The sequence below is a fragment of the Vulpes vulpes genome, chromosome 11 (assembly GCF_048418805.1).
Source record: "Vulpes vulpes isolate BD-2025 chromosome 11, VulVul3, whole genome shotgun sequence".
In the NCBI taxonomy this organism is placed as follows: Eukaryota; Metazoa; Chordata; class Mammalia; order Carnivora; family Canidae; genus Vulpes; species Vulpes vulpes.
In genome coordinates, this window is record NC_132790.1 from 20,106,345 (window position 1) to 20,176,741 (window position 70,397).

General features: G+C 47.1%; 2 protein-coding genes across 9 annotated transcripts; one reads left to right on the top strand and one right to left on the bottom strand.

Annotated features, from left to right (window-relative positions):
• Positions 1-948: 948 nt before the first annotated feature.
• Positions 949-23,548, top strand: APBB1 (amyloid beta precursor protein binding family B member 1). Of its 8 annotated transcripts, none has more exons than XM_072725760.1 (14): positions 949-1,160; positions 8,789-9,523; positions 15,055-15,230; positions 15,330-15,386; positions 15,466-15,551; positions 15,666-15,729; positions 16,176-16,325; positions 16,698-16,825; positions 17,237-17,351; positions 17,492-17,576; positions 17,855-17,938; positions 22,451-22,566; positions 22,712-22,888; positions 22,973-23,548. In XM_072725760.1, exons 2-14 carry the CDS (start codon positions 8,803-8,805, stop codon positions 23,138-23,140), a joined length of 2,127 nt encoding a protein of 708 aa, XP_072581861.1. In that variant the 5' UTR covers positions 949-1,160; positions 8,789-8,802; the 3' UTR covers positions 23,141-23,548. The 8 variants fall into 8 exon arrangements, with proteins under 8 accessions (XP_072581861.1, XP_072581863.1, XP_072581859.1 ...); XM_072725762.1 differs by having other exon boundaries at positions 1,049-1,160; positions 15,052-15,230; XM_072725758.1 differs by lacking the exon at positions 949-1,160 and adding an exon at positions 1,462-1,515 and having other exon boundaries at positions 15,052-15,230.
• Positions 23,549-23,900: 352 nt separating this feature from the next.
• SMPD1 (sphingomyelin phosphodiesterase 1) lies at positions 23,901-28,542 on the bottom strand. The gene is made up of 6 exons (XM_025987187.2): positions 28,043-28,542; positions 26,370-27,142; positions 25,653-25,824; positions 25,171-25,247; positions 24,829-24,974; positions 23,901-24,663 (listed from the first exon to the last, which is right to left on the bottom strand). Exons 1-6 carry the CDS (start codon positions 28,334-28,336, stop codon positions 24,254-24,256), a joined length of 1,872 nt encoding a protein of 623 aa, XP_025842972.1. The 5' UTR covers positions 28,337-28,542; the 3' UTR covers positions 23,901-24,253.
• Between the last annotated feature and the right edge of the window lie 41,855 nt (positions 28,543-70,397).

A 70,397-nucleotide genomic window follows, 5' to 3' on the forward strand; every position in this document is an offset into this window, starting at 1 on the left:
CATTTCCTTATGAAAGCCTTTCCAAACCTCCCAGGTCAATTTTAGTCCACCCATAGCATCTCTCAAGATACTCACCACATTTCTAACCACATGTTTAATATCTCTCCCCTGTTATTCAAGTTTCATGAAGATAGGGACTGAATCTTGTTTCTTTACCTGTTCCTAGTACCAAGGACAGTGCCTCACACTTAATAACAATTTGTTGAAAGAAAATACATGGATGAATGAAGATACCTTTCCACTTTTGGGTAATTACTCATCTTTTAAGAATGAAGGTCAGATGTTATATCCTTCAGGTTGGGTTACAGTTAAATCTGATTTATCTTTGAGTCCTTCGATTCTAGGTTGGGACCTCGTACATGGTTCCCACATCATAGATGTTTGTCAAATCCTAGTAAACTCTTGGCCAGGATTTGATAATTATTGAAAATGAATGATGGGCATATGAAGGTTCATTATACTGTCAGTGTCCTTTTATATATATCTGAAGTTTTCCATAATAAATAAACTTAAAACATTTATATTCACCTCAAGTTAAGTGAAAGTGTAGTCAAGGATGAGCTTGAGGCTTCTGGCTTGGGTAATCCAGTAGGTGATAGTGCCATGGACAAAGTGGACTTGCATCCAGCGTAGTGTGTGTGTGTGTGTGTGTGTGTGTGTGTGTGTTGGGAGGATTCTTTTTCATCCCAGTGAAACTTCTTAGGAGGCCAAATAAAATAGATGAAATAAGGAATTTAGATTTGGACACCTTTAGTTTTGGGTACTTTGAGGGCTTCTCCAGTCAGTTGCTCCACGGTTAGCATTTACAATAAATTGAAACCTCTGTCTTAGAGGAGTGAACCACTGGAAGGTTTCTGGATGGGAACACATCTCCCCTCATATCCTTGGTGGCCTCTCATCCACTGAGCTGACCCCCGGGAATTAACACAGCATCCGGGGAGTAGTCTGCGCAGCATGGCGCCCCTCCATTCCCTCCTTCACACTCTTCCTCCACACTTTCCCTTTTTCCTCCCGTCTTGTGAATTTCCACCAGGGGAGGATTTATTCTAGGCGCGGACGAGGGACCCTGGTGTCACACAGCTCTACCTCCAGCGGCAGGGGTGGAGGGTTACGAAACCTCGCGGTCTCGGTCTGCTTTCACCACTTACTTGTGACTGCAGGCAAGTCGCTTTACCTTTCAGAATCTCAGCATCTGTCTCTGACAAAAATAAGGGGAACGGTGGTGTCTCCACACGGCCGATGTGAGGACGGTGCCTGCCAACGGTTTAACACGGAGCCGGGCACGGCGCGAGCGGGCAGTAAGCGCGCTCTACTATTGTCAGCCTCGCTGCGTCCTCGCCTCTCCAGCAGGCCCCCGGGGACTGCGGCCGCCCGGGCGGAGCAGGCCGCCGCCTCAGAGCCCCTCCTCACGCGGCCCCGGCCGCGGCCCGGCCGCCGCCACAGCCGCTCGCGCTCCAGCCCCGCCGCTGCGGCGCGCGCCGGGGTGCGGGCCCAGGGCCCTGCGGGGCGCGCTCGGTGAGTCCGCGGCCTCGCGGCGGAGGGCGGTGCCGGGCCGGGCGGCCGCAGCGCTCTGGGACCCGGGGGCTGAGGCCCGGGGTCCCGCAGGGCGGGGCCCTCGGGGGAGCTGCGGCAAGCGCCCTCTGCGACGGGCTCGCGCGCTCGCGCCCGCGCGCGGCCCAAGATGGCGGCCCTCCGCCCCCTCCCCCCCCCCCCCCGCCGCCCGGCGCGCGCCTCCGCTGCTCGGGGCGCGGCCCCGCGGCCCGCGCGCTCCAGGGCGGGGGATGTTGTGATGGAGAAGGCGCCGCGGAGCCGGAGCCCCGCAGCCTGAGCCACCTCCGCCACCTGGGCCTGGGGCCTCCCCGCGCAGGTAGGAGCTGCCCCAGCCCCGGGCCTAGCCCCGGAGGCCGGATCCCGACCCCCCTCTGCGGGCAGCGGACCCCGCAGCCCCTTCCCCGCGGCGGCCTGGGGGGCCCCTGGTCAGGCCACATCCCCGCGGGCGGTACTCCCGCCGCGCGCGTTCGGACCGTCGCCAGTCCCCCAGCCCCCACCTTGTAGGCGCCACCTCGGTCCTCACAAGACCCCCTCCCCGACCTTTATTTACCTCTGGCCCCTCGGGGCTGGAGGGGGGCGAGTCCGGGGGCCACGCAGCGAGGGGCGATGGGGGAGGGGGAAGGGGCTGGCAGTGGGACGTGGGGTGAGGTAGGCAGGGCCCGCGCGGATTTCTGCAGGGTCCCGGGCCTGGAATCTGTCAAGCCGCATTCAGTTGCCCTCGGCGACCGAGGGGTGTGCCCTGGGGCCCACTGTGCCCCGGCTTGGCCAGGAGGCCTAGCGCTAGCAGCAGCACTCCTGGAGAGCAGTTTTCCAGCCGCCAATTCAGAGGTTATTCCGAATCCCGTTTTGCATCTGCCTGTGCATTTCTCGCATTCCCAGCCTCTCCAGCACAGTCCCATCTCCCTCTACTCTTTCAAAGCCCAAACCTTGCCTGCACTTGCCGTCATGTCCTCACTTCCCATTCATTCCTAAAACCACTGACACCCACTGACATGCTGGAGCCAAGGTCACCGGAGACCTCCATGTGTCCGACTCCAATGGACACCTTCCTGTTATCCCCCTTTCCTTTCAGTAGTATTCAGCGGTGTGTATTAACGCTCCTGGAAGCGTTTTTTTCTGGTTTCTCTTGTCCGGCATTGGCATTGTCTGCTCCTTCGTGGTCTCATTTGCTACCTCCTTCCCCTCCCTGTAGATGTTGGTAAAGCTCTTGTTTCCATCCTGAGCTGTGCTCTTTCATTCTGTACTTTCTCCTCTGGTATTTTATTCACTCCCAAGCCTTCAAATTTCATATATACCTGTTAGTGATTCTCAGATATATATATATATATATATATATATATATATATATATACACATATACATATATATATATGTATATATGTATATATCTGGCTCAGACCTCTTTTCTGAACTCCAGATTCAGCTGCCCTCATGACATCTCCATTGAAGTTCAACAGAAATTCCATACCTACAGATCCCAAGCTGAATTACCGTCCCTGCGTTCCCTCTTTTCCCTTCTTCCAAATCTGTTCTTCCTTCAGCTCTCGGAAATGGCTACTTTCCAATCAGTTATCCAAGCTGGAATCCTGGGCAATATTTTAGATTAACCTCTCTCCCTCACACTCTCCATCTCATGTCACCAAATTTTGTCACATCCGCTACCTAAGTATTTTTCAGATCCATTCGTTGTGCTCCATCCTGACTGCTACCAAATTTAACCTAAGCCAAAACTCTTTTTTTCCCTCATTGCTCTAACATCATACTCTCTTGTCTACCTCCCCTTAAATACTCTCAACACAATGTGATCTTTTTTTTTTAAATGCATCTATCTGATCATTTATTCAACAAATATACTTTGAGCACCTTTCATATATTAGATACTGTGTTAAGCACTGAAGATATAACTATGAACAAAATAGACTGAGATCTTGTCCCATAATCCAGGAGGGAATCAGATAAGAATAAAATGACAAGTGTAATAAATACCATGAAGTGGATGGTGGATAGTGTCTTGAGACTACATAAGAGCACAAGCTAAATTGGTCTGGGAGGTGTAGAGAGGGCCAAGGAAGGCTTCTCTGAGAACCTGACATTTGAACTAAGATGTAAAGGGTAAGTTCGAGTTATTTCTGCGGGTTAGCAGAAGGGAAGGGCAGAAGGGAAAAAGGCAGAAGGGAAAAGAATCACCTGCAAAACGCCTTGTGGAAGGAGAGAGCGTGATGTCTTCTAGGAATCAAGAGAAGGCCAGTAAGGCTGGAGAGCAGAGTGCTGAAGCTGGCAGAGGCCACACTGAGCATGACAGTTTAGGCCATGTTAATAATTTTGATCTTAAGATCTTTGTCCTTGGTGGAGATTGTGATGGTAGTGGATGTGGAGAATAGATGAAGTTCAGACGTTTTCCTCAGAGAGGAAATTTTCAGTATCTGGGGATGGATTAAATGTGGGGAGTGAGGGAGGCAGGGAGGCAGTAGCGTTAAGGATGCTACCCCCTGCTTCTGTTTTGCACAACGGGATGGGTGGTTATATTAGTCCATAAACCAGGATCCTGAAAGAGGACCAGTAAATGTATGGGAGAGAGAAACATAAGCAGGCATGTTTGTTTGAGAGGCCTTTGAGACATCCAGGCGGAGATGCTGAATAGGAAGTTGGATGTACACATCTGGAGCTTGGATGAGGGGTCTGAAATGGAGATGTAAATTTTGAAATAAGCAGTGTATAGGTGGCACCGGAAGCTGTGGGCACAAATAAATATTTATTTTGAATATTCAATGAGAAAGAGAAAAGGGCCTAAGAACAAGCCATGAGAAATATCAGCATGTAACAGCTGATAGAGGAAGGTGAGCCAGCATAAGGGTCTCAGAAGCCACTGGACAGGAACTAGAGTATGTAGGAAGAAAACCGGGAGATGTAGTACAGGGAAGCCACAAGTGAAAGTTGGATGGGAAGCAGGGTGTCAAGTAGTGCTGAGAGTAGAACCAAGATGATGTGCGGGTTGGATTAGATGACACAGGGTCCTGCTGACCTTGGCGAGAGCTGTTGCTGAGACATTCTGGGAGTGAAAGCAGGATTGGAGAGGTTGAGCATTGAGTGCGAGGTGAGGAAATGACAACAGTGAGTAGAGACAGCTCTTTCAAGAGGTTTGCTTGAGCTGGATGGGGAGAGAGAAAGAGCAGCTAGTGGCACTGGAGGACCATTGGTCAAGACACATTCTGCTTTTAAGTTGGTAGATAGTAGATCCCATTGAGAAGGAGAGGTTGATTATTTAGAAGAGAAAATGGGTGAACAGTGGTATAAAATTCCTGGAAAGGCATGAAAGGAAGGAACCAATTAAGAGATGAAGCAGTTGGTTTTAGGAAGAAGGATAAAAGGATAGGTGCTGAGGTCAGCAAATTAATGTTTGTGGACATTCCCCAATCCATTCCATTTCCTCTGGGAAGGAGGAGGGGGAGATCTTCCTCTGGGAGGGAGGGGTGGTGCACCAGGTGGTCCAAGGAGAGTTGTGCTCTTGTCTCAACTTAAAAGTCTTTCCTTGAGCAGCTCCTTGCTGATGTCTGGGCTAGAGTACAACTCAGACTCCTGTAGTGCTCTGTTCCTACCCCCATCATACTCCATCATTTATTTAACAAATAGGGAGTGCTTATCAGTGCCAGGGACCGTCCAGACCCTGGCACTGCACTGCATTGTAAGGGGTGGTTTCCCTGCTATACTGTGTGCTCCACTGGGGAGGGACCATTTCTTCATAATTCATCACTCTTCCCCATGCCTAGCACAGTGCCTTGCAAATAGTAAGCTGTCAGGTTAGAGGACTCTTGACCTTGAGTAGGATGTACCCCCATCCCTGTAGTCAATCTGAGCCCCTTCACACTTAGTGGCCACTCTTAGCTCCTTGCCTTGAGCCAGAATCCATGTGGCTCTTGCCGTCCTTTGAGAGGCTTCAGGTACACCTAACCCCAAAATGTGTGCCCCTTCTTGAGGATCCTGGGTCGCTGGTTATCCTTTGATCTCAAAAAGTTAGGTGATGGTGCCATACAATGCCTTGAACCAGGAGCTTAGGTTTCAGTGCTTGTTCACAACAGAGCTTCTGCATTTCTCCCCCAGTACTTTCTGCCCTGGTGACCAGAGGGACAGGGCTGCCTTGGAGTTGATCTGGCTCTTCACTGTCCCAGCCTCACAGTGTTTGTGCCTTTCCCAGATCACACCTCCAAGTGCTAAGGAGGTCAATACCATGCTGACCTCTTAAAAACCTGGCTCCATACACTGCTGCTTCAGAGAAGGGCTCATCGTCTCTGTGATCCTCTCAGCTTGCCATAGTCACAGGGTCTTCACATCCTGAAACTCAATGAGGATGCCACTGTGGAATAGCCTTCAAGTCAAGACGTCAGTGTACACTAATTCCCTCCCTCCCTTTGTCCCAGATCTTGGTCTCACTGCTCTGGGACCTCCTGCCTTCTCAGGTACCCTTCATCATTCTCCAGCAGCCTCTCTAATACTCCTATTGCCCACTTGCAGCCCATGGGGCCACACAGGTTTGTCCTCAGTGTCTGATCCCACTAGTCTCAGCCTCCAAATCCCTCTTACCCCCTGAGAGCACCTCAGGGTAGCTCTGAGCTCTGGGCACACGTTGTCTGTTCCCTCCATCCTTCCCTTCTGTCCACATCGAGGCTCCACTGTGTGGCACACACACCACGCACACTCCTTGGTAATGGGAACGTGAAGTCGAATAAGACAGTCTCGGGTGTTTGGATGGAATGGGGCATTGGGTATTATGAGACATGGAGGAGGGAATGGTCCCCTGAGCAAAAAAGAGAGAGAACGGAACAGGAAAGCCTCACTGCTCAGTAGCTGTGCCTGCCGAGCCAAGTTTTGAAACATGAGCAGAGGTTCTCACTCAGGGAGACAGGATTCCAAGCCGGGGGAGCACTGTAAACAAAGAGCCAGGGCTGTCAGGGTGTGACATGTTCTAGAATCTGAATCTGCCATATTTTGTGAAGCTGGAATGTAAAGTGTGAAAGAGGCAGGGAAGGGGGAGGAGGTCTGAGAGGTCATAGGGATTGGCTCAAGGAGGCTCTCGGTGTCCTGCTAGTGAGCACAGATCTTATTCTGAAGGTAACAGTGAGCCATCTAAATTTTCCAACTGGGGAGTGACACAATCTGGTTTCCATTTTTGGAAGATTACTGTGGTTCTAGGTAGTGGCAGAGCTGTTTATTTTTCTTGTTTATGCCAGTGACCATGAGTTTGCTTATTACCCAGGTGGAGCCACACCAGGCAGATCTGCAGTTCCACATGAGGCAGACACACAGGAACATTTTTTCATCCAGGTCACGGATGTGTGCACAGTGTTGTGCTAGGGTTTGAGGAGCTAGGCATGATGGAAAAGCAAGCTATGGCTCCTGCCCCAGGACCATGTGCTGTACCTGAGGCACAGCAGAGCCTTGGTCAGACAGCCTAAAGCACCTCACTGGCAATGTGTGCTCAGAGCTGAGAGCTACCCCGGGGTGCAGGGAGAACCAGGACAGGGGGTTAGGGGAGATGGAACTCTTCAGTGGGGGCTAGGGGGGAGAGAGAACGCTCAGGTGAGAAATGGGAGAGAAGGAACCACACGGTGGGAGTCAGAGAGAGAGGTATGCAGTGAGGGGCAGCCAGTGAGACAGAGTTGTGTGCTGAAGAGAAGGGTTGAGGAGGAAGAGAGGACTCAGAGAGGGAATGGGGGAAGTGGAAGGCGACACGGAGCTAAGAGGGCCAGGATGAGAAAGACTTGGTCAGGGAGGGTGGCCTGTGAAGTGGTGACAATGAGGGTCCAGGGAGTAAGCACTTTACAGTGGCGGTCAGGGAAGGAGGACACTAGAGCAGTAGAAGGTGAGGATGGAAGGAGGCCTTCCACTGGGTAAGGATATTTAGGCAGTGAAGGTGTTCCACAAAGGGGTTGTAATGAGAGAGGGGCCAAGGGGCAGGAAGTGGGGGAGGGCTGTCACTGTGGAACAGGAGATCCCCTCCCCTGCGGCAGGTGGGATTTGTTTGGGCCACCACGAGCAGTGGTTGAGACACAGTGACATGACCAAAATGTGTTTCCTGCAACTGGCAGAGGAGATGCTAAAATCGGGCCTGGAGGAGATAGGAGAGCAGACTTACACATTCATTCAACAAATATTTATTGAATTCCTGTTCTGTGCCAGGGTTTGTTACGGTCTAGGCATATTGTATTGAAAAGAAAAAAAAAAAGACAAAATCTTCCACCATGGAACTGAAATTGCAATCATGGGGAGACAATGATTAAACAAATAGTGGTAATAATATTGATAAATAGCTTGACAGATGGTGCTAGGCACTAGGGAAGGTTTGCGTGTTGCTGAGAGAGGGCATGGTGGCTTGCAGTTTTAAAAGGGTGTCAGGGAAAGCCTCACTGAGAAGATGACATTTGGATCAAGACATAAAGGGCTGGAGGGTACAGGTCAAAAGCTCCTGTTGATTGAGGCATGAGGCATTATAGGGCCTGGCAGATGGAGTGGTGTCCAAAGTAAGATACTTTATAGTTAACAGTCATCAAGATGTAGCTTCAACTGGCCAATTCAATTCATGAATTGAGGCTGAAGGTTTTTCCTTTGTGACCTTCCTTCCCAGGTCCATGCCCTTGATGGACATTCTCTTGATTCTCTTGAGCTCTCCTTGACATCTCATTCTCTCCTATTCTCACAGTCCCTAGTAGGCCTGGGCTTCGGGGCTGGTTGATGATAGGAACACTGCCTAGGGAGCTCACAGTAGGAAGTTGTGGATAGCAACGTGGCAAGAGGAAGGGGGCAGTCAGTGTCCAGTCCCAGAACACATGAGCCAGTCCCACACCAGCTGGGTCCCTGGCACAGTAAGCCCCGGTCAGATAAGTGGGGGTGGGGATGCACAGAGAGCCATTGTGTGGAAGCTCTGCTGTTGAGATTGAGGGCAAAGCAGGGGCTGGCTGTGCTGTCTCAGAAAGCTCAGGGCTGGGGATTTGGGGCTGGGGTGGATTGTAGGCCTGGCCCTAGCCTTTGGTGGAGATGGTGGTTGAGTGGGTGGTGGTGTGGGGGGACAGGAGTTGAGCCTAGTCATTGTCATGGGAAAATAGCTCACAGGACACAGCAGTGGGTGCTAGTGTGCTGAGCATAAGGGAGATGACGAGGTACGGAGCACAGCCCCAGGCAGAAGCAGGGGTGCTGCTGTCTTGACCTGGAGGCTCAACCACAGTCTCCTATCCTCACCCCACAGGATCTGCCAAGGCCATGTCTGTTCCATCGTCACTGAGCCAGTCGGCCATTAATGCCAACAGCCACGGAGGCCCTGCCCTGAGCCTACCCCTGCCCCTGCACACTGCCCACAACCAGCTGCTCAACTCCAAGCTGCAGGCCACGGCTGTGGGACCCAAGGACCTGCGCAGTGCCATGGGGGAGGGTGGTGGGCCTGAGCCAGGCCCTGCCAATGCCAAGTGGCTAAAAGAGGGCCAGAACCAGCTCCGGCGGGCTGCCACAGCCCATCGTGACCAGAACCGCAACGTGACCTTGACCCTGGCTGAGGAGGCCAGTCAGGAGCCTGAGATGGCACCCTTGGGCCCCAAAGGCCTGATGCACCTGTACTCTGAGCTGGAGCTCTCCGCCCACAATGCAGCCAACAGAGGGCTCCGAGGATCTGGCCTGATCATCAGCACCCAAGAGCACGGGCCAGATGAAGGAGAGGAGAAGGCGGCAGGGGAGGCTGAGGAGGATGATGAGGAAGAGGACGAAGAGGAGGAGGAGGAGGACTTGTCTTCTCCCCAAGGGCTGCCCGAGCCCCCGGAGAGTGTGGAGGTGCCCCCCAGACCCCAGGCCCTTGCAGACGGTCCCCGAGAACACAGCAAGAGTGCCAGCCTCCTGTTTGGCATGCGGAACAGTGCAGCCAGTGACGAGGACTCCAGCTGGGCTACCTTATCCCAGGGCAGCCCCTCCTACGGCTCCCCAGAGGACACAGGTACCTTATGGAGCTTGACATGGGGGATCCGGGAGGGCAAGTGGACAGGGGTCAGGCCTCTCCAAATCAATGTCGGGGCCAGCCTAGACATGAGCCACAGAGCTGGTGTCCTCATAGTCCTCAGCAGGCCATATCCAGGTTTTCCTGGATGAAACCATTCCTGATATTCAGAGTGTTTTCACAAGTTGCTAGGTCCATCCATCATGCACACACTGATGGATGGTGGACTTAGGTGCATTTATGGAGCACTTACCAGGTACTGCCCTATGCTTATCATTAATTGTATTCCATCCTTACAGTCATACTGTGAGTTAGATGCTATTATGATGCCCATACATCATACATAGTAGGCCTGGAGAGGTTAAGTAGCTTTCCCAAGTCACAGACAGTCTGGGATCATAGTAGAACTGAGTCTAGACCTGAGCTCTTGTCCTTGCTTATCCTGCCACTGATGCACACAGCACGATGAGCCAGGTATACTTAAGTCAGCTTTTAACAGGCCAGATCTGGAGGCAACAGCAGCACCACCCCACAGATGTCTACTTGGAAAGACTGAGGTCGGTTGTGTGCAGAGCACTACTCTGGGCGTTGTAAGGATACCGTTTTGTATTCTTTGTATCAGGAATAGAATACTAACTAAAAGTTAGGAAATAAAAGAAGAAAGAATGAATATATCCATCTTTGTGGGGTAGGCAAGAGGGGACAATAGGTATTAGACTCCAAGGACTGATCATTAAATGTGTCCCATTTAAATAAATTGAATTTCTGTATTTCCTGATGTCACATAGAGATGCAGACAGAGCTGAGCAACAGAGGACAGAGATAATGGGTTGTAGCTACAAGCCCAGAGTTTTCTGGATTGGAAGACAAGTAAAGATTAGGAAAGACTCGGGTGTGCACCTGGCAGCAGGCACTATACCAGACCCCAAACTGTGGAGCCTTTGCAGGGGAGCATGTAGTTCATGCAGGTGAGCCAAAGGCAGTACAGCATCCCCTTTCCAAAAACTTAACATGGATATTTTCAAACATCTAGAAAAGTAGAGAGAATAGAATAATGAGCCCAGTTTATCCATGACTCCGTTTTAACAGTGACCAACATATGACTAATTTTGCTGCATCTATACCCTGACCTACTCTTGGGTGCTAGCCTATTTCAAAGCAGACACTCAAATCCATAAGTGTTTGTTTACTCATGCATTTCTAAACAACAAAATTCTTCTAAAAATTTTCACAAAACCATTATCATTAGTACAAAAATTCAGCAATAACTTTAATATTATCAAATATCCAGTCAATGTTTATAATTTCCTAATTGTTTAATAAATGACCCCCCCCCCCAACACACACATCCTGCTATTTAAAGTTTTGATTATTTGGATCAATAACCAGTTAGTTGGAGACCTTCCCATGGTGGATGTGTATCTTAAAGTTTCTTTGGGTCTGTATGTCATGCTTCCATTCCTCCGTCTGTCTCTCTTTATTTTTGCTTGCAGAGTGTTGTTTTAAATTAGAGACACAGTGTTATTTATCTTGGGTTTTCCAGAGTCTGGATTTGTAGACTCTCCCTGTGGTGGCATCGAGCAGGTTTCTCTTCCCCTAGATTTCCTGCAGATTTGGTAGTGAGTTCTAGAGCCTTGATCAGATTTGGATTTGAGAGGTTTGTGTGTGTGTGTGTGTTTTGCTTTTGCAAGAACGTTTCATAGGTGGTATTGAGTACTTTTATCAAAGACAAAGTCTGGTTGCTTCTCTTTTCTGTGATGTTAGTAGCCTTCGATGGTCATTGCTTGGACCTCCTTTTAAAGGAGCAGCTGCTACTTCATTCCAGCTGGTTATCTATAGGGTTGCATGGGGGGGGGGGGGGGGAATGTCATCCAGTCAGTTCATGCCACTTTTCAAGGAAAACCAAAAACTGGACATTGATGTGAAATAGCCCAATTTCTAAATGGTAGCAGCCAGTTCTGTTTTTTTACAAAGTACCATGCAGGCCACACAAAATCTGAGTCTTGTATTTGTCTGTAGGTTGCTAGTTTGGAACTTCTGCCCTAGCTGTGGGGTATGAGACAGAGGCCAGATACTGGAGAGCCTGATTGGTCCAGGGGCTGCTGGGGTGGTCGCTGTAGTAGCTGCACATGTGAACCATCTGGGAGAAGGAGACCAGAACTGCCGAAGAAGTGAGAAGGGCCTGCTGGGCACGGGCATCAACCTCAGCGAGAGAGGACAGCCAAGGATCAAGCTCTGGTGGAGGCTATGGAAGGTGGAGGGAGTGAGGTGGGGCCAGCCTCGGAAAGGGTTGAGTCACTGCTTACTCTTTTGTAATTGTGGTGCTGTGATCATAAAGGCCATGGAGGAGGTCTGGTTCCTGTAGGAATGGAGTAGCATTGGGCAAAAGTTATTTTGTCCTTCCCAGCCTAGGATCTCCACAGAGTTGTTGATTGAATAAATAAATGAATGGAAGAGTGAATGAACTTTACTACCTGTGTTGAGTTCATACTCAGTGCCAGACCTTGTCCTAAATGCTGAGAAGGCATAGCACAAGGGACAGAGGTTCCTGTCCTCATGGTGCTCACAGTCTAGGGGGGTACAGAGAGAGACGGGCAGCTCTGATCAGCATGGTGAGCACTGGGATGGAAGATGTGCAGGAGGACATTCAGCCTGTGTGCATGGGGTTGAGGGGTGGGTCAGTTTTGATACGTGACCTTTACATGTAGGCCTGAAGAAGGAGTGGGTGATAGTCAGGTGAAACCTGAGGGAAGGAGGCTGGGCTTATAGAGGATGAGGGGCATGAAGAGCAGGGAGAGAGAGACAAGGGGCGTGGGGGCTGGTGATCAGAAATAAGGCTCGAAGGCAGAAGGTTAGAGGCTCATAACAGCACACACACCCTGCGAGGAGTTTGAGTTCTATCCTGAGGGCAAGAGAAAATAATTAAGATTACTAAAGTAGAGAATAGTTCAGCATTTTGAAACAATCATGTGGGCTGTAGCGTGCAGTCCACATTGGAGGAGACTAGGCTGGAGGAGGGAGCCCACCTGTGAGGCTGTTGCTGTGATCCAGGTAAGAATTCCAGGTAAAAGGGAGAAGCTTGAACTACTGTAGTGACATGGGGATGGAGAAGAGGAAAGAGCATTATGTGACTCACTGACTCCCGAGCAAATGGCTATACCTGTTTCACCATGACGGCACGCACAGATGAATGAATGAATGATGCACAAACCTTTGAATTCGTGCGTCAGTGCCTGAATGAGTCGATGCAGGAGTGAAGATGTACATTCCTGAATAAATGTGTGCATGTGGTGCGGCAAAGGCCTTAGTGGGGCTGTGCTTGGAGGGAGATGTGCCAGGCTCCAGAAGGGCCTCCCAGATGGTCAGAGGGGGAGAGCAGCCCGCCCCTCCAGGACAGATCGGAAGGATGAAGCTCTTTGAAGCAGGAAGGTACAGGCTAACAGGGATGGCAGATGGATTGGTGTGTGACTCAGTCAGAAGATGGTGAATTGGTCCCCAGATTCAAGAGGTGTGTGACCCTTCATGAAGAAGGGTATGTCTGTGGAGGGCACGGTTGCTCTTGCTGTTGGTGCTCCTGAAAGGTTCCACAGGAGAGCCCCGAAGGCACTGGAGGGTCCCTGGGGAAGAGCAGGCATTTTAATTCCCTGGGGTCTGAGATGAAGGCTGGGTGGAGAGAGAAGAGGTGATAATGGCTACCTAGAAGGCTGAACAGGCAAGAGCCCCTCCTCCATGGGCCTACCTCATTTGCAAACAGGGTGGTGAGGAATCTTGCTTGCATCAGGTGTGCGGCCACCTTGGGTGACCACACCTGCTCCCAGCCCCTCTGTGTGCCTGGTTGCCCAGCAGCCTGGGTCTGGGGACTGCCTGTATCCTCAGTGCTGCCTCTTGGACCAGTCAGGATTCCTGGTTTCCCTGGTAACGGGAAGCACGTCAGCAGTCTGGGCGCTCCCAGCCGTCCTGGTGCTGCGGTTGCCGAGGAGACGCTGCAGCCTAGCTGGGCCCTGGCAGGTGAGGGGGGCTGTGCAGGGAAGCCCCAAGCCCAGCCTCAAGCTTGCTGGGGCCCAGCCTTCAAGGCCCACTTTTGGGCTCAAACTGCAGGGCAGGTCCTGGGCAGGGGAGGGATCCCCGGGAGCTCCGAAGCCACACCCTTTTTGTGCTGAGAGCTACAGTCTTTGCAGGGCCCCAGGTGGCTGAGGTATTCCTGAGGGGCTGAGTTTCCTGGTGTCCTCCAGACTAGGTTTGACTGTGGCACTCTGATGCCCATTACGGGGTGGGATGGAGATTCAGAATTGGGGGAGGGGAGTCAGGATTAGAAAGAAGAAATGTGGGCAGGAAGGGCTAGGGTCTTATGAGGACCCTCTATTCCCCCCTCCACGGAGGTCCCCTCCCATGGTGGTCCTGGCCCCTCCTTAGTGAGCGCCAGGCGGGGGAGGATCTTGCCTGGCAGGCGCTCTGCCCTGGTGAGAAGGGGGCGGGATGAGCTTTTCTCTGCAGCCCAGCACCAGGCTGTGAGCCCAGCTGGCTGGGCTGGAGGGGCTGTGAGGAGGGAGGGTGGAGGCAGGAGGGGCTGGGAACCAGCGCCATGTTCTCCCAGGACTTTTTCCTGGCCATCATCCTTCAGGACAGCAGCCCAGGTGAGGGGTAGCATGAGGCTGGGCAGAATATGAGGTGGGGCTGGGTAGGGAGGAGAGGCAGAGGAGGCATAAGCTGGGTTACAGGGCTGGAGTGGTGTGGCTCTGCTGGAAGAAGAGGGGTGTATGTCACAGGTATACGTGCATGTGCATAAGACGTTTGCCTGCATCTGTGTGTGGCAGGGGTCAAGGTGTGAGTGTGTGTGGTATCTGCACACACGAGGCAGGGGTTGACTGAGTGTGCATTCACTATCTGTGTGGTACCCACACATGTGTTGGGGGTTGTTGTGGGTGTGGTCTCTGCACACATGTGGTAGGAGCTGATACATATAACCGTGTGTGTGCATACCTCTGTATGTGGTGACTGCGTTAAGGTATGGCTGGAGTTGGGTTGTGTGTGTGTTTGCCCCTGCACATGTGTGTGCACCTGTGATACCCACCGTCTCTGCTGGTATTTTCTGTGTGTGTACACCCTTGTGTTTGTGGTGGCTGCACAGGTGTGTAGTAGGGCTTGTATGTGTTGTGTGTTTGAGTGCACGTGTGTGTGCAAGAGCTGACAAGTATGTGTGCGCCTGAGATATGGGCATATATGATAGGAGGTCAGTTAGGGTCACCCAGCCTCCTTCTCCTCTCTCTGTCTTCCTCCTTCCCTCTTTGTGGGCACATTAGCCAGGAGCAGGGTCCAGGAGGAGACCTGAGTCATGTCCCCTGCTGGTGGTCCCCCATGTTGTGTGTGGCTCCTGACTGCAAGCTCTAGGAGGAAGCAGGAACTTTGTGCTGGAACCCTTCCCCCATCCCTTCCGGTCCACCATGGGATCTCCAGGAGGGGATTGGCATAAGTACCCACTGTCTGCTTGTTGGGTGGGTAGACCCTCATCAGTCCCCCCACCCACCCAGCAGATTCCTTCTGGAACCCCAACGCCTTCGAGACGGATTCCGACCTGCCAGCTGGATGGATGAGGGTCCAGGATACCTCAGGGACCTACTACTGGCACATCCCAACAGGGACCACCCAGTGGGAGCCCCCAGGCCGGGCCTCTCCCTCACAGGGGAGCAGCCCCCAAGAGGAGTCTCAGGTAAGCTCACAGGCCTGTTGTTTTTTGTACAGGGGTGGAGGGGTGTTGCTGCCAGAACAAGACAAGCTACCCACTTATTGCTCCTATCCCTCTTCATAGCTCACTTGGACAGGCTTTGCCCATAGAGAAGGCTTTGAGGATGGAGAATTTTGGAAGGTGAGGGGACCTGCTCTACAATGGGGGAGCTGGAGAAGGGGCATCATTTTGGTCCTGACTCCTCTCTCCCCTTTCCAAGGATGAACCCAGTGAGGAGGCTCCTATGGATTTGGGACTGAAGGACGCTGAGGAGGGGGCATTGCCCTTCCCAGCTCAGAGCCTCAGGTGAGTGGGAAGGCATGATACAGTGGGCTGGCAGGGGGATAGACCTCTCTGGGAGGGGCATGAGGACAGCTCCACGTTTGAGCATCTGTACCAAATGTTACCATCTTCCTCCAGCCCAGAGCCATTACCCCAAGAGGAGGAGAAGCTGCCCCCACGGAATGCCAACCCAGGAATCAAGGTTTGTTTAAGACCAATGCCCATTCCTCAGGCTGGGGCTCCTCTATGTGCAGGAGACCCCTGTGTCATATTCTGGGGGGCATCTCTGGTCTCAGTAACCTCTCCAGGTCCTAAGTTAGGAGTTTTTCCAGTCTTAGCATAGATCCCTGTTTCTGAGCCAGAGGCACATCAGTGTTTCACTCAAGCAGCCCAATGGCTTGGCAGGGGCTCCATTCAGGCTTGACTCAGATGCTTCCTTGTGCTAGCAGGGGTCTCCTCTGAGACCATCCCCCTCCCGCCAACTATATCCTGTTGGAGAGCTTTTCAGTCTTAGCTCGGAGCATCCTCCCAGCTGCCATGTTCTGAGTCAGGAACTCCTCTGCTCTTAGCAGAGAGTGTCCTGTGTTGGAGGTCCTCTGGTTCTAGCTCAGACCCTATACCTCCCACCCCCTCTTCTATGTCTGGCAGTGTTTCGCCGTGCGCTCCCTAGGCTGGGTGGAGATGACCGAGGAGGAGCTGGCCCCTGGACGCAGCAGTGTGGCAGTCAACAACTGCATCCGTCAGCTTTCCTACCACAAAAACAATCTGCACGACCCCATGTCTGGGGGCTGGGGGGAGGTGAGGGCTGAGCTGGTGGGTATGGTTCAGTGGAGAAGGGAAGGGAGCTGTGAGAGAGGAGAGCTGGGCTGCCCGAGCAGTGGCTGGGGGAGGGAGGTGTCAACCCCTTGCAAGTGACAGCCTAGTGAGATTGTTGTGTGATCCCAGGTTGGGGCCTTGGGAGATGGTTTCTAGCAATGACCAGATGATAAAGGGAGTCACATAAGGGATGACAGATGTGACCTCTACTAGAGTGAAGCCTGCAAGGTGGGTCTTCCACCACCAAGGCCAGGACCCCACAGCTGTGGCTGACTTCCCCTGAGCTGGAGGTGGCAGAGATGAGTCACCTCCCCAGCTGGGGCTCCACTGAGTGCCTGCTTCCTGGGCCCACAGGGAAAGGACTTGCTGCTACAACTGGAGGACGAGACACTAAAGCTGGTGGAGCCGCAGAGTCAGGCCCTACTGCATGCCCAGCCCATCGTCAGCATTCGAGTTTGGGGCGTCGGGCGGGACAGTGGAAGGTGGGAGCTGTGCCTGGGACCCTAGGGTGGGGGCTCATCTGGCAGTCAGAGTGGGGGCCCTCCTTCCTGACTCTATTCTTTGCCTCTCTTATGCTGCCGGAACCAGAGAGAGGTACTTATACCTAATTTACCCTGACCATTCCTCCTCCCAGACCAGGACCAGATACCTCAAAGCACCCAAGTTCCCCTATTCTGCCCTGCCCCTTCTTGCCCGCTGTGCTCGCCCATTTTCCCCCACCTCGGCATGCTTGCCTGTCTACCCACCAGCCAGAAGGCAGCACCCACAGGATACCATCCTGAGGGCAGAAGCCCTGAAGGAGCTGTGATGGACAGGGAGGGCATGGGTGGGGTAAGGATGATGCCTCGCACTGGATGGCACTGGGAGACACTGAGGTGCCCCTCCCCCAACAGGGACTTTGCCTACGTAGCTCGCGATAAGCTGACCCAGATGCTCAAGTGCCACGTGTTTCGCTGTGAGGCACCTGCCAAGAACATCGCCACCAGCCTGCATGAGATCTGCTCTAAGGCACGGCCCCCTCCGCTCCCTGGACTAGCTGGCACCTTTGCTCTACAAGGATGTGGGTGGGGTCATTGAATGGGGGTGGGGGACTCTGGGGCAATGAAGCCCTAATGGACTCTCTCTCGCTCCTCCCCTCCTCTCCTCAGATCATGGCCGAAAGGCGTAATGCCCGCTGCTTGGTAAACGGACTCTCCCTGGACCACTCTAAACTGGTGGATGTCCCTTTCCAAGGTCAGTGCCACAACCCTGCCAGATCCAGCTCAGCTTTGTTAGAAAGGTGAGGTGACCCAAGAAGAGGCATAAGCTACTACATGGACATGATAAAAAATGGGCACATAGTGACTAAATTCTTTGGATCAAATAAGTAGAGGGACTTTGGTTAAAGGGAGGTGGGGAAGGGCTGGAGGTAGGGCCTTGGATGGGTGCATATCCAGCTTATGCCCTAGTGGTGGGGCCTGGGAGTGAGCAAGGTCTGCCACCATGGCTGTTCCTCCTTTTCTTTTCCACAGTGGAATTTCCAGCGCCTAAGAATGAGTTGGTACAAAAGTTCCAAGTCTATTACCTGGGGAATGTGCCTGTTGCTAAACCTGTTGGTATGTATGTTCTTCTTCACCCAGGGACCACCATCCTGATCCCAAAGCTATGCCCCCACCCTCTGCCTTCTAAAACCTTTTTTTTACCAGACCTTCCTCATGCTTGATGTCCCCCTGCTCTTTAAAATGCATCCCACCTCCTGTACCTCTGTCCTATCTGCATTCTGTGTCCTGCCTTATACCAGCAGTTGGCCTGCCTTCACTGAGTTTGAACCATTGAACTAGGCACACAGGAGACCCACTCTTGCATCTCACAGAGAAGCTTTGATTGGGTTAGGAGGTGGGTCTTAGATGACTAGAAATATCAGGTAGCAGCTGGGAGCTGGGTTGGGTATTACAGCACTAACCATGAGCTGTGAGCATCCAAAGAGGAAGCAGTGAGCATAATTGTGACATGCTTTATTGCTTATGAAGTACTTCCTTATATGTCGTTTAAGTTTTGATGTTCCTATGAGGTTGGGATTATGTTAATATCCATTTTGTAGATAAGGAAACTGAGAGTAGAGACTATCTGATACTGTCTTATATTTCTAGTGCTTTCACAGTACTTGTTATTTATTTTTCATTCATTCAACAAATACCTATGAAGCTTACCATGTGCTGGGTCCTGGGAGAACAATGACCATAGCTTTCATGGAGGTTACAGAAGGTTGCAGCAGAGAAAAACAAAACAAAACAGGAAGTAGTCAAATAATCATATTAATAATAAATGTGTAATTACAAATTGAGTCATTCGTTGAAAGAAAGTAGCAAGGTGCTATAAAACTATGTGAGAGAGGAACTTGATTTAGTCAGAAAAGACTTCCTTGAGAAAGTGACATTTAAACTGAGATCAAAAAAATGAATTGAGGCTAATGTGGTAAAGTGGGATGGAGATAGGAATAAAGCAGAGGAATATCATTCCAGGCAGGTTAAACAGTGTAGAAGTGGATCCACAGTGGAGGGCACTTTGGTACTTCAAAGGCATTGAGAGAAGGCCATTGGTACCAGATGAGGCTTGGGAGTTGGATCGCAAGTCAGACCTTATGGACCACATTAATGATTTGTTCTTCATCCTAAAATCAGTATGGAGTTATAGTTGAATTTTCAGGAAAATACTTTGCATAATCAAATTTGAATTCTGTAAAAGTTGGCTTTGGTTATACCATGGAATAAAATGTTTAGCAGGTGGAGGTGGATGTGAGGAATCAATTAGGAGGATCTTGGGGTAGTTATGGCTGGTAAGAAGAGTATCACGGGCTATGGTGGAGCTGAAGAAGAGTATGCAGATTGAAGAGACGTTTAAACAATTAGAATCAACAGATCTTGGTGATTGACTGAATGTAGGACAAGGGACAGAGGCATTCAGGCTGACTCCTGGCTTCCTGGCTTTGGAAACTAACTGGATGGTGATGCCATTCTGTAAAGGTAGTAGACATTGGAAGAGGCCAGTTTTGGTATGGAGATTGGAGTTCAGTTTCAGATATGCCAAATTTGATGGGGAAGCTGAGTGACAAACTCAGGTTGGCAGTTGGATTCACAGAGGAAGGTCTGGGTTGCAGATTCAAATGTGGCATTATTGGGTTATAGAGGTAATCAAAGCCATGAGTGTAGAGGAGACTGATCCCTGAAAATAAGCAGCCCACAGTGAAAAGAGAAATGAGGCTAGGCCTAGCTTTTAGACCCTCAGCATTTAATGGACAGAGGAGGATGAAATTGACAAGGATTGTGGGAGCAGAAGAAGAGAAGTGGGAGGCAAAAAGACTGCTTCAAGAGGCGGTCAAGTGTCACATCAAAAGATACTTAGGAAGAACTCAACTGTTTGATGAATGGGTAAAGGAACATATGAAACAATGAATGAGACTTACCTCAAATGACATGGCCAGGAGGTGGGAGGCCTAGGGCTCAAACCTAGTCATCTTCAATTCTCTGCTCTTTCCCTCAAACCATACTGACTTTAATGACGAGCACCTTAGATCCAATAAGGAAACCCTTCTTAGAAAGAATGGAAATTGAGCTAGAGTTTGAAAGGGGGCCTGTCTTTACAGAGGGTAGTTGGTATTCCACTTGGATTCAGTGGCAGTGCCACAGACAGGGAGCCAGAGGTGAGAAAATAATGTGTGGGGAGCAGGAAGGAAGCTTGGCTGTCTCCTACATCTTTGCTTTCATTTCTTTCTGTTTTTCACCCTCAACTTCCAAACCCTTGTTGCTTCTTCCAGTTACTGTCCCTACCCCCCTTCTATCCACCTTACATAGGTTCTCACGACGATGAAGCAACTGTCTACGATCCTTGACTGCCCCTCTGCTGCCCGTCACTTCAATGGTCAGCTCCCTAAACTCTAAACTCACTTCCTGCTTCGTCTTATGCTCCCTTTTAACCTCCAGGAGTTTAACATTGGCTCCTCCTAAAGCTGCAGCATTCATTCATAAATCATTCATTTATTTAACAAGTATCTGTAGGATGCCTATCTGTGTGAGGCACTATTCTCAGTTCTTGGTTCACATTAATGAACCAAACTGACAGATTCTTGCCTTCAGGTAGCTGACAATTTAGGCAGGAGAGACAGACAATAATGAAATTATGTAATATGTTGGAAGGCAACATGATACGGGGAAAAATGCACAGTAGGATAAAGGGGATTGGGAGTGCAGGGCTGGGGGTCAGGGTATAGGTTTTAATCCTGAGTTGTTACCAAATATGGCAGACTGTTTGTAGGCCACATTGCTCCACAATTTTCCCTACCTCCACACCAATTCTCCCCACACTCCAAGGTCAGGCCCCATCCCCATGGCCCCATGAGCTTTGATATCTTGTCCACACTCATGGTCTTCAAGATTTTTCCATAGACTGGAATAAACATCAAAAACACCACAGCCCTTGTCAATTGACCTGACCCACTCAGGAACTGCCTGTGTTTTCACCCTTCTGTGGGCTCCTAGGTTACTTGGTTATACCAGTTTGGTTGCATTTGCCCATGTTGCCTTGAGGGTGATTTGCTCAAGCATCTGGAATTCCTTAAGTAGATAATAGATAAGCCCTGTGCTAGGATTGGGGACACAGAGATGAATTAAACTTGCCTTCCCTCCTTGAGATGGCCACAGCCCAGGGTGGAAAAAGGTTTTCCAGGAGTTACAAGATGTGCTAATAGTTGTCCCAGCAGCATCCTCACTCTGCCCTGCAGCAGGGAAGGCTTCCTGGATGGGTCTTGGGTGAACCTTGAAGGATGAGAATCAGGAGTTTCTCACACAATCAAGAGGGAAAGGGCACTCTAGACAGAGGCTTTTCCACAGTTACAGCCTGTGTCCCTTGAGGGCATCCTCTTCTCTTACTTTGTATTCCCAATCTGCCTAGCAGGGCATTTGCCAAGATTAGATGTTAATAAATGCTACATAAATCATTTGAAGCTCAGGGAGTAGTAAAATATGAGGCTTGACAGCTCAGATGAGGTCAGTTTTTGGAGGACTTACATAATTAGGAGAGGAATTAGGCCTTGATCCAGCCAAAGGTAAGATGAACAAGGCCAAGATGAGGGAAGACTTTCAAGGAAGACATTTGTCCTCTTTGTCTGCCCACAAAGGGTCCATGTGGTCTGCTCCTCTGGGAACCCAGAGGCACTGAAAGGGGCAAGAGGGCCCTGGAGTGGGCCGCAGAGCTGCATGCTTTCATGTTGGCACTGTTTAACCTCTTAGTTGTGAAGGTGAAGACATGGTAGATCACAGCCCATTCATGAGAAGTGTGGGACTGGAACCCATGCCTCCACTGTGCCGTGTGCTTCCTCTGCCTTGCATCTCTGCTGAGTGCAAGCAAAAGTGGGATGCAAGAGTGAACTGTTTAATAGCAGTTTGAGTGGAGGGAACCACTGTGTTACAGGGGGATACTGATTGATTGATCTAAAAGCTAGGAACCTTCTGTTCCTTGTCCTCTTAATACATTATAGAAATTACCAAAATTACTGAACCCAACTAAGATTTGACAGTCCTTCTAGTTCTGAAAACTAGAAATATAGAGAAGCAGAGGAACTGTAAGCTTCGGTTTCCTTATCTAAAATGGTGGTTAAAGAATCAGTTGGGAGATTGTTGTAAGGTGTAAATGATATTGTGCACTGTAATGACTGGCATGCACAGTGGGATACAAAAGTCAACATACCTTAAGTGGATAGAAAACAAAACAAAGATTGGGTCGTGGGAGAGGAGTGGCTTATAGGGGCTGATGTGCCCTTGTTGTATGATGCAAGATAATGTCTGAATGTGGGCAAACACTGAGAGCCAGGATGTGGGGAGGTCAGAGCTTTGGGGAATCAGTTCATTTTGGAGGCTGAAGGAAGAGGCAGAGTCAAATAAGGAAAACCAAGCCTAGGATTCAATATGGAAGAAACCAGGAAAGTGCTAAATCACTGAAGCCAAGGAGGAGGGCACCCAGGAAGGGGTATCTGTGCAGCATCATCCAGGGCTGTTGACTGGTGAGGTGGGGATGGAGCAAAGGCATCCTCTCCCCATCCCTAGTGGTGTCATGTTTGTGTCCATATCTTCCAGGGGTAGATGTGATAAACGGGGCCCTGGAGTCAGTCCTGTCCTCCAGTAGCCGTGAGCAGTGGACCCCAAGTCACGTCAGCGTGGCTCCTGCTACTCTTACCATCTTGCATCAGCAGGTAAAGACCAGGGTGGGAGAAGGCTTGGCTATGCCTTGCCATGGAGGGGAGCCTGGGGTGGTTGAGGAAGAGCTTCCAGTAAGTGGATATGCCAGTAGAAGAGAGGGTTGGGCTGTTCCTTCTTAACTGGGTTCTGTCCCTCTAGACGGAAGCAGTGCTGGGGGAATGTCGGGTGCGTTTCCTCTCCTTCCTGGCTGTGGGCAGAGATGTCCACACATTTGCATTCATCATGGCTGCCGGCCCAGCCTCCTTCTGCTGCCACATGTTCTGGTGCGAGCCCAATGCTGCCAGCCTTTCAGAGGCTGTGCAGGCTGCGTGCATGGTAAGCATGTAGGGTGGTGGAGTGATGACGCCCACTCCACATGGGGCAGGCTGGAGACTGACTGCCCCACCTGCCTCTTTGCAGCTCCGCTATCAGAAGTGTCTGGATGCACGTTCCCAGGCCTCCACCTCCTGCCTCCCAGCACCCCCTGCTGAGTCTGTTGCCCGGCGTGTAGGGTGGACTGTCCGCAGGGGCGTTCAGTCGCTGTGGGGTTCGCTCAAGCCCAAACGCCTGGGGGCCCATACCCCTTGAAGCCCTCAGTCCTCCCTCCACCTGCTTGCATTGAGCCCCAGGGAACTCAAGGGTGTGGAGCAGGGAGGGGCCCTAGAGGCTAGCGTTAGGCCTTAGGTCCCCCCCAAAGTTGCCCCACTCCAGTAGCTGGGGTTCCCTGCCTAGGGGCTGGGGAGAGAGAGACCTCATCCCTGCAATGAAGTGACAATACTGGATTGATAAGAGGAGCAAGAAGCAAGGCCAGCCCCGGGCTCTCCACCCCCATGTTTCAGGTGGAGCAGGAGGAACTGGTCTAGGCCAGGCCCCATCTTGGTAGGGTCCGGCAGGGGCAGTAGGAGGGGACTGGTTCAGGCATGGGTCCCCTCCCCCCTGTTCCATGGGCACCTCTGCTGTACTGATATCACTAATAAAGTCTGTCTGCCCTGCTAAGCTGTGTGCCTTCCTGTGCCTGCATCACACCATCACCTGCAGTACCCCAATCCCTCGTTCAGATCATATTCCCAAAGCCACCTTGTCCTCCCTGATTTGTTTATTATTATTTTAAAAATATTTTATTAATTTATTTGAGAGAGAGAGAGCGAGAGCGAGAGACAGCAGGGGCAGGCAGAAAGAGAATCTCAAGCAGACTCTGAGCTGAGCACGGAGCCCCACCCGAGGCTTGATCCCAGGGCCCTGAGATCAGTGACCCCAGCTGAAATCAGGAGTCAGAGGCTTAACCAACTGAGCCACCCAGGCATCTCACCCTCCCAGCTTAATAAAGTGGGACAGTCACAGAGGGGTCTGGAGTCCAAGTCTCATCTTTATTTTAACAGCCTGGCAACCAGGCAACAGCAGCAGTACAGGGTTCCTGGCTGGCCAGCACAGGCCTGAAGTGACGGCTTCTGCCTGGTCTGCTGGGGCATACCAACTTAGACCTTTGCTCCACAGCCATGAAAGACAGTAGTCCCAGAGCACCTTAGATGCTGGGCAGAGGCAGAGCCCCGGACAGAGCTCCATGAAAGAAGGTCCTATTTCCCTGGTGTTCTTGGGGCCCAGAGGTGGGGTCTTCCACCACTCTTCTTACCACAGCTATCCTCTGGGGTTTTTGCTCCTTTCTGAAGATTTGTACTTTGCCAACTGTGGGCTCTGGGGCTCCTAGCAGAGAGGTGGCCTTGGCTGCAGGCTCTGGTCATCAGGGAAGCTTCCATCCGGCACCAGATGGCGACATAGAGCAGGGCTGTCGGAGCGAGCTGAGAGCTGGGCGCACAGAATAGTCAGGCGACAGGGCATGCCACAGGGCTCTGAGGGCGGGTGGCCCTTATGGTAGAGAAACCAGAAGGTCTGGAATAGTTGCGTGTCACCCCGCATGCGGTACACTAGGTCATGCCAGGCGGCAGGCAGTGCATTGGGCAGTCCGTAGGTTTCTCGAGCCCTGTAGAGACGCTGCCAACGTGGCACGGCTCCTGGTTCATTAGCCTGTGTCAGGTTCAGGATGTAGGTCTCATGATCCAGGACCACATGAGAGCTCCCCGGGTAGTTGCCATCTATCTCGTAGACACGGTAGCCTGCAAGAAAGGAGGGCTGACTGGAGAGGGAAGGAGCCAAGGCAACTCCAGGGAGGGGTCACATGTCCTACCTGCCCCTTACCAGCCTTGGCTCTGACTCTGTTTCTGCTTCCTCTATTCCACCAGCTTCCTCTATCCCAATGACTCCCTCCCTACCTCACTCACCAGGATTAAGGTCGATGTAGGTAGTGGCACTGGGCGCCAAGAAGGCTACAGATAGCGGCCGGCTCAGGGTCTCCTCGTCATAGAAGACCTCAAACTCATCCACGTGGGTGTGGCCAAAGAACTGACCAGCCAAGGTGTTCTCATACCTGGTTGGAGGACACTAATTTTATTCAGAAGGTTCTAGGAAGGGAGAGGCAACCTGGAGAGATGGGATGCTTTCCTTCTCCACATGTTGAAGTAAATGCCTCTCTACCCCAATGGGGTGGCAGCAATGATAAGATGCTCAAAGAAATTTCCAACCTTCAGACTCTTCATCTACCCCTCTCCCCACCTCCCTCCTACCTGGCTACAATCCGGTAATAATTCCAGCTCCAGCTCTTCAGGCAGTGCCCTGGGGGGATGTGGCCAATTATATGTACCTGCAGGGAGAGTTAAGGAAGGTTATCAGGGAGAATAGAATGCCTTCTAATTGCTAGATGGGAAGCTGCCTGATGCATGAATTTTTCAATAAAGCCAATTAGAGCTTCAAATTTTAAAAAGAAATAAGAGGAAGGGTATCAGGACAAGGAGGGGTCCAGACAGCCTGGCCAGGAAGAGGTGGTACTCATCTCCTACAATGGCCAGCATTGCTGGCCAGAGAGGGGGAGTGAATGAAAGGGCTTCAAAGGGGGACCAGGAGCCGAACAACCAGGGAACACTGTTGTTGGAAACTCCAGAAGACCAAGTTTCTCTGGCTCCAGATAGGAGTCTGGTCATGAAGGGCCTGCTTCTCCTCCAACCCCTGTCAGTGCATACTCCATCATGTTCTCACTGCTTTCCCTCACCTTGTCTCCTCGATCCTCAGCAGCCTGAAGCTCCCCCACTAGCCACTGGAGCTGTCCAGCGGGATCTGTAGAGTTGATCAAGAGCCAGAAGTTCTCACGAGAACAAAAATTCATATTGAGAGAGATGAGACGGAGGCCAGGGCGTGGGGAGAGGGCATAGAACCCCCCAATTCTGAAACAAAATGAACATGAAGGGTCACCACTCATTCATAATCTGGTCCTGCATGCCCAGTCCTGTGCTAAGCATTTGGGTGGAGGCAGAGGCATACAGGACATCCTCCTATCAAGGAGCTCACATTCTAGCTGAAGACCAAACAGCACTAATTATAGGGTCGGTGTGACTGAGGTGAATGGCTCAGAAGACTAAGGGCTCTAGGAGTTCAGAGGAAAGATAAAAGTGAGCTAGAACAGGAAGCAAAGGCCCTTCACAAAGAACATGATCTGGGTCTGGGAAAGCTGGGATGTTAGAGTGGGGGGTGCATTTTAGAGAGGGCCAACATGAGCAAAGACACAGACCAGCATGGAGAAGACATACTGTCAGCCCTGTGAGAGACAGTGGCTGGCTATAAGGGTAGAGGTGGAAGTTAGGGTCGATCAGGAAGGGCCAATGAGGAGAGCTGACTCATACTAACACAGTCACAGGTAATGCCCAGGTCCCCTGCTCCCTTCACTATCATCCACCTTTTCTCTTCCTGAGTTTCCAGGGACCTCAACTACCTGAGGGTGTGAAGGGCTTCAGCAGGCAGCCAGGACTCCCATGCCTTGGCCATTGCTTCATAGAGCCAGCTGGAAGAGAAATTGCCCTCTATGAAGGGAGGAGGGAAGCCATTGACAGGGGTGGTCTCGTGGTTGCCCACAGCAGGGTACACAGGCACTGGCCCCAAGAACTTCTTCACAAGGGCTGTGACGGTGGTCAGGGCCCGAAGCTGGTCCTGACGTGACTGGTGCCAGACATTGTGGGCTGGGATGTCTCCTGTCCAGTACACCATATCAAAGGGGCCAGCAGGGCCCAGCCCACTCAACAGGCTCTCCAGCGTCCGCAGGGGCAGGTCACACTTGCTGTACTCTCCCCAGTATCCAGCACCTGGGCGGGAGGCAGGTGGCAGGCCAGAATCCCGGCGGCAACACAGTGGGTTCTCACAGTTAGGGTCTGTGCCCTCCAGGTAGTCATGATCCCAGTGCAGGTCAGTGAGGAAGAGGATGCGACTAACGGGGGCACCTGGGGCTGGGGGCTTGGGTGGCTGTGGGGAAGGTTTTGGTACAGCTGGCAAAGAGATGTTCCAAGATGAGAAGATGTCCCAGTGCCCACAGGTGGAGCCCAGGAGCAGACCACAGGCCTCAGATGGCCTCAGCACCGAGCGTGTCCACACTTCCACCATGTCACCTTCAAAGAGCTGGACAGCTGACTGGCACACAGTGGGCGGTGCTATTTTCAGCACTTTGCAGATCTTGGTGGCCATAGAGCCCACCCAGGCCACACTAGGCTCCTTCTGTGGTGAGAAGAACCAGTGATGAGAGAGGTCGGAGATAGCCACAGAGACCAAGTCAACCCCTGGCTACCACCCTTTGTGCCTCTATCTCCAAACTGGGGGGCCAGGCTGGACTCAGTGCCACCCTGGTGAAGAGACCTCAATGCACTCCCTGCCTCCCAGTGAGATTGCCCAGTGACTCAGGCAGCAGCGGGCCAGTACTTCTTCAGCTCAGTAGGCAGTGGCATTTCAGGTCTTTTGCTTGTCCAGCTGGCTTCTGCACAGTGCCCTGCAACTTGGGCTGGGAAGTTTGGCTGTCCATAGTTTGGGGACAGGGGCAGGCCCTGGAGAGCACTGCAAATCTCACCTACCAACTAGCACTCATCATAATCCATCAGGGTCAAGGCACCCCTATACCATCCCATACCCTTGGATGCTTCTGAATTCAAGTCCCTGGTACAAGGCCCGGTGCTCTGGACTAGAGATGCCAAGTTTAAGGCAAAAGGGGTTCAGAGTCAGATATACAAGGAAAGGAGACCCAGCCCTTCTTCCCCTAGCCGCCAACTGTCTGCCCTTGAGCAAGCGACTTCACCTCTCCCAGCCTCTAGTCATTCGTAAAGTGGAGAGAACAACCATAATGAAAACACCTCACGGGTTTGATTTAACCAGCATAAAATGGCTAGCACAGTGCCCGGCAAACAATCTGAACTCTCCTTTCTTCACAAGGTCACGGTGGAGGTGGAGGTGGAGTTGTAGTCATGGGTGTCCCTACATGTAGGACAGCAAACCCAGTGAAGGCTAGCGGGTGCCAGCCTCCCGGTCAGGTTTGCTCTTCCAGACTCCAGGCCCAGCCCCTCTCTCGCCCCTGCCCCCGCCAGCGCTCCCCTTGGCTTCTCCAAGGCAGCCCCCGTAAGCGCTCACCTTCAGCCCGAAGTCGATGGCGGTGAACAAGCCTTTGCAGACTGGGCAGGTGAGGTTCCACCACCCAAAGGCGTTGCGGAGCTGGGGCAGCAAGCGACCGAACCCGGCGGGATGGCTCTGGGGGGGGAGCGGGTGTGCCCCGGCGGGGGCGCAGAGAACCAGGGCGAGCGGCAGGGCCAGCGCCAGGCCTATCCACAGGAGCCTCAGTCTGGGGGACCTCCGGGACCCGTCCGATTCCGGCTCCCGTCCGGACCTGGGGTGGCCCTGGCCGGGCGACACTGCGTGGCGGGGCATGGCGCGAGCTCCTGGACAGGCTGCTTCGCTGCCCGGACCCCGCCGTCTCGGAGCTGGCTCTCAGGGACCGGACAGCGCCCGGGACAGCTGGCCTGCCCCCGCCGCGGTCGGCTGACTGCTCGGCGTCTGGCCGCAAGACAGCTCCGCCCCTTCCTCTTCCTCTGTTCCCCAGCAGCTGATCGCCGCGGCTGCTGTCAGGAGTCCTCCTGTCGGGGCGGGGGAGGTGGAGTGGGAGGGGCGCGCCGGCCACGCCCACCGCCCGGGCCCCGCCCACCGCCCCGGCCCCGCCCCCGCCCCCGCCCCGGGCCCCGCCCCCCGACTGCGACTGCGCCGCCCGCCAGGCGGGGAGAAGTTGCCTGCAGTGCTAACCTCGGACGCATGCTGCCGCCGCCCTCTCTCCAGTCGTGGTGCAGCCCTGGTGCGGCTGGCGAGAGGCCCCCGAGGCTCCCAGGCGCCCCCTCTTTCCACACCTGGATGCAATTCCTGGAAGAGCTAAACTGCCAAGCCCACCTGGCCCTCCACTTGGCTGGGGGCGGGCACGGCCCCGCAGGTCTCTGCGTGTGTTACCTGGGCCCCTACGTCTCCCGCGCTCTGCCACTGCCACTGGCACCCTCGAGTCGCCCTGGCTGAGAGTCTTTGGGTCCCATTTGATGCGGACTCTTCCTAATGGAAGGGACCCTGAACTTGTGCGGACAGTCACACATTCACTCTACGGATAAGGACACTGGCTCAGAGATGGTGAAGTGACTAAGGAGGGGTAGAGTCAAACAGCCAGGAAGGCCAGGAACATGGACTAGAACTTGGGTGTCTCGTCTCCGTGGATCCATGATGCTGGAAACTAACATTTATTGAGCTCTGTTCATGTTCCCACACGGATCCAGACACTATATTACTATCTTCAGTTGGAACAACCCTAAGAAGTAAGTATGTAATACTAACAGTCCACTTTGCAGATGGGGAAAATGAAGCATGGGGAAATTAAGTAGCAGAATAGCAATTAAAACCAGGTCCTTGGGGATCCCTGGGTGGACCAGCGGTTTAGCGCCACCTTCAGCCCAGGGCCTGATCCTGGAGACCCTGGATCGAGTCCCGCATCGGGCTCCCTGCGTGGAGCCTGCTTCTCCCTCTGCCTCTCTGTGTCTCTGCCTCTCTGTCTCTCATGAATAAAACAACAACAACAAAAACCCAGGTCCCTTGGGGCAGCCTGGGTGGCCCAGCGGTTGAGCGTCTGCCTTTGACTCAGGGCCTGATCCCAAGGTCCAGGGATCGAACCCCACGTCGGGCTCCCTGTGAGGAGCCTGCTTCTCCCTCTGCCTGTGTCTCTGCCTCTCTCTCTGTGTCTCTCATGAAAAAATAAATAAAATCTTAAAAACACACACACACACACAAAACCTGAGCTCTTTAATTCCTAGAGTGCTTCTCCAAGGGGGGGGGGGGGGGGGCAGAACTACTAAGTCTTGTCAGTTCTTTAAGAATTTCTTTCAAGTGACTCTTTTTCCTTGGTTCTGTGGTCATTACCTCAAGAGTAATTGTGGTATAATAAGAAATATGGGATCCCTGGGTGGCGCAGCGGTTTGGCGCCTGCCTTTGGCCCAGGGCGCGATCCTGGAGACCCGGGATCGAATCCCATGTCGGGCTCCGGGTGCATGGAGCCTGCTACTCCCTCTGGCTGTGTCTCTGCCTCTCTCTCTGTGACTATCATAAATAAAAAAAAAAAACACTTCTTAAAAAAAATAAGAAATATATTTGTCCTTTGTCTCCAGTTTATTTTTTTTAAAGATTCATTTATTTATGATAGACATAGAGAGAGAGAGAGGCAGAGACACAGGAGGAGGGAGAGGCAGGCTTCATGCCGGGAGCCCCATGTGGGACTCGATCCCGGGACTCCATCCCGGGACTCCAGGATCGCGCCCTGGGCCAAACGCGGGCACTAAACCGCTGAGCCACCCAGGGATCCCCTGTCTCCAGTTTCTATTCCCAGCACAAAGCTCCTAAAATCTTTTAAATTTTCTTGGTATTTATACAACCCCTTTTCAATCACACCTAAATTTATGCTAATGAGGGATGGTATCTGCTGGGCCCCCAAGATAGCCTCTGGATGGGGCTGGTGACTTAAATGATTACAGGATGAGAAATTTCAGCTCCACCCTCAATCTACAAGGAAGGGAGGAAGACTAGAGATTGAACTCTCTATCTCTTTGAGAGTTTCCTGTTGGTGAGTTTATTAAGTTGCTAATAGGTGGCACACCTGGAGGGCACATGGCAGCTCCATGACATCACTCCCCTTTATGCCTTGTCCCATGTACTTCCTCCATTTGGCTATTCCTGTCTTGTACCTTTTTTTTTTTTTTTTAAAGATTTTATTTATCCATTCATGAGATACACACACACACAGAGAGAGAGAGAGAGAGAGGCAGAGACACAGGCAGAGGGAGAAGCAGGCTCCATGCAGGGAGCCTGACATGGGACTTGATCCTGGGACAGCAGGATCACGCCCTGGGCCAAAGGCAGGCACTAAACCTCTGAGCCACCCAAGGATCCCTGATTTGTACCTTTTATGATAAACTGGTAAATGTAAGCAAAGTATTTTCTAAGTTCTGTGTTCCAATATCAAACCTGAGGAGAGTGTCATGGAACCCCAGAATTTGTAGCTGGTTGATCAGAAGCACAGAAAGCAACCTGGAGCTTTCATATGGCATCTGAAGCTGGGCAATCTTGTGGGACTGAGTCCTTTAATTTGTGGGATCTGATGCTAACTCCGGGTAGTGTCAGAATTTATTTTATTTTTTTAAAAGATTTTTTCATTTATTTATTCATGAGAGACACAGAGAGGCAGAGACATAGGCAGAGGAAGAAGCTCCCCAGAGGGAGCCGGATGCGTGTGTTTGTGTGGGGGGGTGGGGGGGGGTGGGGGGTGGGATCCCAGGACCACGGGATCAAGACCTGAGCCAATGGCAGATGCTCAACCACTGAGCTACCCAGGCGCCCCTAGTGTCAGAATTTAAATGAGTTGTTGTATAGCCAGTTTGTTTTGGAGAATTGGAGAATTGCCTGAAGTCACCAGAAGTCATGTCAGAAATAGGATTTGCTTAAAAAAAAAAAAAAAAAAAGAATTAGGGTTTGCTAGCCAGGCCCTAACTCATGGAAACATGTAGTTTGGGAAAAGAGAGGATGAAAGGGCAGAGGAGAGGATGAGGAACCTTTGCTTCCAGGGTGGCCATGGCCACAGAGTCACTCAAAGTATGGAATAGTAGTTGTGCCATAATCAATTACTAAAGGTAACATTTACCAATGGAATTTAGAGGTGGATCCAACTCTTGGGGAATTGATTCACTGGATGCTTAAGGCAATGGAAACTAATATGAAAAAAGCAAACTATATAACCTTTTAGTTATTGTTATTTGTAATAGCTAAAACGAAAGGTGGGGAGAGTGATGGGGGAGACCTTGATGCTGGACCAAGCTCAGATTTTGGTTGGTCTTAGTTTTTGCCACTAGTCTCAAATCTACCCCTGTGGGGAAAACTGAGAGTATTTCTAAGACTCTGGTCACAAGAAGATAGGACACATGGGGGAGAGGACAAGACCAAGAGACTCCTGAAATCAGGAGATATAATGCGAGGGAATTGTTTTATTTTGTAGATCAGTATCATCAACTTCCTGAAAAACTATTACTGAAATGGACTGTGAGCATGACTAATTTAGGGGCAGTGTCTTTGTTTTTACATGCTTCAGCGTGGGTTGTTACAGGACCCATAGCTTACTATGGAACAACCACAGATGGCTATACATGATCCAGAGAGACAGAGGATTATTCCTGAGAAAATGGCCAGCTTGCTGGATTGGATAAAAGCCACTGTGAGATCTGTTTACCCTGACAAGGGAGACTATATACAATCCCTAAAAATGCCAAGTGAAATGCCCTATATCAGGCAGCTGATCTGCTTCGTATGCAAGCCAGGTGGGGCTGGTTTTATGATGACCCTGGCTTTATATTCGGTAAGCACTGTGGTTAAGCAGACCACTTTTACATGACCCCCCACCCTCATGCACCTTTTCTGCTGCAAAATCAAGCAACAGTCCAAGAAGCTTTATCAAATTTGTTGTCTTAGCTTCCCCTCATGGGTCTTATAGATGCTAATAAAAACATTAGAATAATAAGAGAATGGGGAGACACAAAGGGGAGAGTCAAGATCCATCTTGATGGACAGCAGGATGGATATCTTTAGATGGTTATTAAGAAGGGCATTTCAAATAGCCCCATTTCTCCCTAACTGTTACTGTTCTCCATCTCTGTCCTTCCTATATAAGAGGACATTGATGATCCTCAGGGCCCAAATTCTATCTGTTCTCCAAGACCTTATCCCAGGAGGTTCTTTCCTTTGCTTGCATCCCATCTCCTTCACAACATCTTTCTTGCCATTCCCTCCTTGCTCATTTGCCCAGTTCTCTTTCTCACAGTGTTTCATATAGTTGCTTTTGGTGGCACCATTGTTGCTGCATATCACACGCACGTATCCTTCTGGGTGGGTGATCAAAAGCCCCTCTTTCCCTTATGTGGATGATGTTGTTCTCCAGGAATTAGATTCTGAGATAGAGATGAACATGCAAGAGATTTCTTAGGAAGTGATCTTAGAATCTACAGCTGTGGAAGGAAGGGAAAGGTAGCAGGATTGGGCAGAGGAACAAGTTGAGCTTTGATGCTGACTCAGTGGAGGCCTCAGTGGACCCTCTGGGAGTTCTGAAGCTGGGATGACCTTTAGAGTTGTCCTGAAATGGCATGAGGGGACCTGCTTCATTTGGAAAATCACTGTAGGGGGCTGATAGCTGAGGGCTTTCTGTTGAGAGCACTCCGAACAATGGGAAAATGAGTCCTTCATTCCTGAAGGGAGACCAGGTGGCAAGGACAGCATCCACCACAGTCCATCTATCTCATGTGCCACTTGGATCCATTTCTTCATATAAGGTCTGGGAGCAGCTCCTTCAGCATTCTGGTGAGTCTCCCCTCATGGTGGAAACTTAGGAAAGGAAAGCTAGTGGGAAGAGTTACAGTTACTGTAGCTGATATTAGGACAGTATCAGCAACAGATACCCATCACTTTCCTTTTCTACTGCACATTCTAGATTTCTTTCACGCTCAGCTAGTACCTGTGCTGATTTCAGTGGTTTACCTCATGGTGTGACCCAGACTTTTACTCTAGAGGTACCTGGGGCATCTGGTATCCATGCCTTCCTCAAGCCATTGTACTGCATTTTTTTTTTTTTTTACTATCGGAATAGAGGAGGAGGGTATCAAGAGGCTCTCAAGTGGATGAGCTGGTGCCATACTATTTCCCCTTCATCTCTTTTGTGTGGCAGCTGCCCAGCCTCCTCTGCTCTTGTAATCAGGATTCACTTTGTGGCCAACCAAGATGCCTCTTCTTGCCAAGTTGTCCTTTCACACAAGGAGCCCAAAGTTCCCGGGCAGGAGCCATACTCTGTCCCCTGTTGGACACATTTTCCTTTAAGGAATCAGGACCTCTAAACCTGGGGAGCCCAGAGTTGTAGGGGCAGAAAGCACAGATTTTCCAGGTATATCATAGAAGTAATGGTAAGAAGACCATTCCTGCTTCCTCCTTTGTTTCTGGACTCATGAGTTCTATCTGTTGGGCACATAGCACCATATAAAGGTTGATATTTTAAAGTAGACATTGCATGATGGAAGAAGGCACCTTGTCTTCTCTAGGTGTCACTTTCAAGTTTATGCTTTAGTGGTGCCTTTACCAGCCCATTCCATCACTGTATCAGGCTGGCAGTTTCTGGGTGATGTGATATGTAATGTGACCAGTGGCTAGACCAGTGACTAGTCATGTGCTCACTTTACACCTCCTTTGCTAAGAACTGGATCCTTGGTCTGATGTGATGGGATCCCAAGCCTGTTGTTCAAACACTGTAAGTAAGCTCTTGGAGGGTGGTGATGGTTGAGTCTCAGTGGGCAGGAAAGGCAAAACCATGCCTGAAATATGTGTTTATTCCTGACAAAACAAATTGCTTCATTTTTAGGAGTGGAAGGAATCCAGTGTAGTCAACTTGCCACCAAGAGGCTAGTTGGTCTCATCAAGGTGTGGTGCCATATTGGAGGTTTGGCTTCTGTTTTTGCTGCTAGTAGGTTAGACATTTGATATTTGAAGAAATCAATACAAGCTTTGGTAGATGGAGCCCACACTATTGGCCCCCTAGCCTCTATTTTGGGAGGAAAGTCCTATCATTTCTATTACTATCAGTAAGCCCAGCTCAGCAGTAGTGTTTCCTACCATCACCTTGGCATGTAAAGGAGAGCCATTATGGAATTTCTTGGTGTTGCTGGTGCTTCTCTTACTAAACATTCCTTATTGCTTTGGAAAATTGTGTATCCCAGGGAACACAGTTATTTCATGAGTTTTCTAGCCTTATATAATATATCCATTCTTGATACCCACTTTCTGAGCCTTTTTATCCTTCCTGCCAGTTATGGCTTTTCTGCCTCACTTGGTGCAGGCCATCACTTTTTCCATGCTTCTCATTTCTGATTATTTAAAGCTTTTCATTACTTTTTTCTAGAGCATCAGTTGAACTTCATACAATCACTCAATTTCCTTATTCTTATAGTTACAATTTCTGTCATGTTTCTCAAAAGCCTTATGCAATGACCCAGCCAGGGCATTTCTTACCACCAGCATACCATCTTGGTTCACCAGGGACTCTTCAACTCTACCTCACTGGTGCTGGTGTCCTTGTCGACTGGGTGGCACAGGATCCAGCTCTAAAACCCTATCTTCCATCTGCTTTCTTAGAGCAGCCTGGTACCAACTTCTGCAGGTTGCATTACCCAAAAGCAGACCTTCAGATGGAGATGAACTTGTCTGAGGTTTATTAGGGAGTACTCTCAGGATCGCTATCTGTGAAGGAAAAGAAGCAAGTAGAATCAGGCAGAGGCAGAGGATGAACTTTAATGCAGTCTCCACAGAGGCCTCAGCTGACCCTACAATGAGTTCTGAAGCTGAGATGACCTTTCAGAAGTGTTCAAGGCTGAATCAAGGGGACTGGACCTTTGTTTCCTCCCAAACTGATCAGTCACAGGAGGCCTGAGAAGGAGGGTATGGTCCTGGGAGAGGTGGCTTTTTTAGGCAGAGGCTCCTATGTGGGCTCATCATTAAGGGGTATTTTTCAGAAGCACCCCTAGTAGCTGTGGGACCAAGTCTTTTATTCCTAAAGGGAACCTGGGTGACCCAGAGCAGTGTCCACTGCACTCCTATTCCTAGGGTCCTTAAGAAAGGGCATAGACACAACTTGGGTATGCTCTGGCCTAAGAGTTATGATGAGCAGAGCTCTGTGGGGCTAGGAGGGAGAGTGGTAAAGACAACTTTATTCTTTATTTTCTCTGGATATTAGAACATCTGAAACCTATTTTGGAGGCTCCTAGGCTACTAGACAATGGGCAAAACTTGGAGAAGGGGAGAGGAGCCTGGGGTTTAAAGATCTAAGGCTCACATAGCTCCTGTGTCAATAGCAATATTGAGTGCCATGCTTGGAGAGTGATCGACAGAGCCCATAATATGGGCTGCCTGGTTGGGACATAGAACTTCCTAGTTAATTTGGGCTGATTGGATCAGGCACTCACTTAGGGTACCTATGCTCCATCGTTGTCAGGAAACCTGTTCAAATTCTATACAGGTAATGAGGCAACTCCCCAGCTACCTGTGCAACCACAAACTAAATACATAATTCCCCCCCCCCCCACAGCAGCCTAGAACTGATGGGAAGAGGTCCCCCTCTTGTGGATTTTTTTGGGAGTACCAGAGCTAGGAATCTATGAATTTAAGGGCATGGACCCTGAAAAAATGGAATCTTCTGAGAGGCAATTCCAACAGTGTGTCCCAAACCCTCAGTGGTAGGGACAGTGGCTAAGGGGTTGGGCATTAGGTTCAGCCTCCTGTAATAGAATCCTGGCTCTGCCACTTACTAGTTGTGTGACCCAGACAAGACATCACTTTCTGAGCTTCATTTTCTTCCAAGATGACATGGAGATAACAATGGCACAAGGTTATCATGAGGATTCAGTGAGATCCAGAATGTTTAGGGCAGTATGTAGTGCAGAGGAAGTGTTTAGTATCTGATGCCATTCTTTTAAGATGTATCACCCATCTGTATTGACCATCATTGATTTAATGAGGTCCAGCTCCCAGGGCTCCCAGCTCCACAGGCCCCATTCGTAGCGTCCATTGCCAGGGAAGAGAAACTGACTGTAGTGAGGTGAGGGCCAAAGGAGAGAATGTGGGGAAACTGAAAAACTTTTTCCCTGACCCACCTCCCTTAATCACCCATGGAAGATGTGGAGAATTGACTTAGTAGACAGCGACTTGGCTCCTTTTATTGCCAAGTAGTCATACATTTATTTGCTCAACACACACACACACACACACACACACACACACACACACACACACACTGACTTGTCTAAACAAAACCCTCACAGAATTCAGTGTCCCTAGAAAAGCCTTATAGTCATCTACTGTTATTCATACAGCCTCATCTCCCTACACAAAATTCCCTATGAAAGGATTCTTTCAATAACAACAATTCCCTTTAGAGGGGAAAGAGTAAAATTTTACATCTAAGATAAATATAATTTAGAAATTTCCCTATATTGTTATACTAGTACCTGAGCAGCTCTAATCAGTGCAGTAGGAACTTCCATGGGGGATGTGTGGGCAGTTGTGGGAGCAGAGAGAAGTCATGTCACTTGGAGCTGAGGGCCTTAGCACAGGTTCCCCAGGAAGTGAGTTATGTCTGTACCAGGCTTGAAGAATGCCCAGGTGGGGTGAGATTAATGCCTCCACAGAGGGGACTACACACATAATCCTGTGGCAGGGAAGGGCTGGCAAGTTTGAGGACTGAGGGAGAAGACGGTATGACCCCTGAAGCCCTGGGAGGGAGTTGGATGGTGTATGAGGCTGAGACTGGAGACTGGCACTGGCCAGAGTAGGAAGTGTTTATATATATCAGTGTTTAGTCTTAATCTCCAAAGGAATGGATGCATTTAATATTAATTTTGTTCATTTATCCATCCATCCACCCACCCATTCAGATGGCACACACTGAGAAGTCTATTCTGTGACAAGTGTGCTAGGGACCCTGATGCACAGAGATGACTGTGCACCAGCACCTCCCTCAGACAACTCATGGACCTGTGGGGAAAAACAGACATGAAACATAGACCTACAGGAAAGGGCTTTTGGTGACATGTTTATTTGGTACTGTAGGGGTCAAAGAAGAAGTGGTTGATTCCTACTGGCCTGAGAGTAGAGGTTGGTAGGGATAAGAAAAATTTTCCCAGGGGGCCAGTCTTGAAATATGAGTTAGTATTTGCCTGGAAGACAAGATTGGGAAGGGGTTTCTCCATTTTCAATGCTTGAGATGCACTAACATTCTTTTAGAGCCTATACAACATGCTCCTGGCTTTCTCAGGGCCTTTGCACCTGCTGTTCTTTCTGCCTACAAAGATCTTCCCTCTCCTTGCACTTAATTAACTGCTACGCATTCTTTAGCTCAGTTGTGATTTCCTTGGAGACATTTTCCCTGATCTATTTTTTCTTTTTCTTCCTCTTTCCCCTCCTTCTCCACCTCCTCATCTTTCTTCCCTCCTCTCCTCCCCATCCTCTTCCTCCTCCTTCTTCTTCATCTCCCACCATAGTTTTTCATTGCAGTTATAATGTTGTATTTGTTTCTGTCTTTATTTAATTAATGCTTGCCTTATCCAGTAGACTGTATACTTCATGAGGGTGGGGACCATGTCTGGTTTTGTTCCCATCATGTCCCCAGTACTCTCTACAATGTCTGCCAGTGCCTCCATAAGATGGGCTACTTGAATAAATTAGAAGTGAGAGTATAAGCAAAGGGCCAAAGGCATGAAACACTATGCACAAGGGGGAATTTCCAAAAGTTTAAATGAAGGCCTGTTGTGGGGAGAGATGCAGGGAGGTAGGCAGGGCTCAGATCTTGAAGAATTTGGTTGCAAATCTGGCCAACTGAGTCATTAAAGGATTTTATTGGAGTTTGTCCTGACTCAGCTATGGAGCTTCAGTGAGAGCCAGAGATGTCAGCTTGTAATAGGTGAGGTTAGAGATGAATCCTGAAAAGTGGGATTGATGATGGGTGTCCAGCAGTGGAAATAGATCGAAGAGATACAAGAAAACCAGCGTCCACAGAACCACCCTGATACCTGCCAAGTGGCCATCTCACCTCTCTAAGTAAATAGAGGAACAAAAGGAACACTTGAATTAAAGACACCAAGGTCTCTGGTTTAGTTGACAGGAAGTGGAGCATACGTGTTAAAAGCTAGACTGGCACAGGAAAAGGGATATAGCTTCCCCTGAGGCTGAAGGTTGGGGTAGGAGGAGGATAAAAGACCACAGATTTTCAAAGACAGTTGATCTTTCAGGAATCGAGGTCATACGGGCCCTCATGACCTGCTTCCTCTTCCATCTGGCTAACTTGTTGTCCATCAGGTTTCAGCTCAGCCACTCTAGCACACACAGGGCGCCCTCCCCATGCTCCACCCCCAGTACACTCATCTGGCATTTAACACTAGACAATTACTTGATTTCCCCACCAGATTATGAGTGATAGGGCTGGGGGCTAGGGGACAAGACCTTCAGTGTCTCCATTCATCCCCAGTCCTTGGCACAATATCTGGGGCATAGTAAAGGCACACTGTCACTGTTTATTTGTTCAAAGAGAAAGGAGTGGTGTTCTTGTATCTAATCTAATAATTTTATATACACAACCCCTTATCCCCCCTTAAAACTTCTTTCCCCCAAAGAAATTTTTTCTTGGAAGCTTAGCTTCCGAGGGGAAGTTTGAAATAAAACTTTAACCCTTGTTTGAAATCAACTTGTCTAAGTTGCTTTAACAAAGCCCTTACTTTGCTTACTTTGCTTCTTTGTGAGTAATAACACCCACACTTTTTTATTACATCAGTGTGAGGACTACACCCCAGTAAGGTATTTCATCTTAAAAGCCAATTTTCTGGGGCACCTGGGTGGCTCAGTGGTTGAGCATATGCCTTTGGCTCAGTGTGTGTTCCCAGGGTCCTGGGATCAAGTCCTGAATCGGGTTCCATGCAAAAGCCTGCTTCTCCCTCTGCCCACGTCTCTGCCTCTCTCTGTGTCTCTCATGAATAATTTTTTTTAAAAAGCCAGTTTTCTTAAAACCAGAAGAGTACTATATGCACATGTTAAAAATTTTTTTTCAAGTACTTAAAGGGTATGCTTAAAAAGTATGTATTTTATTTATTTATTTGTGAGAGAGAGAGGAAAGGCACAAGCAGGGGGAGGGGTGGAGGAAAAGGGAGAAGCAGGCTTCCTGCTTAGCAGGCAGCCAAATGTGGGTTGGATCCAAGGACCCAGACAGAGATCATGGCCTGAGGCGAAGTCAGCAGAAGTCAGATGCCCAACTGACAGAGCCACCCAGATGCCCCTAAAAGGTATGCTTTAAATAGAGAATGCTTCTTCCTACTGCAAACTCCTGAGCCTTTCTCTGGAGAAACATAGCTTCTTTATTTGTGTGTTTTTAGAATATTTCTAGAATGTTTCTACTATAGTAAGTGTGTGTGTGTGTGTGTGTGTGTGTGTGTGTATAATAGAACATGGGATGGGACTTATGATGCCTTAGTATTTTGACCAAAGCTCTAAGGTTAGACAATATATATACCCAAAAGATTACTTAAAAGTTGGCTGAACAGGAGTGCCTGGGTGGCTCAGTCATTTATGTGTCCAACTCTTGATCTTAGCTCAGGGCTTGAACTCATGGTTGTGGTTGTGAGTTCAAGCCCCACACTGGACTCCATGGTAGGTGTGGAGCCTACTTAAAGAAAAAAGCGTTGGCTGAACAGATCCTTTGACCCTCATCCTAACATCCACTTTGGTCTGTATAAAAAAAAGTCTAAAAATTCTATGACATTTATTTATTTATTTATTTATTTATTTATTCATTCATTCATTCATTCATGAGAGACACATAGAGAGGCAGAGACAGAGGCAGAGACACAAGCAGAGGGAGAAGCAGGCTCCATGTGCAGGACTGGATCCCGGGACTCCAGGATCATGCCCTGGGTCAAAGGCAGGCGCTAAACTGCTGAGCCACCCAGGGATCCCCTTCTATGGCATTTAAAGAATAGGGGCAAGTGCTATGATTTTTCTATGTATGTGTATGTTTGTGTACATGTTTGGGGGGGGACAGGGGGTAGGCTGCTAAGAAAACCACTAAGAGTGATTGGGAATCTGGTATCTTTCCTGGGGAGAAAGGCTTGGGGAGTTGCAGATACATGTACCCAACACAATCCCAGAATAGCTACCAGAGCAAAGTATGATGGAGAGAGTTCTTGAGAAAAGCTTCATATGGAACATGGAACCTGCTGCCTCCTTTCTACCTATATAAGTTTCAGGTGGAGGCTAGCTGGAGTAGCTTCAGTGTTAGAGCAAGGAGAGAAGTCTGTGTGCTCAGAGTATGATGTGTCTAAGTCAAGTGAGTACCAAGGAAGAGAGCTGAACCTGAAGGAAACTTGTCCAAGGGGGGGTACTTGGTAGTAGCAAAAAGAGAGTATAGGGTGTACTTCAGTGGGGAAGTGGGGACTCAGGAGATTAGCTGGAGGGTGCATACCCCTTCCTGTCTACTTCCTCCTCATCCTCCAGGTCAGGGAACTAACTGTATATTGTCCATATCCCTACAGGGTCTCGGCAATCTGCACATGTCCCCAGGAGAGAGCCAAATTTAGACACCTCTATACAGAATACCTTCTGTATAGAGCTCAGTTACAACAGGCTAGCACCACTCCTATAAACTCACACCCAGACGCCCCATGTGGACTCCAGAGGAGCCAATTACCAGAGGTGAAGGAGGATGGATAGAAAATGGAAGCACTGTTCACACCTCCTTTCATTATTAAAAGTTCCCAAGCCACAGTGCTGGCCTGAGCTGCATATGCAAGGCTCAGGGGGAAATTTTGAATTGGAAATGTTTTTCTGTTTGATTTAGGCAAGACTGAATCATCTTAATACACAGAAGTGAGCTTAGTGGTAATGACCAATTCAAAAGTGTTTTTCTATCTGAAAGTACACTGTCAGTCTGTGGGATTAGCTCAAGACATCATGGGAGGGGTGGTGTGAGAAGCGGTTTTAGTACAGCATGTGTGAAGGCTGTGTTCAGAAAGAAAGCTGAGGCATATTTGTGCTCCACTGAATTCAGTTCATTAGGTAAATCATCCATTACTTCTGTATTTATAGGCTATCGTGCAAAATTCACAAAGGAGAAAACAGTACATTGTTTCTTTTGCTTAGTAAGGTATCTTTTCATATCAACAGGCAGAGAGCTAACTTCTGGAGAGTTCCAGGGAGCCAGTGAGTCACATGGGCTTCTCACTGTATTCTGAATGGAGGGTAAATGCCCAGAAGCAGATGAGGGTTGAGGTGCTCCATCTGCTTCAACTTGGTCCTGTACTGAGAAGGATGCTTGGGCCTGAGGCCACAGCAAGACTTCCTATGCATCTTCTCCCCTGGCCATCCTTCAGTTATATTTAGACTCTGGGATGGGTCCTCATCCAGGATCACAGCCTGGCATGAGGCCCATCTACACATTTTCATTACTGTCTCTAAAATCATAATACCCAAGCTTTTTATTTAGAAATCCCTATGAATAAATGATTTTTGATTACTCATCCTCAAATATTCCTTCATTTACAAATTACATATAAACTTACAGTCAGTTTTTCTTTAACAACTTAAGATATAAACTTGAGAATGAAATAAAAATAAATAACAGTTCTAATATCTTATTCTTCTATCTCAATAGATTGGCTTATGTAGTATTGCCTGTGATGTGTATACTCCGCTACCCTAGAAGAAGAATCTAGGTCTGACTTGAAAACAGAAGTGGAGAAAGAGTGTGCTCCATGTGGGCCTGCAAGTCCTAGGAGAGAAGAGACTGGACTGTGGTTTGGCAGACACTTCACCACATCTCACCAACTGAGTTATGAGTTCGGTGAGGGGAGAAAGAGACCAGAAGTATTCTTCTGGTAGAGTTTTGTCTTGGAGAATGGAGCAGAATCCTTCCTCTCCATGAAAACTTAAAGAATGAAGTAATAAGCAACTTTTGAAACTTAAAGTTAGTGTAGTATCCACTATCGTGAGCTATCTTGGAATATTTTTGTGTATGTGTTTTTTTCCTTTCTGTGTGTTCCAGCTTTAGACTGGGGTGGGCAAATCTGACTTGTTGCCTTTTATTGGGACAGACTATGAGATAAGAATGATTTTTTTACATTTTTAAATGATTAAAGAAAAACCAACAGAAGAGTGGTATATTAGGACATATGAAAATTATAGGAAATTCAAATTTCAATATCCATAAGGTTTTATTGGGAAACAGCTACCCTTACTTATTTATCTATTGTCTGTGGCTGATGTTACAACAGAATGGTAGAGCTGAGTCATCACAACAGAAACCCTATGACCCTCAAACCCAAAGTATTTGCCATCTGGCCTTTTACAGGAAATGTTTGCTGAGCCCTGTGCTAGACAGTGAGAATAGCCATATTATTTCAAGGAAAATTAGCGTTGTTGTAATAGTAGGAATGCAAATGGAAGTAAAGGGCTGCTGTTAAGAGTGGTATGTTTGTATCTGGTATATATGTTTATTTTCAATTAAGTTTTTGAGAATAAAATGGAAAAGGAAATCAAGGCATAGACTTTATGTCATTACAGTCATAGAGAACAGAACAAGGCAGGTAATTTAATTCCCCCCATCTTGCTCTGGAGAAACCAGAAAAGGACCTTTGGGACCTCTGATAGTGAGCAGTTGGTGGTAAAAGATGGACTGGGAGTCTGGAGGAGAAAGTCAGACTGGGGGGGAACTGTTATGTCAGGGTCAGCATCAAGTGGTGGTACAGCATGTGTGAAGGCTGTGTGAGCAGCCTCTCCTACTATCCTCAGGAGGCCATTTACCTAGTTGAAATTCATAGATTCAACTAGCACGGAAAATGGGAGAAAGGCTATTTGAGGACATTAACAATCTTAGTGTTCTCTCCCTCTCTGGCATCTTCAACCTCTCCTGTTCAACTTGAAAGTCCAATTGACACTCCTTCTTTAAAAGTGAAGCAAATATAAGCAAGAGAAAACAAATGCAATCCCCTGTCTGGACCTAAACTGATGTCCAATTATCCCCATTTCTCTGCTCTCTTAAACAGGGAGCATCTCAAAAGAGCTCTCCACATGTGCTGTCTCCACTTCCTCACCTATTTGTACTTCAAAACATTCCTAGCTCGTCTTGACCCCACCAATCTACCAGAATAACTAAGGCACTTATGACCTCCACATTAATAGATCTAGTGGACACTTTTCTGTCTTTCTTTTCTGGATCTGGACTTATGTGATTACTCTGTCTTCATGCATTCCCTTCTCTTTGCTTCTTTGACACTTCAGTTTTAGCTGGTCTTTCCCACCCCTCCCCCTTTCTGTTCCTTCTCAGTCCCTTGCAATGTTGACTTCCTCTAGGTGCTGCAAACATGAGGTGATGTGGTGACATATGCTTTTCACCCATTATCTGATATTACTGAGAGATAGAAGAAGCTTGGTTGTAGAAGCCACCTGCTAACCCAGCCTACAATCAGTAGAGGGTTCAAGATGCAAGGAAAGTAATCTGGGCTGAAAAGCAAAATCATGGTTCTGCTCTTAGCTTCAAATAGCATCAAAAACTCTAGATCCTATCTGAACACTCAGTTCCTAGTATTGCCCTTTGTTGGGATGGCCTTCCTGGCTTTATGCTCTTTCCCCTTAGAACACATAAGCAACCTGTAATATACTCGCATTTTGCCCTTAGTGGGGGTGCAAGAGGGAGCTTCCTCTTAACTAAGGCAGCTGATTTCAGCCTCCATCACCTAAAAGTATGTGAAGTCATTGTCTAACATAAGGATATATCCCATAACTGGGCCTCCTGCCTGCCTGGCTCAGACCCTTATTTCCCCTATTTTCTTGTCTTGCTTAAATCTACACCAAGAGGCAAGGCAAGTATATTATTTTCTGCAACAGTTTTCTTCTTTTTTAAAAGAAGGTTTTTGTTTTTGTTTTTGTTTTTTTAAATTCCTCCCTTGTGACACTGTGTGCAATGTTAACAGTAGCCAGTAATGAACTTTCTTTTGCTTTTTATCTGCCGCAAAGCTCCAGCTAAAGACAAGCCTCCTGCTTTAACTTTCCTGCTTTAACTTTTGTGTGCTAAAGTAGATACTTCAACTACTCAGAGACTCATGGAAATCACTGGAGCTGAGGTCAGTATGTCCCGCCTCACTGGAAAGTTGGTTGCTTTCCAAGTCCTGCACAGCTGTGCAGTATGGGCAGGGCAGGTAACTGTCTAGAATTTGCCAGGCCTGTCATATCCTTTATGTTGAAATCTTCTTTGTCCCTCATGCCATTTCTTTGGATTGAAAATATTCAAATTCTTATGTTCACTTACTGCAGTCAGAATTTAATGCACACAGTTTGGAGGGAGTGGGGAGTAAAATCAGATTCTGGAGCTGAGCTCTAGTATCTTAGCAACTAAGAATGGAAGGAAGACGCCTTGAAGTAGAGAATTTATTTATTTATTTATTTTAAAGATTTTATTTATTTATGAGAGAGAGAGAGAGGCAGAGACACAAACAGGCTCCATGCAGGGAGCCTGATGTGGGACTCGATCCTGGGACTCCAGGATCACACCGTGGGCCAAAGGTAGGCGCTAAACCACCGAGCCACCCAGGGATCCCCCAAAGCAGATAATTTAATCAAATTATCACAACACGACCCTGAGGCAGGTAGTGTTATCATCCCCAGTTTCCAGGAAACTTAGGCTTGGAGAGATTTAATCTGACCAGTAGAATCAAAACTTGGGACTTGCTTCCAGGTTGTCCAAACCCTGGCCATGCTCTCAAAGTTCTAATGCATGCCTCTCTGTGTCCATATTCCATTGTGAAAATCTTGACAGCTAGAGACAGGCCATAAAATGTCAAGCTTTCCTCCCATTTAGAAAATAGTTGTAGATATCAGGATGCCACGTAAACCTCTGAGAGAGTGTGCCCTGGGACTGGACATCATTGAAAAGATGGGAAATGTATGTGGTATTCCAATGTCTACCAAGAACAAAATGAGTAACATTAATACAAGCAAACAAAAAAGGTCTTTTTTCTACTCCTTGGCTGGGTAAGAAGATAGCTGGAGTTGTAATAAATGACTAAGGAGGTAGTCTGAAAACTTAGCTTAAAAATGGAACTTTAGTTTCAGTTTTTCAGACAGATCCCTATCACTGTAGTATGAAGACATACATGAAGAGTGTGGTTGGCAGTTGGTGATTTGAGGAAAATGAGAACGTTGTGCTATGGACAGCACAAAAGCGAATTGATTAGAGACATATAGTTAATAATGTGGGACAATTTTGGATTTATAGGACTATTATTCTATTTCCATACTTATATATTAGGATAAACATTAGCTGCTTTAAGAAACAGTCTTAAAATATAAGCGACTTAACCCAATATGAATTTACTTTTGGCTTTTGTCACTGTCCAGTGTGGATCTGCAGTGAAAGAGAGGTGAGGGGGATGTAGGTAGACAGAGTTTCTATCACTTTCAGCTCATGACTCCTAGAATTGCCTGGATGTTGAAATCCAGGCAGCAGCTGGGGATGTGGGTAGTAGGAGTAGGAAGAGAGAGAGATGATCATGCAGATGATCTAGGCTTGGAAGCAGTTTTCATGAGGCACCAGCCTGGAATAGTGCCTGCTGCTACTGCTTAGATTCCCTTGGCAGAAAGTGGGGCAAAGAGGAGGCCCAGGGAGTCTGTGGACCAAAGAAGGAGAGGAAAACAGGGATCTTGCAGAGTATTATAGCCTCTGTTACAATATGTAACCCTTCAGTGCCAGGGCTGCTTAATTTTTTTTTTAATTTTTATTTATTTATGATAGTCACAGAGAGAGAGAGAGAGAGAGAGAGGCAGAGACACAGGCAGAGGGAGAAGCAGGCTCCATGCACCAGGAGCCTGACGTGGGATTCGATCCCGGGTCTCCAGGATCGCGCCCTGGGCCAAAGGCAGGCGCCAAACCGCTGCGCCACCCAGGGATCCCTTAATTTTTTTTTTTTAAAGATTTTATTTATTAGAGACAGAAAGGGAGACACAGGCAGAGGGAGAAGTAGGCTCCATGCAGGGAGCCCGACCTGGGACTCGATCCAGGGTCTCCAGGATCACACTCTGGGCTGGAGGCAGCGCTAAACCGCTCAGCCACCAGGGCTGCCCGGGCTGCTTAAACTTATCTTGACATTCCCTCCTTGCTCTCACCTGTTCAGTGTCTTCCCCATAGAGGCTCAGAGACTATGTGGAATTGTTGAATGACTTAGTGCTAGAGCTTAGATAAGAATTCAAGGATTCTAATTTTTAGTTTAGTGTTCTTTACCACCTGTATTTACTTGACTCAGATTATAGAAGGTGACTGTTCAGGGAAGGGAGAGGTCAATGTGGGCTAAAGCGATCAAGAAAGCCTCCAGAGGAAAGTAGTACCTGAACTGGGCCATACAGTTTATATAGGATTTGGATGGGCTGAGTAGAGGGGCAGTACATTCCAAGCAAGTTTGAAGACAAAGATCTGGGCTCAGGCAATAAGCATATTCGATTATTTCAATTTATATCCTTTTATTGTTTAAAATAATTTTTATTAAATTTTTAAAAAGGTAACACATTTGCATGGTACAAAATTGAAAAAGTACAAAAGGACATTAAAATGAAAACAAATCTGTGTCCCATCCCTATTTCCTGTCCCTATCAGCTCTCCTTCCCAGAGGCAAGCATTATTACCAGTTTCTTTGGTGTCTCTCCAGAGATCTTTTGTGCATATAAAAATAAATACTTGGATTGCCTGTCTCCTAACAATATTACCATAGCAAAGCATTATATTTTCTAATAGGATCAGATAAAAAATGATATTTCGGAGTTGTTTTAGTTTGTGTTTTTTCTTTTTATAAAGTTGATTATTTCATATTTAGGGCCATCCATATATACTTTTATTGGAACCCTTTCCCTTGCCCATTTTTCTGTTGGATTATTATTCTGTTGGTATTATTATGATAAATTTCTAGGAGTTTTTAACATATTAGAGAAATTAGGCATTTGTCATTAATATGAGTATGTTTTTTTTCCCCCCCCAGTTTGTCTTTTCTTTCCTGGTAGTTTTTTTTTAAAATGCAGAATCTCAATTCTCTGTTGTTAAAATTTTGATCTTTTCTTTTATGGGTTATGAATTTTGGTACCTACCTAGAAAGATCTTCCATCCTCCAAGATCCTTTTTGCAAAAATTCTGTGCTTTCTTTTTCTGAAGGGAGGAAGTAGGGACCATGGCCACATGGATCTGGACACAGACCCACTGGCAGCACTGCCGGCCCCACCCAGTCCCAGGCACCAGAGGACACAGAAAACTTTGATCCCCTGAATCGTTGGGTCAGAGCAGGGGCCTTGCTTATAGAAGTCTGAAGGCCTTACTGGAATGTGGAGATTCACTTCTCGCCAAGGAGGAAAAAAATAAGATAAGGGAAATCTAGCTGTCTACAAAGTGATAAGGAAGATCTGCTGTCTATTCTGGGAATTTTGGGAGTCAGCTTGACCCAGAACCAGGCATCTCTGCCTCTCCTGAGAGGCAGGTGATCTTGTCTATGCCCACAGCCTCACATACTTCTTATGTGTTGATGAGTTCCAGATTTATATCTCCAGTTCTCACCTCCAAGCACAGGTATCTCTGACTTAACTATCTCTAACATGGAATTTGAGATCTTTCTTCCTGAATTTGGTACTGCTCCAGTCTTCTCAACTTGGGATTAGGTGCCCCAATCTATGTAATTATTTGTACCAGAGACTTGGAGTCATCTTTGACATTCATCTCTTATCTCTAAATTTTATTCGTCACCAAGTCACATCTATTTCTCTTCCAAAATCTGTCCTAAATCCTGCTGTGCTGCTAATCATCTCTGCAGTTACTGTTTTAGCCAAAGCTGTATCATCTGTTGTGTAGATGACTTTAAGTTTTCCTAACTGGTTGCCCTTCATCTACCCTTGCCCCCAACCCCATAGTCTACTTTCTGTAGCCAACTCTGTCCAAGTCTATTTTCTCCCTCTCTTTGCCTACTGTTCGTGTTGTGCCCCACCAGATGGGTATGGAGTTCTCTCAATAGCCTGGCCCTCTGTGCATTGTATACATCAGTTCCTTTTTCAAATACCTTCCTATCCTTTGACCTTCTGGAAGACTCCTATTTATCCTTCACACCTCAGCCCAAATGCCCCTTCTGTGCTGCTGTCTCCTGCATGCAAACTCCTAACCCCTCCTTTAGGTGATTCCCAACACATGTAGAGGCTCATTTAATGCTTGTTTGAATGAAGAGATGAACTTGAGTGGGATAAAGACCAAGGAGGGAAGGGCCTGACTCGTGTTGGAGAATGGAAGAAAGGGAGGATGGAAGAGTCAGTGCTAGAGCCTGGGGTAGGTGTCAGGCCTGGTGGGATGCTGGCCTCTCTATGGCAGGACCATGAGGTGACAGAAGTGACGGGGGCCTTGTCTATGATGGGTCTGTGTGTGTGTGTGTGTGTGTGTGTGAAGTGACACATATATATGTGGCCTGGTGTTGAGAGGCCAGTATAAGTGAGCTTCAGGTGGTAATGGATAGGCTGCCCTGCTATGGAATCTAGTCTTCTCAGGCCTGAGTGTCTGGGATGGGATTCATTACCCCTGCAGAGTCCAATATCCTCATGAGACCAGGGCCTAGCTGTGGCCACATCTGAAGCAGGGGCCAGGAGCAATGGCAAAAAAAGATAGAAAGCCCTGGTGACCAGAAGCCTCTGTTTTGGAGACTACAGAAGGAAGGAAGATAGATGAGGGAAGCGGATAGGACCTGCCTGGCTTTTGGGGAGCCAGCAGCTCCCCAAAATGCCACTCGATATGCCCAGTGGGCTCTGAGTAAGGGTCTCTAGATAATGACATGCAGAGAGTCCTGAATGGGGGGTTCTGGGTCACTGAGGGGCCCTGGTCTCTGGGAGTCATAAGCTAAAGGTTCTGGTCATTGAGTAGCCTGAATGTAAGGCCAGGTCACTGAGGGAACCTATGTGAGATGCCATGGTCACTGTGAGACTTGAGCAAGAGGTTCTGGTCATTGAAGCCAAAGTGAAGGTTTTGGTCATTATGGGGCCTGAGTGAAAGGCCCTGGTTACTGGGGACTGGAATTAGGGGTTGAGTGAGGGGCTTGATCCCTGGGACCGGGGGGCCATGGCCATTAAGGGATATGAAAAGGGTCCTCACTGCAGTCTTAGTGAGGACTTTGGTAGCTGGGTTCTTAAGGGGGAGGCCACTCCATTAACCTTGAGCTGAGGTACTTGGGGAAGGCTTCCTAGTGCCCCCAATCTACCCAGCGCACTCTGTATGTTCTGGGTCTGACGAGCATGACTCACAGTAGCCAGCAGATGGCACTGTGGCCCCATGCAGCCTGGACTCGGAGAGGGGCAGCTGGCACACAGTCCTTGGGGTGAAGCTCAGCTGAGACAGGCTCAGCGGCAGCCTCCACCAGCTTTGGGAGCTGCAAGACCTGGGGGCGGGGGGGGGGCATTAGGTGGACTCCAACCAAACTCCCTGGGGTGATGGCCCAAGGTAGATCCCCTGGAGGCAAATAATTCTGTGCTGTGCCTGTTCCAAACCCCAGAAACCAGGACGAGCTTGGTTAGTAGTTCTGGAGTACAGAACAAAAATCTGAAATCTGGCCTAACACACTCAGATGCACTTTCACCTCTGAATTGGCTCAGCTGTCCCAGTCCACAGATCTAAGACACACCAGAATCCACCCTGAACATTAGCGCTATTGTTTCTCAGAACATCCGGTGCCTTGTGAAACCCAGAGAGACTTAGAGTCTGTTCCTTGCCATAGCCAGACTTGTTACAGCCCAGAGCTCATCAGTACTGCATGTTCCAGGACCCAGTCACATTCCAGAACCATGTCACATGTCAGGGCTTTGTTATACCTCAGATATAGTCATAGAGCAGGGCTTGTCATCTTTGAATAAGGGCACATCCTAGGATCTTGTTAACAGCACAGAGCCTGTCCTGTCAGCACTTCGCCAGTCCTGTCACAGCCCATGCTTGGCCTTGAGCTGTGACAGTACTGGGTATGTGACTGAGCCCTGAAATGTGCCTGAATTTGAGTGATACAGAGCCCAGGGCTGTGACTGTAGCCACGGTATGGTAACGAGGCCACAGACTTGCACCTTTGAGTTTGGCCATCATCAGCAAGTATTCGTGACCAGCGTTCATAGCGATCATGGTGACAATTGCTATGGAGGATACAGATAAAGTAGTTCTCCTCCAGCTATCTGTGGGGAAAGACCAGTTTTGTTTTTTAAAATCTCCACTTTGGATCTATTGTGGACTGACAGACACTTTTGTAAAATAGAGTTAAATTGCTCAAAAAATGAAATTGGAAAAAAAAACACAAAATGTAAGCCCACACTTTAAAAAAATCTAAGTTTCATTTTGGAATAATTTTAGTTTTGCAGAAAGTTGCCAAGAGAGTGTAGATGCTATGTAGCCTTCACCCAGCTTCCACTAAACTACCCTCTTGGATAACCCAGGTACATTTGTCAAAATTAACAAATTAACATCAGTATAGTATAATTAACTAAACTATAGACTCTTCAGATTTTAGCAGTTTTCTTGCTTTCTCTGTTTCAGGATCCAAGCCAATATTACTACACTACATTTAGTGCACGTTTTATTATTGGATTCAATAATCATTCTGTCAAATTGCTATACAAGTTTCTAAGCACTTACTCTTAATTTCTGAACTTATCTCCTCATGGGCTGGTACAAAGAATCTGTGGCATGGCACTGGTCCATAGGCCACACTTGACAGCACTAGTATGAAGAATAGTTACTATATTTACAGTGGCACAGCAGGGGAGTGAGAGGGTAGGAGGCAACTGGCATGAAGTTAGAGCAGAGGGTACAAAGGAAGATGGCAGCCATATGGGTGGGCCTTGCGCATGGCCTGCTTTGAACAAGATGGTGGGAATGGGATGCTTTTGGGAAAGAAATCCCAAAAGATACCCAGTAAGGCTGTGGTTCTGCATTTCTGTGCATTGCACTGAAGCTTCAGTGTAAATGTCTGCAGCAAGCAGCAGGTCCTGATGACTACGTGTGAGCTCACTGAGCTATACATGTGTCTGGGTAGAGAATGTAGGACTTGAAAAGACAATGATGTGTATGGTCCCAGGGATTCCAAGGTCTGATCCAGGCCCCTGCCAGTCTATGGACTCTGGTGAGTCTGTATAGGGTGAGGAAGACTCAGGTGTAGGATCATATGACAGGAGATCAGGAAGCTCAAAGGTCCAGGGATGGCTGCATTTCCCCAGAGGAAGGAAGATACCAGGACAAAGTGGCTTTCCCCTTGCTTCAGGGCTTCCGTTAATCCTGAATATGTTGTGATCTGGGCCCCCAGCAAGTGTAAACACTTGAGCATTTCTCCCCTTATAGGCAGTGAGGTAAATTAAGAATGCAACCTCTGGGAGGGTTCTGAGAAGGAAATGAGAAATGGTTCTTAGAGGAAATGGAAATGTCTTGACACCTGCATGGAGCTGGAGCTCCCTTTTCCCTCTGTTCAGCACAGCCAGCTAGAGTCATCAGTTTCCTATCTTCACCTTTTCCTTTTCCTCTAGGAATTGGAATCAAAGTTCTAGTAGGGGTGGTCTAGCCCAGTTCCAGTCACATCCCAGATTCTTCCTACCTCCTCCTCTTTGCATTAGTACCACTCATCTCTCAGGTGTCAGGAGAAAGCCCCCAGGCACCCTCTCTATGCCTTCCCTCCATCACCTCTAATATACACGGGTTGCTGCTAACCACTTTCCACACTTTATCATCATTGCTTATTTGATTGTGAGAACAACAGTGGCAGAAACCCTGCCTGTCTTTTTATCCACTCTGTTTCCAGCACCCAGCAAATGCTGGCCCATAGTCAACATTTAACCAGTATTTGTTGAATGAATAATTGTGAGGAAAATATGTGATTTCTTTCTTTAAACAATTTCAAGCGGAATTAACGGGGAGTAATAGAGAATGCACTGTTGAGTGTCAAAATAACTGTTGCTTGGGATTGGAAAGGTTGCCTGGAAAAAAGATGGCTCTGATACATATGAGTTCAATATACGATAAAGGTAGAATCAGGAATCACAGTTAAAGGAACAGATTTATTCTATACATGCTCTGGGAAAACCGGCTACCATCAAAGAAAAATCACCTTTTTCTCACATTGTATAACAAAAACTTTCCAGATGAACTGAAGAGCTTTAAAAACCTCAGAAACACTAAAGTATTTATCACATCTCTGGAAGGAAGTAAATTTCCATCTTAGAAGCAAAAGAAGCAAACAGCAAGGGAAAGGTTAATTGGCTTGACTATAGAAGTATTTTAAACTTTCGCATGTTAAAAAAAAAAAAAGGCAACCCAAATAAAAAGGCAAACAAATTAGGGAAATATTCGCAGTCAGCTGCCACAAGAACTTCCATAAATTTATTTTAAAAGAATATACTGAGGCCCCAGTGAATAAACAGAGTATATAGCAGATAGATTAAGCACCATTCTGTGGTGCTTAATCTGCATACTTAAAGATCACCAACCCCAGGAAGGAGAGGACCTTAGTGGCCAAAAGAGTCTGGGAAAACTTGACAGGTGAGGTGGACTGTGGGTTTATTTTTACAGATATGGACTGTCAGAGATGGAAGGAAGAGATGCCACACATTTGGGTGGCATTTCCTGCTCACTAGACTATCCTGGCTTCCCTCTTAATTTGCAGGGCTTTTGAGACCTAGAGCTGGATAATCTCCCTAGTGTCTCTCCAGCCACCATTACCCATCTGTAATGGAAACAGCTTTCTTCATGGGGACAGACCACTGTGGAACCTCGGGGAGGTCTAGCAGAGGGGTGTTCTAGAAGGAGAATTCTGTGTCCATGAGGGTAGTGAGCTGGCCAAGGACTCTGTCCTGTCCTATCCTCTCTACAGTCTTGGAGCTTTCTGACCTAAAAACCAGCTGCTTGCTTACCTCTACCCCAGCTCCTAACTGGGGTTGAACGGCTTGGATATTTTGGTTTTGTTTTGTTTTTTTACAACTCTTCTGGAAACGTAGGCAAAACTTTCTTTAATTCCTCTGAGTATAGCTCAACTAGCATTATAATTTTAGAGTCTTTTCATTATATGACTTTTAATAAATATATTTTAAAAAATTATGCAGGCAATACATATTCATTTGAGAAAGTACAAATATAGCTGGCATTTCTGAGAGTTCTTCTGAAGAATAAAGGGGAAGAGAAAATAGAAAACAGAAATAGTTCACCACCAGTTAGATTTCCAAGGACAGCATGCTGGTCCCGCAGTAAGGAGATGCTGCTCTGCCATGAGGCTTTCCAGGCACCTGGGCTGGCTTCCTCTCCTCCCAGTTCCAGACCTGCCTAGCTTTGGGCACCTCCATTCCTTTACATGGGAGGGGTCTCCTGATGTCATTGTTTCCTCCAGGACACAAAACCCTGATTCATACTTGCAGCTCTTTCCCTCTGGCCTCCCACTCAGCTGTCTTCCCGGTCTAAGGAACTAGACTCATTCTTAGCCATGTGCATCAGCCATTCTCAATCTTTTCTCCACCCACCACGTGTGATGGATGGCATCCATATTCATACACGCTCTCAAAGGTTAAACCCAATTTTATCGAAACCTGGACAGGATTTTTGCAGGAAATGAAAGTTGGTGGTAAAAATAACTATTACATCTCAATGCAATACGATGACTTGAAATTGGCATGACTGTTGGTATGTTAGCAATCTGCCCACTCCTGGCTACTGTGCATCTGGCACAGGCCCTGGAGAAGAAATTCCTGGGTACTGGCTGTGACACCACCTCTTTTTCTCCCAAATTAGTGAGGATGACATTATTATAGGGTTAGCCTTAATAGTGGGTTACCACTGAGCCTCATGCATATATTTTATAGCAATTCTTGTGTTGCACTGTGTGTGCATTTCCCTCATTAAACTTTTTTGTTAGTTGTTGTATCCCTTGTACCCAGCACAATGACATTGATCGGTGCACACTGATTGAACAGATAAGTGAAGCCCTCTTGCCCTGACTCTAAGAAACCCAGCCTTCCCTTTGTTCCTCTCTCCCCACCCAGCCAGTACTACCAGCAGCTCAGGCTACATTGTCTAAACTTAGTTTGCTTTCTTGTTTGGCCTGTTGGCACAAGTCTTGCATTCCAGCCCTGAGTTGTTGACCCTATTTCCTGGGCTCCTTTACCCACATTTTGTCTTTTCCAGTCATCACGAGCCCTGGAGATATTATTAGGGGCTTTATTTAGAGTGCAAGATTTCTCTAACCTTCTCCTTCCCCCAGCAGGAGCTCTAGGTTGGCTCTCCACCTACATTTTAACTCACTGACTGTATACTTATGCCTTTTCCACTTCTTTTATGATCACCCAGAGCGTGTAGCACAGGCCTAGATATGTGTTAGGCCCATCCCTTTGCAGTATATATCATACTGCTTATGAAATAAGTAACTGTATAGTTTATCTAACATCTCTGTCTCCTATTTGGAGGTAAAATCCATAAGGACAGAAATTCTGACTGTTCTAGTCACTGCTGTATCCCGAGCATCTAGCACAGGCCCAGTACATAGTAGAGTTCAATAAAGATGTATGATAGAGGGGGTGCCTGGGTGGCTCATTCAGTTAAACATCAGGCCATGATACTCAGGTCATGATCCTGGGGTCCTGCAATTGAGACCTGTGCTGGGCTCCCTGCTTGTGGGGAGCCTGCTTCTCCCTCTCCTCCCTGCCTGTGTCCCCCCCCAAATAAATAAATACAAACTTAAAAAAAAAAGATGCATGATAGGAATGAATGAATGAGTGAATTGAATTGACCCACAATGACTTTGATAAATGGGGGATGGTTCTGTTTCTTTGAAAAGAAGGCTTAATGTTTGTTGAAGGATCTGTTTGTGGAAGGGGAAAATAGGCCTTGGGGCAGTTGGTGACGGAGGGCAGCGATGAATGCTTAAAGTGACTCCATGGGCAATTTGGTCAAGTGCTGGGGAGCCTGCTTGGGCCAAAATAGAGGGAACAAAAGGTTCTGGGAGGATTGGGAATGGGAGTGGGATTGGTGAGTCACAGTTTCCTACATCCATCTCACCAGTGTCTTCCATGATCATATTTACTTTGGAGCACATACTATGTTCCCAGGAGATCTAGGGTAAAAGTAGAAGTTGGTTTGTTTATTTGTTACACTGTTCATGTGAATTAGTGTTTGGCGGCAGTGTTTCAAGGAGGGTTATTGCTAATCACTTCTGATACATGTGGGCTGGGGCAGAGGTGGCCACAGTTGGCCTTTGGGGAGATTATACCTGGGATTTACCAATTAGCCCAGCAGGCTTACACTTCCTCATGAGACCTTGGTCCAGCTGTGGTCCCTGTCTGGACAAGGGATCCAGGGACAGAGCAGGAGGCAGAAATCTTAGAGGCGAGGGGCTTTGACAGCTTCTTCGGGGACCAGAGGGAAGCAGAAAGTAGATGGGCAGTCTGAAGGGACTGCCCAGCTCTTGCTATGCTTACTAGACTTTAATTAAGGCCTCTTGATCTCTGAGCCCTGAGTGATGGGCACCAGGCCCCTAAGGGAATGGGGCTGAATCAAGACTGTGAAAGGTCTAAACACATTAAAGATTGTGGTTGGTCTCCATATGTCATTCAAAGTAAAACAGTTAAATCATAAAATAAGTTCAGTTCAGTAATACAGGTCAGGTTTATCCTGTGATGGTCATATTGATGCTTTTCTGCAAATATCAAATTCTTTTTAAAAACTTTTTTCAGTTTTGTTTTGGTGGTTCTTTTTTAAAAAATATTTATTTATTCATGAGAGAGAGAGAGACAGAGACACAAGCAGGCCCCATGCAGGGAGCCTGACATGAGACTCCATCCCGGGTCTCTAGGATCAGGCCCTGGGCCAAAGGCAGTGCGAAACCGCTGAGCCACCCAGGCTGCCCGTGTTTTGGTGGTTCTGCTTCAGTAACATCACCCCTGATGAGGAATGTGAGGGAGAGAGGCCTGTCACTGAGAGGCTGAGCAAGGGGCTAAGGGCATGGAAGGAAAAGCCTGACTGAAGTGTCTCTGAGGGTTCTAGCCACCCATGGGGTTGGCCTGGGATGTTGCCACTGAGGCCTGAGTGAGGGTCCCCAGTCCCTGACAGTGCCAGGGGTGGGCTTTAGTCAGTGAGGGGTGTAACAAAGTGCCTTGGTCAGTGAAGACCTGAGGAAAGGTTCCTAATCTCTGAGGTGTCTGTCAGTAGCCCTGCTTACTGAAGCTTTTGATGCAGGCATCTAGTTACCAGAGCCTAAAGGAGAGTCTTCTGTCACAAATTCCTGAGTGTGGTCCATGGGCCCTAAGTGAGAATCTCTACTCCCTGAGGGGACCAAGGAGGATGTTTGGGTCATGAAATTAGGGTCTCTGCCTTTAATGCCCTGCAACGGTGGATTGGGCATCCTGGCTTTGAGAGGTTTGAAGAAAGAGCTCTGATTAATGAGATACAGCTGAGTGTCTTTGGTCAATAGGAAATATAAATAAGGCCTCAATCAAGTATGGACTTGTATAGGGGAAAACTTCCCAGTGTGGGGTCCAATAACAGCTTCTATGGCCAGATTAAGCCAATGTGGCCCTTAATTCCTCCTCCCCTTCCTCCTTCAGCTTGATCCGCAGATCTTCCAGTCACCAGTAGATGGCACTGCAGCTTCACACGAGGACAGGGCTGTGGCTGGAGTCCCAAGGTGGGGTCCAGGTGCAAGCAGGTGAGATGAGAGGGAATTAGTTGCTCCTCTGACCAGATTCCCTGGAGGCAGGGAGGAACCAGGCTATGATGGCCCAAGCAATCCCCTAAACATAGGCCACCTAGAGGCCAAGTCATCTTAATCACCAGGCCAACTCAATGCCCTGTGACTTTTTACATTTGATTCATTTATACATTCATTTGTTCAGCAGGTCTAGTACCTGATAGAGTTTGTGCTGGGCACTGAGGGAGGATACAAGGGTGATTAAAGCAGATTGCTCTTGTTGAGAAATCCTTAATATTGGAGGTGAAACATTAATATAAACAAACTAATTATAATACATATAATAAGGACTGCAATAAGAATGTACCCAATGCTGTAAAAGTCCAGGGAAGGAAAGAATATAGAATTTGGGGAGTTTGTGAATGTAAGGGAAGAAAGAAATGACATTAAACCAGGGTCTCAAAGTATGATCAGTGTTTTTGTTTGTGAGGCACCAATGGGGGAAGGTTGGTGGAGTAGAAGCAAACATGTGAATAAAGATGTGAGGTGTGAAAGACCATGGGATGTTGAGGATCATAGTGCACTCCAAATTTCTACAGTAGAGAAAACAGGGTGAGGATGGGCAGAGAGGGTGGTAAATAGTAGGGATGACAGATACATAGGTGGGGGGGGGATCATTAAGAACCTTATAACCTATATTTAGTTATGGGTTATGGCTGCTCAATGCATGAAGAATCAGGAGAGTTTTCAAGTAGGCAGATGAATTTCAGGTTTCTGTTTAATTCCCTAGTGGCCAAGATGTGGGGTGGCTTAGAGGAGGAAAAGACTGCATGCAGGAATCCAGGTAGGCAACCAAGTTAGAATTTATGAGGGTTAAGTGAAGAAGGGAGATAGGGAGGAGAAAACAGATTTAGGGTATTTAGGAGGGAGGATGAATAAGATTTTGTGCCAAAGTAGATGTGAAAAGTTAGGAAGAATGAGGAATTAGGAAAATAATAAGTGTGAATATTTACTGAGCATGTAACACTATCTCAGCCATCATGACAATGCTCATAAAGTAGGAATAATTATCCACATTTTCAGATGGAGAAATGAGCTCAGTGAGGCTGTGTGATTTGCCGAAGGTCACAGCTGGTTATGTCCCCAGCCTGGTTTTCCTGTCTTCAGCCTTGTCCCTCTACAGACCACCCTTCACACTGCCACAAGATAGAGCTTCAGAAAATCCTCTCTGAAAACCCTCTGGTAGCCCTCTACTGTGTATAGGATAAATTAGACAAAGCACTTCACAGTTGTATATGAAGTCCTTGTCTATCCAGTCCCAGCCACCATCAACCTTTCCACACCCATTCTAAGGATCAAGCAGACTGGGCTGCTGGTAACTAACTCCCTAAAGGGCCTACCTCTCTTGCCTATATGCACTTGTATATGTGGTGTGTTGTGGGTGCACGCCTCACATGGAAACCTAAGGTATACTGACCCTCTGCCTCATCTGTACCTATCTCTACCCTGTTGCCTGACCAGCTCCTACTTATCCTCCAAGTCTCAGCTTAAATGTCACTTCCTTAGTGACTTCTTAGCCTTTTGTGACTCATCCTCAACCCCATGAGGTTAGGACCTTGCATAATGTCCTGTCCCAGCATTTCATAACATTTATCACAATGATAATTAAGTAATTATTTTCATAACTATTGATATAATAGTCTCTTCCACTAGACCCTCAGGCTCTTTGATAGGATGGCCCTAACAGGAATTAATTGCAGCTTTTTTTGTGACAACAAAAATGCCTGATTTGCAGAAAGCTCTGCAAAAGACACAGATGTCCTTTGGAAGATGGGAGTGTCCTTACTCATAATTATATTTTAATAACCATTTTCAAAATGTTGGCTTCCTGATACCAAGATTCTTTTACTACCCAAGTCAGGAACATTTCCGCCAGGGGGTTGTAGTAATAATTTCACTAAATTGGAAACTGGAAATTGGTCATTTTACATTTCTAATGACACACAACAGAAAGGGAACAAAAAGCGTCCTAGTGTTGTCTAGGATGATTGATCTTGATGACCATTAAAGAACAAAAATTCAACTGAGTGAATCTGAAGATCTAATTGGCCTTATTAAGTGATTCATGAATCCCATAGTACCCCATCTAGCAAGTGTTAGAGAGATCCTCTGAGAAGTTGTACAAAAATACAAGATTTTTATCGGAAAGAAGGTGTGGCAAGATATTATTAGCAGAAAGAAAAGAAAGGATTGTTTTAGGGAGAGTCACCTTCCCTTAGGGGGAATGGCAGGGGGTCTTACCCTGTGGATTAGCTGTCTTCCTGTGTGTGGGAGCATGGGGGGTATATGTGGGGGAATTGAGGGAATCCATGTGACCAATATTTCCTTGGTGCTGACCAGAAAATTTCTGGCTGGCTGGTTAAAATTACATTTCTATGGGAGATTGAAATTGCAATTGTAACTGAATTCCAGGGGTTTGCCAGTTGGGGGGCATCAAACTGAACATAACCCAAGGAAATGTGTAAGCAAAGAACTTTTCATTACTTGTTACAAGTACGGAGACAGGGAGATAGCTCTTAGAGCACTGTCTCCCTGTGGGGTTAGCACAGGAAGTTTTTATTCAGCGTGTTAGTGGGCAGGACAGAACTTAGGCCCTTCTGGTTCAATTGGACATGCCTAGCATGGCAACATTCTAGTGCGTACATCATACATCAATTAAAAATGGTGGAAAACTGCTGTAGAAAGAGATCCTAGTATTATAATGAACTAGAGGTCAACCTCAGGACAACTCAGGGGGTCTTTTGAACAGGTCCTCAGCTCCAATCCGGCTCAAACTGGCTCAGAAAGGAGATACCAGGCGAGACACACCTTGCAAGGGGTTATCAGGTGAAACACCTAGTTGGGCATCTCCTTGGCTGAAACTGTAGGTTCTGCAAAACAAAATAGTTCTTTCTCTGCTTTTTCCCTTCCCCTCCTCCCTTCTGCTGATAGCTTTCAGCCCTCTTATTTGAGTAACTTCTCACTGCATCCTGGCTAACACAATTAGGTTACTGTTAAGACCTGATTTGGTGACTTGGCTTAAGTGACTCCATTTTGGTCCTGTGGTTTTTTCTTTTTTCTTTTTTTTCTCTTCTTTTCTCCAGTCTAATGCCACAGTGTTTATTCTATCCATCCTTCTCTTTTTCCTTGTTTGTAACATATTTCTTTGACAGGAGAAACTGCTCTCGTTATCCACATTATAGATACATAATTGATCAACCTTAATATACACATCATTTCAGAACTGGTAATCAATATCATTATGAGGAACACATCTTAGAAATACAGAATAGGGCCCATGGGTGGCTCAGTTGGTTGAGTATCTGCCTCCAGCTTGGGTCATGATCCCAGGGTCCTGGGATTGAGCCCCAGGGTTGGTCATTTTCAGGCTCCCTGCTCAGCGGGGAGTCTGCTTTTCCCCCTCCCTCCACCCTTCCCCCACCCATGCTCTCTCTTCCTCTCTCAAATAAATAAATAAAATCTTTAAAAAAAATACAGAATAATTTATGGACAGTACTTTTGTATTCAGTCTTACAGTATCTGTTCAAAATGGAGATTTCCAAAGTAAATTTAGTTTCTTTCACATCTCTTTCATTGTAGTTATGATATTCATTTGTTAAACAGGTAGGTTCATTTGCTACAGTTTGTATTTTAATTTGTATTCCCTTCACTACCTGAGGTATTAATTTTTCTCTTCAAATTTACAGTAATATTAACTCTTTATGGTATACAGTTATATAGGTTTTAGCAAATCCATAGGATTGTGTAAACATCAACACAGTGGTGATTGAACATGATCCACACATGAACAATGATCTAAAGTGTATAGTTCAATGCATTCTGACAAATGCACACACCTATGTAACCTGTACTTCTTTTTTTTTATATATATACTTCTGTTAAGATATAGAATATTCTCAGTTGGTCAGCCAGCAGGAAAGGTGAGCTAGAGGCTAAGCAGAGGGTACTCCCCAGTATACAAGTATTGATGAAAGTGTGGAAGGAGCAGGTAGACTGGGGTAGAAATCCTCAGGCAAGTGGTGTGTGCCTATGGTTTTCTTTTTAACATAGCTATTGGAGAAAAAGTGGTTTTCCCTCCCTCTCAGGCATTTGTTTCATCTGGAAGGAGCTCCTTTGGAGTAACACTCTTGGTCTGCACAGAAGATAAGTCAATAACTTATCTGAAAATGTGAGAAAAACAAACTGGGCACATTGGTTCAGCTCCTCCATGTTTCTCTTTGACAATCAGACTGACCACAGTCTCGTGTATTCTGTAGGATGTTTTCAAGGGACTTGCCCCAGCAGGGAGACCTTAGTTTTCCAGGATGGTCTGTCACTGGGTAGGTAAGCCTCTATTTCTAGGGTTCGCTATAAGAAAGTTTATCCAATTATATAAATCACCTTCTTCAATATCTTTATATTGTAATAAAAATAGTATATTGACTTCTACCTTTTAACTGGTTTTGAACTGAGGAGAGGGAAAGAGGGGGCTATTTACTTAGGATCCACAGAACCTCAACATCCAATTCACTGGATCAGAGGCCTAAAGAAAAAAAACAGGGAGTAGAATTTGGGGATCCAACTAACATGTGAAGAGGCTTTTGGTGAGGCCAAAATGCCTCTGTCTCAGTGCATGTAGGTGAGCCTCAACATTTGTAAGGGTAAGATTGAGGCAGACACCACCCTGGGCCAGGGTGTTAGGGGAGTGGGGAAGGTGGGAATGGCTCAGCTGACACCAGCCTCAGCAGATGCCTGCTACACAGAATCTAGCAAGCATGTGCTGGCCACATTGCTCTCAGAAAAGGCATGGCCACAGTAAAAATGAGAGCCTTGGGTATAATGGTTGCAGTTTATCCTTCAACTACACAGCTTTTAGACTTAGCATTTGTGCATGGGCCACATAGGGGCCACACAGAGATGCTCACGGCTGCAGTGCTTTAATAGAAGTGGCTGAAGCAAAGCTTCATTTGTGGAGAGGCCTCCTGTATATGAGCCTTTTAGGCATGGGGAGGGTGCAGAACAATTGTTTATTGGTTGTGTTATTTATCAGACTGTTCCAAACTTGATCCTAAACAATGCTGTTTTGAACTTGTCTCACCCAAGAAGGGGAACCATGGAGAGATGAACCTCCTCTTACCACATGTTGAGAAGACCAGAATGGATGAATAAAAATGGGAAAAGGAGGATGCATCTAGGTCTAATTACTCTTAAAGAAGGTATAAGAACAGAGTAAGATGTCTGAATTTTTATTAGCTCAGAAGTTAGATTAGATTAGATCCTAAGTAAATCTAGAAAGAGAAAAAAGTCTAGATTTCAGAGCTGACTGGAAGGACTACCTCAAAAGGATTCTAAAATTAGGAAACCATTAAGAGGAAGCTTCTCAAAATGGGAGAGATCATAGTTTGAGCAAATTATAAAGTTGTAGTTTACTATTTTTGTGTGCTGGCAGTATTCTATTGACTTTATAAGTTTATCTACTGAGATTAGTAGCCAAGAACATTCCAAATCACCTCCATGAGTTTTTGACTATAGTACCCTCAACTGCATGGGAATTCAAAACACTTTAAAAAAACAAAAAACCAGCATAACCACAATGCCATTATGGCACTCAAACTTATTTCTTTAATATTATTTAATGTTCAGTTAGCATTAAAAATTTTATTTATTTATTTAAAGATTATTTATTTACTTATTCATGAGAGACACAGAGAGGGAGAGAGGCAGAGAGACTGGCAGAGGGAGAAGCAGGCTCCATGCAAGGAGCCTGGCGCGGGACTTGATCCTGGGTCTCCAGGATCACACCCTTGGCTGAAGGCAGCGCTAAACCGCTGAGCCACCCGGGCTGCCCGGCATTAAAAAATTTATTTAGCGTTCAAATTTCCCAGATTATGTCATAATCTTTTTTAGCTTCTTTTTAGAATCAGAGTCCAAATAAGATCCAATCATTAGTATTAGTTTATAAGTTTCTTAGATCTCTTTTCATCTATGTATTTACCTTCCATCTTTCTTTTCTTTGAAATTTATTGGCTGAGGAACCTGAGTCATTTATTCTGCATAATGTCTCACAGTATGCATGAATTGCTTAAGTATCATTGGCAATGTTTGTCTCATATATTGCAGATGAATTAGTAGTTAGATCTAGAGACTTGATGAGATTCAGATTTGATTTTTGATTTGACCCCTTGGGGCACAGTGTTCATTTCTCTGGTAAATTTGGAAAGAATGAATTGGGTATGCTCAACACAACTCCTCTGGCTCTTTTTAGCCAGACTCCCCCAGGATATATACATTCTGCTGTCCTCTTCCATGAAGTGAAATTCAAAGGGGTCTTCCTTAGATGGAGTGGAGGATGGAGTGGGGAGCAGGGAGAGCTATAGCTTTCTTGCACAATCTATGAATGAGTGGGCTAGTTTCTCTAATCCTGGGGTTTAGGATCAAGAAGCCCAATTACTAAGTGATAAAGCCACATCTGTCAGTATCAACTTTATCAGTAGTGTTGTTATTTTGACCTCTCATTTACCTTATTCTTTTGGATTATTTCTCAACTGATTCAGAACTCAGGCAGAGAACAGGGTGGGTATTATTTATTGGAACCTCTAGAATCTACAACCACTACCAGGGATAAATAGACTAGCTACCTGTGTTAGACAAGCTTTATGCCTGCCTTGCACACAGGTCCTATAAGTGTTGGCTATATTTACTGTATTCATCTTACTCACCCTTGGGCAATAGCTGATTGGATCAGACCCAAAGCTACCAGTTAGATGCTCATTCTCTTTATCTTTCAGGAAATTCTACTAAGACACAGTGACTTTAATAATTTGATAGTAGGCACTCGAGCTGGATTGGGAGAGCCATTTTCTGGCCCTGTGCATTGCTGAGAGTAGGCACAGAGAGTCAGCTTCAGGGAAGCAGCATGGAGTAGGCACACAGAGAGGATTGGAGGTAAGAGATCAGGAGACCTTTGAGAATCAGAGGGAGAAGACTGGCTCTCTGACCTCCTGATTCTAGTCCTGAAGGTTTTTGTTTTGTTTTGTTTTTTTCTTAGAGTCTGTGAGATGTTCACTTCACCCTATGTTGATGAGATGGAGGGAATTATACTCATTGGATTTGCTGAAGAGACAACACTAGTTTTCTGGAAGAACTGTCAGGACAGACTCACTTGAGGCAGAAGGCAAGGAGTCTCAGTATGGACAAAACATTTGCTGGACCTAGGAAAAACATTTGCTTACTCTGGAAAGAGTAAGAGTGCATATGTGTGTGTGTGGTGGGGGAGAGGGTAGTCCGTGACATTGATGTGACACTTCCCATGACCAACCCTCCAAAACTTCAGAGTTCTGATCTTTTGAAATAGGAATTTTCAATGTTCATAGTGAAAATTGATGAAGAGGCTGTACTTGACACCCAGAGTCATTTGGAAGAATCAAGGCAGCACAAGGGAGTGTAGGATCCCTGACAATGTGTGTGTGTGTGTGGGGGGGGGGGGGATGTAGAAGTGGATCAGAGTATATAGAACTTTGGGCTTGAAACCAAGGTTTAGAACCGATTGTTACTGGATGATATCGGGTCTCTTGGAACATGAGCCTCCTTCACTTCTTTTAGAGGGCAGAGTCCTGTAATCTACACAAAGACCCCAAAGCTTTGGTCATATTGCTGCTCAAATTTGTCATTTCTGCCAGGCTATTCTATCATGATGGTTATTTCCCCCTGCCCTCAGCATAGCCTGTCACTACCAGGAGCACCTCATTACAGCCCACTTTAGGTCTCTTTCCAGTACATTAAATGAAGAGGTGTTTGGGGCAGATCTTTTTCCCCTCACAGGTCTCTTCCTCTCGTCTCTCCCAAATGACCAACAGCATAAGTAGTTCAATGCAGGTTTCTTCACTGAAGAGTTGAAGCAATTTCAGAAGGGAGAGACAGTGTTAAAGAGGGGAAGGATAAAGTGCTCCCAACCTTTTATGAAACTTTCTTTAGTTCTCAGAGGGATGGTATGTACAAATCTAGATCCTTCAGGCTCCCTGGATTTTAGCTGGACAACTTTTTCTTCTTCATGGGTCTTCCTTTAAAATGTGTCCCATTTGAAAACCCACCAGTTTCCACACCAATCATAGGAAAATCCAGTCGCTTCTTGGATCTTTTCTTTCTCCAAATTCACCATCCTTCCCCCACCCCCAACATCCCAAGTCTCAATGTGCCAATTTGAGGTAAGCCCCTAGGATGTTAAGCTAGTTCAGAATAATGGCCGCTGTCACCCAGGTCTTGCAGAACTTGTGCATATAGGGGAGGAGAAGGTGGCAGGGTGGTGGGGGCGGGGGGAAGGAGGGGAGCAGAAGAGCTTCTGGGTCTGTAGTTAGTTGTGGATTTAGATCTTCCTGACCAGATTTCCTTTTCCATATTCCTACATGTGTGAGCAGGAATTGTGTCAGTTCATTTGATTAATAGAATTGTTATATTAGCTCATCCACTGCTCCCAGGAACAGACATTAATTTTTGGAGAGTACAATCTAGACTCATATTGAAAAAGGATATATTTCCTCAATTAGAAGGACATCTCGCCTTTTTCCCAGAGTTAGTGGGCCCCATTATTGTTCAGAAAAGAGGTCTGGTTTCTTTCCTGCTCTGCCTGGGAAGCTATTGAAAGAATAAATAAGCTATATTATCCTTTAATGGCTCCTCCCTTTTGGTAATTCAGGAAGGGCTCCAGACTCAATAAATTGTTTCAATAGTCTGCTTCGGGAGCTGGGGTAGCTGCTAATTTTTTTTTTTTAAATAATAAACCCACCTTCATTTAAATTAACCAGGATAGTTTCTGTTCCTTGCAACCAGAGAAAGGGGTTCTGACAAGTAGGTTTGCAAGCGGTAGAGCCTCAAAACAATGTGGATACTGTCTCCAGCATTGCCGCATGTTGTCAAGTGGTAAAGATTCTTTCATCCTGAGAAGAGCAGTTTGGTGAAGGCTGGCCAGCTTGAGTGGGCTTCTGTTTATTGAAAAAAAAAAAAAAAAAAAGTGAGGCCTGCATAGGATCCAATATAACAGAAGTCTGGAGAAATATGGGTAGAATGTGAGGAACACTTAGCATGACTTCTTATCCTGCCATGTCTGGTAGTAAAAGCAAATTAAAATATTAGCACGATTCTGGGCTAATTCATTAAGGGTTCAGACTCTTCTGGTATTAAGGTTTGGGTCAATTCACCTAGTAAAGAAACTCTGGCCAATGTAGGTACTGGTTAAGAGCCTAGGCAACATGAGATGCAATGTAGAAGAAGATGGACAAAATAAAGATCAGTTTTACTTCTAAAATTCAACCATTAGTTTATCATCCAATTGGGATGGATTTTAATTTGAATTTATATTTAGCTTATATTTATTTTATTTTATATATACTTTTTAAAGATTTAAAAAATTTTTATTTTAGAGAGAGAGAGAGAGTGTGTGCATGACAGGGGGAGGGGCAGAGAGAGAGGGAACTAGACTCCCCGCTGAACATGGACACTGAGGCACGGCTCATTTCCTAATGCTGGGCTCAATGCTCTTTTTTTAAAAAGATTTTTATTTTTTTATTCATGAGAGACACACAGAGAAAGGCAGACACATGGTCAGAGGGAGAAGCAGGCTCCCTGTGGGGAGTCCGATGTAGGACTCCATCCCAGGACCCCGGGATCACAACCTGAACCAAAGGCAGATGCTCAACCACTGAGCCACCCACGCATCCCTTGATGGTCTTCTGATGCTGGGCTCGATCCTAGGACCCTGAGATCATGACCTGAGCCAAAACCAAGAGTCTAACGCTTACCTGACTGAGCCATCCAGGTGCCCTTGTATATGTTTAACTCAATCTGCTTTCTGAACTTTGAACTCTAGTCTTAACCAACTTCATCTTCTCTCTTTCTTTCCCTCTTTCTCATAGTATTTGACATTTAAAGTCTTCCCAGTTTATTTTGCCCTCTCATTCTAATGGTCCCTGATTGACTGGAAGGATGTGAGAGAGAGTCCTTGGCTTGGCAAACACAAGCTTCAGTCAAGGACTCTGTAGTGCAGGCCACTTTCTGAGAGTTGTGTCAGGTCTTTCTGTAGCCCCTTCCCTAAGATCCAGGTCCCACAAGGTTTGTGCACTACACAGGTAAGCAAAGGGTTTTCCTATGGCTATTGCTTTCAGTTTCAACCAATACACTATGTGTTGGCCTCTTGAGGCATCTTATAGAGGCTCAGGTCCTAGATCGAGCCTGGGATCATGGGGTGGGGTGGGGGGCTTAAATTGTTCAGTTGTACAAAAAGCTTATTTTTGCCTCCCCTTCACTCATTTGTGTAGCTAAAACAAAGCAAGTCCTGTGAAGAGCGTAAGCAGAGGGTTATTTAAGGGAAGGAAATAGACACAAAGCAAAGCAGTGTATTCCTTCCTTTCCTTTCTCAACTTTTGTTGCCAAGATATCACCAGAGTCTACAGGATCTCCTTCAGGGTGGGGACATCTGGCAATGAATATAATGGTGACTCCTCTTTGACAGGTGAGCTGGCCTCAGGAAAAGCTAAGGAGCCTCAGTGACACTAGCAGGGTTCACTACTCCAAATATTGTAGTCCTGGCCCATGACCAAACCCAGCTCATGTGTGGTGTTTCCCCTACTCCCATCCTTGCTATCTCTCTCTCCCAAGGTTGCCAATCAGAAGCAGGGGCTTAATTCTTATTAACACATTTACTCCGAAGGCTGTCATTGTAAGCATGATCTACCTTGCTTAGCAAAGCAAATGTTTTGTTTTTTTCAATTAACAAATTTGTACTGGGTGCCCTCATGTTCTAGGCTCTTGTGTACTTAACATTTGTTATTAAAACTAAGAACTAAAATATCTGTTGTAGGTAGGTGTAAAGTTATACTTACTTTGTTACTCAAAACTGCATGCTCAATCTTTTTTTCTTTTTTTAATTTTTATTTATTTATGATAGTCACAGAGAGAGAGAGAGAGGCAGAGATACAGGCAGAGGGAGAAGCAGGCTCCATGCACCGGGAGCCCGACGTGGGATTCGATCCCGGGTCTCCAGGATCGCGCCCTGGGCCAAAGGCAGGCGCCAAACCGCTGCGCCACCCAGGGATCCCCTCAATCTTTTTTTTAAAAAAGATTTTATTTTATTTCTTTTTAAAGATTTTATTTCTTTATTCATGAGAAATACACAGAGAGAGGCAGAAACATAGGCAGAGGGAGAAGCAGGCTCCCCACGTGGAGCCCGATGTGGGACTCAATCTCAGAACCCTGGGATCACGACCCAAAGGGAGATGGTCAACCACTGAGAATCCAGGTTGCCCCTGTATGCTCCAATCTAAACATGCTCATCCTTCTCATAACCCTCACATCCCTCTTCCAGGGTGAGGCAGGCTTGCAGTGTACATTTCGATCATTTTTACTATATAGACAGAAGAGATCTTGTTAACTTCAACAGACAGTTCTTCATTACTTCCCTCAAAATGATAAAATCAACAATAATAGGGGTACCTGAGTGGTGCAGTAAGTTACAAGTCCGAGTCTTGGTTTCAGCGCAGGTCGTGTCCTCAGGGTCATGAGATCAAGCCCTGAGTTGGTCTCCACACTCAGGTCTAGAGTCTGCTTGAGGTTCTCTCTCCCTCTGCCCCTCCCACTCATGCTCTTTCTTTCTCTCTTTCTCTCAAATCAATCAATCAATCAATCTTGGGGGCACTTGGGTTGCTCAGTGGTTGAGTGTCTGCCTTCAGCTCAGGTTGTGATTCTGGGGTCCTGGGATCAAGTCCCACATCAGACTTCCTGCAGGGAACCTGTTTCTCCCTCTGCCTGTCTCTGCCTCTTTTTGTGTCTTTCATGAATAAGTAAATAAAATCTTTAAAAAAAATAAATCTTAAAAAAACCCTAATAATACTCCCACAATCAAGGTAAATCATGTTGGAAGGTATATATATATTTTTAGAGGGTGCTGATCCAGATCCTAAAACATTTTAGAAACTATTTTCCTGTATCCTTATCTACAAATTTTAAATTTGATGGAAGAAATCACTTCTTCATTAATTGCTTGTGATTTCATTCATACTGATCATTTCCTGTCAAAATGTGGCTTTCAGATGAAATGGAAGATTTCTTTGTCTCATTTCTCAGAAAAACCTGTGTTATTGTTATTGTTAACATTTGGGGTGGCTCACCCCTGTAGTATTAACTAGAGTAGTTAATTAACTAGGGGTGTCTGGGTTAGTAGGATAGCCACTTGCCATACGTGACTGTTAAGCTTTTGAAATGTGGATTGTGTGAATGAGGATTTCATTGTAATTATAATTTATTTTGTATATATTTTTAAGTAGGCTCCACTCTGGGGTGGGGCTTGAACTCACCACTCTGAGATCAAGACCTGAGTTGAGGGACATCTGGGTGGTTTAGTGGTTGAGTGTCTTGCCTTCGGCTCAGGGTGTGATCCCAGGGTCCTGGGATCAAGTCCTGTATCAGGCTCCCCATGAGGAGCCTGCTTTCTGCCTGTATCTCTGCCTCTCTGTGTCTCTCGTGAATAAATAAATAAATAAAATCTTAGGAAAAAAAAAAAAGACCTGAGCTTAGATCAAGAGTTGGATGCTTATCAACCAACTGAGCTGCCCAGGAGCCCCCTTTAATTGTAATTTAAATTTAAATAGCCACAAGCTAGTAGCTATGATTATTGGACAGTGTCAGGCTAGAGAAATCCTCAGACAAATTTAGGAAATTGGGTTTTGGATCACACCGCTTGTATTAGGCTTTACCAGGTAGCACTGTAATCTGACTTCCCAAGGATCCTAGCTTAATTGCAAAGAGTAATTTCCATTCTTTGTTTGAGGATTTATGTTGTAATTTTACAACCTTTATAATTCAGCAGCATCTGGACATTATAATTTTCTATCTTTATAAGCTTTCATATTCTAATTGGAACCATGTAAGTACATGGTTTCCTTAACGTATTGCACAAATTTTCCAGTCGTGGAAATATAAATCAGTAAATATATATCTTTTCCTTTTTCTTTATTTTCTTCCTCCCTCCCTCCCTTCCTTCCTTCCTTCTTTCCTCTCTGTCCCCCCCCCTCCATGGACTTCCTTCTTCCCTTCTTTCTCTCTCTTTTTTTTAACATAAATTTCTA

Excerpts from the sequence above, each read along its gene's own strand:
- APBB1 (XM_072725762.1), top strand. The coding sequence starts at position 8,803 with ATGTCTGTTCCATCGTCACTGAGCCAGTCGGCCATTAATGCCAACAGC. Across the intron at positions 15,552-15,665 it reads TTCCCAGCTCAGAGCCTCAG|CCCAGAGCCATTACCCCAAG; the intron begins GTGAGTGGGAAG and ends ATCTTCCTCCAG. Across the intron at positions 22,889-22,972 it reads CTGTGCAGGCTGCGTGCATG|CTCCGCTATCAGAAGTGTCT; the intron begins GTAAGCATGTAG and ends GCCTCTTTGCAG.
- SMPD1 (XM_025987187.2), bottom strand. The coding sequence starts at position 28,336 with ATGCCCCGCCACGCAGTGTCGCCCGGCCAGGGCCACCCCAGGTCCGGA. Across the intron at positions 25,825-26,369 it reads GAAGCCCTTCACACCCTCAG|AATTGGGGGGTTCTATGCCC; the intron begins GTAGTTGAGGTC and ends ATTTTGTTTCAG. Across the intron at positions 24,664-24,828 it reads CTACATCGACCTTAATCCTG|GCTACCGTGTCTACGAGATA; the intron begins GTGAGTGAGGTA and ends CCTTTCTTGCAG.